Source organism: Schistocerca serialis, chromosome 9, assembly GCF_023864345.2.
Source record: "Schistocerca serialis cubense isolate TAMUIC-IGC-003099 chromosome 9, iqSchSeri2.2, whole genome shotgun sequence".
NCBI lineage: Eukaryota > Metazoa > Arthropoda > Insecta > Orthoptera > Acrididae > Schistocerca > Schistocerca serialis.
In genome coordinates, this window is record NC_064646.1 from 410,314,450 (window position 1) to 410,386,538 (window position 72,089).

The 72,089-nt window shown below is 43.1% G+C and overlaps 1 non-coding gene across 1 annotated transcript; it reads right to left on the reverse strand.

Moving 5' to 3' along the window:
* Positions 1 to 31,169: 31,169 nt before the first annotated feature.
* Positions 31,170 to 31,243, reverse strand: Trnak-uuu (transfer RNA lysine (anticodon UUU)). The gene has a single exon. It is a non-coding gene; the product is annotated as a tRNA-Lys (tRNA).
* Positions 31,244 to 72,089: the final 40,846 nt, after the last annotated feature.

Consider the following 72,089-nt stretch of genomic DNA (forward strand, 5'->3'; position numbering starts at 1 on the left):
AGTGTAAACGGCATTCCTGTCCAAGAGAAGTCTACTAGTATCCAACATAGGCCCTAATTTCATGAAGAAATTACTGAGAACATACGTTTGAAGCACATTATATATGGTATTGGAACGTGGACTGTGGGGAAAAGCTGGAACAGAAAGAAATCGCAACATTTAAGATGTGGTGCTACAGAATAATGTTGGAAACTATGTGGACTGGCACGTATGCAGTGAGGTGGTTCTGCCAAGAATCGTTGAGGAAAGAAATATATGAAAAACACTGGCGAGAAAAAGGGGCAGATTGATGTACGTTACATGTTAAGATATCACGGGTCACGGTACTAGAGGGAGCTGAGCTGTAGAGGATGAAAACTGTACAGGAAGACAGAGACTGCAATATACCCTGGAAACAATTGAGGACTCAGGCTGCAATTGGTACTCTGAGATAGAGAGTTTGCCGCAGGAGAGGAATTCATGGTGGGCCACTTCAAAGTAGTCAGAAGACTTATGAGTAAAAAAAAGTAATCTAGAGTAGAGGAGCTTGTGCTGCTGCTGAGTCACACTGAAAAACAATGCAACGACTGGAAATTTTCCTTGTGCTTAGGCTCACTAAGGGTGCTCCTCCCAATACTAAGGTTCTGGCTCTATACGTAGTAGAAGGATCACCAACAAGACATAAAGGTTCTCTTAAATATTATACTGAACAGGTACCTTGGCATCGATCATAATGTTTTAAATATGTATATATGCAGACTTCCCCCCCATGAACCATGGACCTTACCGTCGGTGGGGAGGCTTGCGTGCCTCAGCGATACAGATGGCCGTACCGTAGGTGCAACCACAACGGAGGGGTATCTGTTGAGAGGCCTGACAAACGTCTGGTTCCTGAAGAGGGACAGCAGCCTTTTCAGTAGTTGCAGGTGCAACAGTCTGGATGATTGACTGATCTGGCCCTGTAACAATAACCAAAAGGGCCTTGCTGTGCTGGTACTGCGAACGGCTGAAAGCAAGGGAAAACTACGGCCATAATTATTCCCGAGGGCATGCAGCTTTACTGTATGGTTAAATGATGATGGCGTCCTCTTGGGTAAAATATTCCGGAGGTAAAATAGTCCCCCATTCGGATATCCGGGCGGGGACTACTCAGGACGTCGTTATCAGGAGAAAGAAAACTGGCGTTCTACGGATCGGAGCGTGGAATGTCAGATCTCTTAATCGTGCGGGTAGGTTAGAAAATTTAAAAAGGGAAATGGGTAGGTTAAAGTTAGATATAGTGAGAATTAGTGAAGTTCGGTTGCAGGAGGAACAAGACTTTTGGTCAGGTGAATACAGGGTTATAAATACAAAATCAAATAGGAGTAATGCAGGAGTAGGTTTAATAATGAATAAAAAAGTAGGAGTGCGGGTAAGCTACTGCAAACAGCATAGTGAACGCATTATTGAGGCCAAGATAGACACAAAGCCCATGCCTACTGGAGTAGTACAAGTTTATATGCCAACTAGCTTTGCAGATGATGAAAAAATTGATGAAATGTATGATGAGATAAAATAAATTATTCAGGTAGTGTAGAGGGACGAAAATTTAATAGTCATGGGTGACTGGAATTCGAGAGTAGGAAAAGGGAGAGAAGGAAACATAGTAGGCGAATATGGATTGGGGGTAAGAAATGAAAGAGGAAGCCGTCTGGTAGAATTTTGCACAGAGCATAACTTAATCATAGCTAACACTTGGTTCAAGAATCATAAAAGAAGGTTGTATACATGGAAGAATCCCGGACATACTAAAAGGTATCAGATAGATTATATAATGGTAAGACAGAGATTTATGAACCAGGTTTTAAATTGTAAGACATTTCCAGGGGCAGATGTAGACTCTAACCACAATCTATTGGTTATGAACTGTAGATTAAAACTGAAGAAACTGCAAAAAGGTGGGAATTTAAGGAGATGGGACCTGGATAAACTGAAAGAACCAGAGGTTGTACAGAGTTTCAGGGAGAGCATAAGACAACAATTGACAGCAATGGGGGAAAGAAGTACAGTAGAAGAAGAATGGGTAGCTCCGAGGGATGAAGTAGTGAAGGCAGCAGAGGATCAAATAGGTAAAAAGACGAGGGCTACTAGAAATCCGTGGGTAACAGAAGAAATATTGAATTTAATTGATTAAAGGAGAAATTATAAAAATGCAGTAAATGAAGCAGGCAAAAAGGAATAAAAACGTCTCAAAAATGAGATCGACAGGAAGTGCAAAATGGCTGATCAGGGATGGCTAGAGGAAAAATTTACGGATGTAGAGGCTTATCTCACTAGGGGTAAGATAGATACTGCCTACAGGAAAACTGAAGAGACCTTTGGAGAAAAGAGAGCCACTTGTATGAATATCAAGAGCTCAGATGAAACCCAGTTCTAAGCAAAGAGGGGAAAGCAGAAAGGTGGAAGGAGTATATAGAGGGTCTAAACAAGGGCGATGTACTTGAGGACAATATTATGGAAATGGAAGAGGATGTAGATGAAGATGAAATGGGAGATACGATACTTCGTGAAGAGTTTGACAGAGCACTGAAAGACCTGAGTCGAAACAAGGCCCCGGGATTAGACAACACTCCATTAGAACTACTGACGGCCTTGGGAGAGCCAGTCCTGACAAAACTCTACCATCTGGTGAGCAAGATGTACGAGACAGGCGAAATACCCTCAGACGTCAAGAGGAATATAATAATTCCAATCCCAAAGAGCGCAGGTGTTGACAGATGTGAAAATTATCGAACTATCAGTTTAATAAGTCATAGCTGCAAAATACTAACACGAATTCTTTACAGACGAATGCAAGAACTGGTAGAACCCAACCTCGGGGAAGGTCAGTTTGGATTCCGTAGAAATGTTGGAACACGTGAGGCAATACTGACCCTACGACTTATCTTAGAAGAAAGATTAAGGAAGGGCAAACCTACGTTTCTAGCATTTGTAGACTTAGAGAAAGCTTTTGACAATGTTGACTGCAATACTCTCCTTCAAATTCTGAAGGTGGCGGGGTAAATACAGGGAGCGAAAGGCTATTTACAATTTTGTACAGAAGCCAGATGGCAGTTATAAGAGTCGAGGGTCATGAAAGGGAAGCAGTAGTTGGGAAAGGAGTGAGACAGGGTTTTAGCCTATCCCAGATGTTTTTGAATCTCTATATTGAGCGAGCAGTAAAGGAAACAAAAGAAAAATTCAGAGTATGAATTAAAATCCCTGGAGAAGAAATAAAAACTTTGAGGTTCGCCGATGACATTGTAATTCTGTCAGAGACAGCAAAGGACCTGGGAGAGCAGCTGAACGGATTGGATATTGTCTTGAAAGGAGGATACTAGATGAACATCAACAAAAGCAAAACGAAGATAATGGAATGTAGTCGAATTAAATCGGGTGATGCTGCGGGAATTAGAATAGGAAATGAGAGGCTTAAAGTAGTAAATGAGTTTTGCTATTTGGGGAAAAAAATAACTGATGATGTTCGAAGTAGAGAGGGTATGAAAAGTGGACTGGCAATTGCAATGAAAGCGTTTCTGAAGAAGAGAAATTTGTTATCTTCGAGTATAGTTTTAAGTGTCAGGAAGTCGTTTCTGAAAGTATTTGTATGGAGTGTGGCCGTGTATGAAAATGAAATATGGATGATAGCTTAGACAAGAAGAGAATAGAAGCTTTAGAAATGTAGCACTGCAGAAGAATGCTGAAGATTAGATGGTTAGATCACATAACTAATGAGGAGGTATTGAATAGAATTGGAGAGAAGAGGAATTTGTGGCACAAATTGACTTGAAGGAGGGATCGGTTGGTAGGGCATATTCTGAGGCATCAAGGGATCACCAATTTAGTGCTGGAGGGCAGCGTAGAGTGAGACCAAGAGATGAATACACAAACAGATTCAGAAGGATGTAGGTTGAAGTAGGTACTGGGACATGAAGAAGCTTGCACAGGATAGAGTAGCATGGAGAGCTGCATCAAACCAGTCTGTGGACTGAAGACCACAACATCAACATATACAGGCTAAAGCGAGAATTGAAAATTTGTGCTAAAGCCGCGATTCGAACGTGGGTCTCGTGCTCAGTACACACATGTGCTAACCACCATGCTACCTGTGGGGTCCTGCCCACTCGTCTCTTACAGGGTGCCTAAAATGGTCTGCTTTCTCGTATAGCAATACAACAATTCAAGCAAATCAGATTAACGGTTTCTATGACAATAAAGTAGATTGACAATACATAACTTTAGTTTACAAGAACGTGTCGCAAGAGATTGGCGACATGCCGATAACTAATGTCCTTCACTATATACAATCACCGAAGTTAAGCGCTGTCGGGCGTGGCCGCCACTTGAATGGGTGACCATCTGGGCCGCCATGCGCTGTTGCCATTTTTCGGGTTGCACTCAGCCTCTTGAAGCCAACTGAGGAGCTACTCGACATAAGAGCAGCGGCTCCGGTCAAAGAAAACCACCATAACGACCGGGAGTGTGGTGTGCTGACCACACCCCCCTCCTATCCGCATCCTCAGCCGAGGATGACACGGCGGTCGGATGGTCCCAATGGGTACCTGGTGGCTTAAAGACGGAGTGCTTCAGTATTTAAAATGTACACAAAAGCAGTTAATATAAGGCTCAGTTCTCAGTATAACAGGATGACGGCTCTTCTAGTGTGCATCCATTACTGTCTCGGTCTGCTAGTGCCGGGCTGCCACTGTTCGGGTCTTCTGGTCTATTACTTTCCGGCCGAGGCTGGCAGGAGCGGCGCTTATATTCTCTTCTTGTAGAGGCCGCTCCTGTCATGTTGACGTCTCACAGCCTTGTCTGGTCTTGCGTTCTTCATCTTCCAGCCAGCGCTTGTGGTTACGCCGGAACACTACCCTGGCATAGTTGGTTGGCACAACTGCACGGACTGCACTAACATTCCTCCTATTTTAATCCAAATTGGTATTCTCTCTAAACTCTACCAGTTTCGCAGATGTTCTCCAACTGTATCAGAACAGCAGTTGTGCAGTTGCGAAGAACTACTGTGCCACTTGGTGTAGTGGTTCACGCATCTGCCTGGTGAGCAGACCTTGGTTCGAATCCCGGCCTTGGTACAACTACAGTTTGGGTGTACACATCATAGTCTTTTGGGACTTAAATAGGTCTCTGGAGGCATACAGTTTTATTCCATTTGTCTAAATTACCTAATTCATTTCACAAAATTTCACAGTTACGTTTTAAGTCGCTTACTGTATCCTGATGCTCACCAAAATCCAAACAGATTCTTTTGCGATGTCCACCGTCACTCCTATCTGACATGAATCCACACCGCGCAGCACGATCACAAGCTAATCTAGGTGGTCTGCTTAGTAGACATGTTGCACTTTCTACGTATTCCGCCATTAAATCGCTTTCTCCACATTATTATCAATTTGCTCGTTCAAATGGAAGTTATTCGTAAGTGTGGTCCATAAGTATTTAGTGGAGCTTACAGTCCTTAATTTGCGTTATTTTTATTCTAACCAATACCAAGCAGGTTCCTTTTAATACTCAGTGGATGACTTCACACTTTACTCTTAACTGTCACTTTTCGCACCATACAGATATCTTGTCTAAATCATTTTGCAATTAGTTTTGTTCATCTGATGACTTTACAATACAGTAAATGACATATCCATCAGCAAACAATGTAAGATGGCTGCTAGATTGTCTCCTAAATCGTTTATATAAATCAGGAACAGCAGAGGGCCTATAACACTTCCTTTGGGAACGCCAGATGTTACTTCTGTTTTCCCCGATGACCTTTTTCAATTACAACGAACTGTAACCTTTCTGACAGGAAATCTCACATCCAGTCGCGTAACTGAGACGATAGTCTATAGGCACCAGTTTGAATAGAAGCCGCTTGTGATGTACGGTGTCAAAATCCTTCAGGAAATCTAAAAATACGAAATCATTTTGACAATCTCTGTCGATAGCATTTGTTATTTCATGAGAACCATATTTTCTGAACCCGTGTTGGATATGAGTAAAAAAATCGTTTTCTTCGCTGTAATTCATAACATTCAAATACAGGATATGTTCCAAAATCCTATAGCGGATCGACCTCAGCGATATGGTTCTGTAATTCAGCGGATTATTCCTATTTTGTTTCTTGGTTACTGGTGTGGCTTTTGCAACTTTACAGTATATAGGTACGGATCTTTCGATGACCGAGGGGTTGTATATGATTGCAACGTACAGTATGTAGCTACTATATCGGCATACCCTGAAAGGAGCCTGACTGATATACATTCTCGACCGGAGGCCTTGCGCTAATTACGTGACTTACGCCACTTCTCTGCAGCGAGGATATCTACTTCTAAGTTACTAATGTTGGCAGTTGTTTTCGAGCCGAATTCTGGAATCTTTACTTTGTCTTCTTCGGTGAAGAAATTCCGGAAAGCTGTGTTTGGTAGCTCGTTACATGGCTGGTGAAGTAATTTGCAAAACCGTGTTTAGTAACTCATTACGTGCCACGTGGAGAGCATATTTGGTCCAACACGGGAAGTCAAAGGCCAGAAAGGTAGCTTGGCGATTTCGCCCAAACATCTCTAACTTCTTTTTTCATAATGCGGGACCACAGTCATAATTATAACACTGTAAATAAACAACAGTCTAATAGTGGTACTGACTTTAAAGAAATAAAAATAAGTCTATTTGATTTTTCGAAAAATATTACTAGCGAGACTGAGGGTACCACCTCAGTAAAGCCTGTTATGAGAGAGTGCTTTATTTACTACTTCTAAACAGCCTAACTAACACCTTCATATCTGGTGACGGTGTTAACCTAGCTTTATATGCAGAGTGCCTTAAATAAAACTGGCTCGGAAAATACTCGTATTTCATGTACCTTAAGGCCCTCCCCCCCCCCCCCCCCCCCCCCACCAACGTACATCATCCTTCACCGGAGTAGAGGACGTCCGATGGATTGCCCGGGATGCAACAAAATGTGATCCCCTAAAGAAGTGGCATTTGTGCGGTTGTGCCCTGCGCTGAAAGAGTTCGACGTTGTGAAAAAGAAGAAGATATCATTTGGGCTGCTTACCAGGACGCATTATCTTGACAGGCTCCAGTGACGGTTTGCCCCTTACAAGCATAAAGAGCCAAATCTGTTAGTATCACACTATGGTTGTCTCAGAAACACTCATCATGACCTTATTGGACGTTGGCTGAGCCGTTGCCTTTTTAGACAGTGACGAATGCATATGTTCCCGCTGCTTCATTTCTTTTTCTTTGTCTCAAGATCATAATGACTAGCTGGCTAAAGAAAACGTCTGGACTGCTCCGTAGCATGTCCGCTGAGACCTCGTTCTGGCGGCTTTTGAATGGGTGTGAGCAGTCGAGGGATCCAGCGGGGGCAACGTTTGTCAGGCACAAAATGTCATTGGTGATGTTCATAAATGATACATGACAGATTTTCTCTTTTTTCTGTATAGACTGGACTCTTACACTATGGTCTTCGAAAACCGGGACCATCAGTTCTCATTTGGTCCCTGGTTCCGTACAGACAGGTGGTCGGCCACTTCCTTCTTCGTCATTCCCATTTGTTTGACAACAATGGAAGTGAGTGTAAAACTTAATCACTGTGTTATACAACGGGGCGTAGATGCCGTACACTGCCACCAACTTCACGAATTTTTTCGGCTGTAATCCCCTTTAAACGGAGTAAATGGATTACTGTGTGAATCTCAATCAGTACGCCGCGTCATTTTGTTTTGGATCCTCCTACAGAACACATCGACAAGCCTAGTTCTTTGGTGGAAAGCATTGTTTACTTTGAACGTTAATAAAATTTTACATAGTTAGAGAAACTTGTTTTGTTCAGTGATTACTCCAATTTACAATCATAACTAATAACACAAAAATCGCAATAAAATTTAATAAAACAGTATCGTCAAAGAGACGAAAAACTAAAATGCATTGTTAACAATAGTTTTTCACAGGGCATTTATTCTCACAGTCTGTGAAACCCATCTCTAGCGGGGAGATTTCAATGTGTAATAGGACTGCAGACACGCACCTGCCAGCAAACTAAAAATTATTTACGTAACTTTATTTTATTCGAAGTTATAACCAAAGTTTTATGACTACCCATTGTATCTGGGAAATGAACTCATTCACGACATACGTAACTGTTTTCAAAAAAAATTAATGTTTCACACTGGGTTGCGGAGAGTCTGTTGTCTACTGCAGTAATAATAATTCCCGGACGGATTATGGACTGCAAATGTTACGATTTACATATCGCACGTTCTTTCTCGTTCGCGTAGGAAGCAGGCAGAACAAAGAAACATACATTAAAACACTCAGAATGGAGAACTTGGCTCTGAATGTGCAAGGGAAAATATCGTGACCGAGTTCATTACCTCGTTATCTTAACACGAGGCCGCAGTTCGCTCCGAATAAATACGACAGTTTTTTTTTCTGTCCTTTATGCGGATCATAGCAGTAACGAAGCCCCAACAGCTAACACACTGGAGCGTAGGAGGCAGAGTTTCTGCAGGTCACTTCAAATAAAACGCACGAGGACGCAGGTCTGAGAACAGAAAGCGGCAAAGCGTTTCTTGTTGACCCTCCGGGAGCAGGCCGCACGCCCACGCAGCCAGCAGCTCGCACCGCGCCTCGCCACCGGCCGTTTGCGAAATGAGCCCGTACGTCGTACTTAGCGACGCCGCGCCCTCCATTGTGGGAACCACCCAGGCCGAGGACAATAGAAAATTTCTGGGTGGTCGCGGTAGTCAATTACTTATCCTGACACCTGCAACACTAACTCACTCCCCAGGCGACAGCCCGTTACTGCTGTTAGCGCGAAGATGTACTGCAGAAGGTGTCTGTCTTACACAAGATCTGCTTCCAAATAAAACTCAGCAGTACGATGTTGGAGGAAAATAGCAAGCCGCTTGATTTATTAACAAAAAATAAACAGTCCGCTGAACGCTGTGGTCGAGCGGTTCTAGGCGTTTCATCCCGGAACGGCGCTGCTGCTACGGTCGCAGGTTCGAATCCTGCCTCGGGCAAGGATGTGTGTGATGTCGTTAGGTGAGTTGGGTTTAAGTAGTTCCAAGTCTAGGGGACCGATGACGTCAGAGGTTAAGTCCGATAGTGCTTAGAGCCATTTTGATTAAACACACCAACATTCCAGAGATAATTATTGAACAATAAGGAAAAAAGGAAATAAATGAAGATGAGATATAAATAATACGAGATGAATTTGACACGGCTCTGAAAGACCTCAGTCGAAGCAAGTCCCTTGCAGTAAACGAGCTCACTCAGAACTATTGGGAACCTTGAAAGAACCAGCAGTGAGCTGTATCCTTGTATCCAACATATTCCAGAGAGGCGAAATACCCTCGGACTTCGGGAAGAATCTAATGATTCCTACTCCAAAGAAGGCAAGTGCTGAGAGTTATGGATGTCATCATACCATCTGTTTAATATCAGTGTCTGTTGATCCATTGTGGAAATGGGACGGGAGCCCATCAGATATTTACCAAACACTCGTATATTCACAGAATTTGTTATTTTACTTACAATACCAGTTTCGGCATCCCATTAATGCCATCTTCAGGCCGCTATGCATTCCATGTGTAGAGAATTAGATACACCGATGCCAGAAGTTATCCCCAAGTCTTATAAAGGCGGACTCCACAAAAAATCACGATATCCAGGTACTGAAGGGTCGGTTATGCATGCATCAATGTACTGATTCTATACAGATGAAGTTCATAGGGGCATTAATGAGATGCCGAAACTAGGGGTGTAAATAAAATAACAAGTTCCGAAAACGGGTGTTGTTGAGTTTTCTTTGGTAAATATGCTTAACAAGCTATGGCTGCAAAATACTGACACGAATTTTATTTATCGAACAATGGAAACACTGATAAAAGCCGAACTGGGGGGAAGATCATTTTGGGTTCAGAGGAAATGTAAGAACACAGTAGTCCATACTGGCCGTATGATATATCACGGGAGTTATACTGAAGAACGGCATACCTACGTTTATAGTTTTTGAAAATTCAGAGAAATTTTTGATAATATTATCTGGATAAACCCCGTTTAGAAATTTTGAGGCCGACTTGTAATTCCCTCAGAGACGGTAAACGACTTAAAACACACAACTGGCCATTAAAATTGCTAAACCACGAAGATGACGTGCTACAGACGCGAAATTTAACCGACAGGAAGAAGATGCTGTGATATGCAAATGATTAGCTTTTCAGAGCATTCACACAAGGTTTGCGCCGTTGGCGACACCTACAACGTGCTGACATGAGGAAAGATTCCAACCGATTTCTCATACACAAACAGCAGTTGACCGGCGTTTCCTGGTGAAACGTTATAGTGATGTCTCGTGTAAGGAGGAGAAATGTGTACCATCACGTTTCCGACATTGATAAAGGTCGGATTGTAGCCTATCGCGATTGCGGTTTATCGTATCGTGACATTTCTGCTCGCGTTGGTCGAGATCCAACGACTATTAGCAGAATATGGAATCGGTGGGTTCAGGAGGGTAACACGGAACGCCGTTCTGGATCCCAAAGGCCTCGTATCACTAGCAGTCGAGATGACAGGCATCTTATCCGCATGGCTGTAACGGATCGTGCAGCCACGTCTCGATCCCTGAGTCAACAGATGGGGACGTTTGCAAGACAACAACCATCTGCACGAACAGTTCGACGACGTCTGCAGCAGCATGGACTATCAGCTCGGAGATCGTGGCTGCGGTTACCCTTGATGTTGCATCACAGACAGGAGCGCCTGTGATGGTGTACTCATCGACGAACCTGGGTGCAGGAATGGCAAAAGTCATTTTTTTCGGATGAATTCAGGTTCAGCATCAAGATGGTCGCATCCGTGTTTGGCGGTATCGCGGTGAACGCTCAGTGGAAGCGTGTATTCGTCATCGCCATACTGGCGTATCACCCGGCGTGATGGTATGGAGTGCCATTGGTTACACGTCTCGGCGACCTCTTGTTCGCGTTGAAGGCACTTTCAACAGTGGTCCTTGCATTTCAGACGTGTTACGACCCGTGGCTCTACCCTTCATTCGATCGCTGCGAAACCCTACATTTCAGGAGGATAATGCACGACCGCATGTTGCAGGTCCTGTACTGGCCCTTCTGGATACAGAAAATGTTCGACTGCTGCCCTCGCCAGCGCATTCTCCAGATCTCTCACCAACTGGAAACGTCTGCTCAATGGTGGCCGAGCAACTGGATCGTCACAATACGCCAGTCGCTACTCTTGATGAGCTGTGGTATCGCGTTGAAGCTGCATGGGCAGCTGTACCTGTACACTCCATCCAAGCTCTGTTTGACTCAATGCCCAGGTGTATCAGGCCGTTATTACGGCCCGAGGTGGTTGTTCTGGGTACTGATTTCTCGGGATCTATGCATCTAAATTGCATGAAAATGTAATCACATGTCAGTTCTAGTATAATATATTTGTCCAACGAATACCCGTTTATCATCTGCATTTCTTCTTGGCGGAGCAATTGTAATGGCCAGTAGTGTATAAGTTCAACGAAATGGGCATTACCTTCAAAAGAGATTGTAAGATGAACGTCAACGAATCTAAAGCAGAGGCAATCAGGCTATGATTCGATTAGCAAATGTGACACTAAATAAAGTCGATGAGTTCTGAAAAATGTAGAATGGCGACAGCTATAAGGGCGTTAATGAAAAAGAGGAATTTGTTAATGTAGTATCATGACCTAGGGTGCCTAGGAAACTGCTTTCTCGGATAGCTAGAGAAGAATTCAAGCAAATCATATTAATGAAGTTTATTACAGTACGTTAAATTGACAATACTTAACTTCGCTTATTCACAAAGGTGTGACGCTATCAACTGGCGACAAGCAAATAATCAGTGTCCTTCTGTATACAGGGTGAGTCACCTAACATTACCGCTGGATATATTTCGTAAACCACATCAAATACTGACGAATCGATTCCACAGACCGAACGTGAGGAGAGTGGCTAGTGTAAATGGTTAATACAAACCATAAAAAAATGCACGGAAGTATATTTTTTAACACAAACCGACGTTTTTTTAAATGGAACGCCGTTAGTTTTGTTAGCACATCTGAACATATAAACAAATACGTAATCAGTGCCGTTTGTTGCATTGTAAAATTGATGGACCTTAGGTACAGAAGAGACTGGAACAGCACATTACGTCCACATGCTAACACCTTTTTATTTGTCTTTTTCACTGATGCACATGTACATTACCATGAGGGGTGAGGTACACGTACACACGTGGTCTCCGTTTTCAATTACAGAGTGGAATAGAGTGTGTCCCGACATGTCAGGCCAATAGATGTTCAATGTGGTGGCCATCATTTGCTGCACACAATTGCAATCTCTGACGTAATGAATGTCGTACACGCCGCAGTACATCTGGTGTAATGTCGCCGCAGGCTGCCACCATACGTTGTTTCATATCCTCTGGGGTTGTAGGCACATCACGGTACACATTCTCCTTTAACGTACCCCACAGAAAGAAGTCCAGAGGTGTAAGATCAGGAGAACGGGCTGGCCAATTTATGCGTCCTCCACGGCCTATGAAACGCCCGTCGAACATCCTGTCAAGGGTCAGCCTAGTGTTAATTGCGGAATGTGCAGGTGCACCATCATGCTGATACCACATACGTCGACGCGTTTCCAGTGGGACATTTTCGAGCAACGCTGGCAGCTCATTCTGTAGAAACACGATGTATGTTGCAACTGTTTGGACCCCTGCAATGAAGTGAGGACCAATGAGGTGGTCGCCAATGATTCCGCACCATACATTTACAGTCCACGGTCGCTGTCGCTCTACCTGTCTGAGCCAGCGAGGATTGTCCACGGACCAGTAATGCATGTTCCGTAGATTCACTGCCCCGTGGTTTATGAAACCCGCTTCATCGGTAAGCAGGTAGAACTGCAACGCATTCTCTGTTAAAGCCCATTGACGAAATTGCACTCGATGATTAAAGTCATCATCAAGTAATTGCTGATGTAGCGACACATGAAACGGGTGAAAGCGGTGACCTTTGGATCCCTACATAATTCGGTGCACTCCGATACACACGGTCGAACAGTGGAGGAGTGGTACTCAAGTGTCAACTTTAGGTTAAAATATCTCCGGATGTAATTAACATTTTACAATGCAACAAACGGCACTGATTACGTATTTGTTTATATGTTCAGATGTGCTAACAAAACTAACGTGGTTCCATTTAAAAAAACGTAGGTTTGTGTTAAAAAACATACTTCCGTGCATTTTTGTATGGTTTGTATTAAACACACTAGCCCCTCTCCTCATGTTCGGTCTGTGGAATCGGTTCGTCAGTATTTGATGTGGTTTACGAAATATATCCAGCGGTAACGTTAGGTGACTCACCCTGTATACAAGTTCAATGCAAGCGAAACAAAACAGTTCATTAGTCACTGCTGTAGCGTTTGTACGACGACGCGTCGTCTATTCCCTCCGCGGCTAGGCAGCGAGGCGCTGGTATTATCTCGATGTAGATACCGCTCCTGTCGTGGGGTCATCCTAGTCGGCGTAGTATTGGCTGACGTCTTCTCACAGCCGTCTCTGGTCTTCCGTTCTTCATCGTCGTGCCGGCGCTTGTCGTTACGTCGGAACACTTAACATAGGGAATAAATGTGTTAAGTGGTCTTTTCTTAAGGTATTTGCACAGGGTGAGTCAGGAGGAAAGGTGCATGCATTTAAGGGTGATACTATAGTATTAGTGATTCTGAGCAAACAACGTCATCTGAACATATGTCCTGTTCTTAACAGTTTCATAGGAAATTAATGAAAACGACCAGGAACAGAACAAATGCAGATTATAGTAAATAAAACATTCTGATCTAATGTTTTGTTTAATTATGAACATATCCTCACAAATGTTCATCATCTACTGCAATGCATTTAGCAGCTCTTGTAGAAATCTGCCGTGCTGCTAATGTGACCTGCTTCTCATCCATGTTTCACTTCCGTGCAAGGCTACGTACAGGATGAGTCAAGAGGAAAGGTACGTGCTTTGAGAACTGAAACATCCCTTATGTGACCACAAGCTTGCAGGCCTCGTCGCCCCCCCCCCCCCCCCCCATGAGCAAGTGAAGAGGGCTCTGAAATGGTCATTAAAGACAACACTGCGCAGCCTAATGTCACTTTGGATGTATTCGCATGTGAGTGCTAGTGAAGAACATGCGACTGAAGCCCGTGATTTTCAAAGAGGTGGGTGTCGGATACGGTTAAGAACAGGCAGATGTTTATTTGAAGCTTTTTTTTTGTTAAGAATCACCAATTCAAGCGTATGTCTTTCTCTTGACGCCTCGTGGAAGTGGCCTGCTACGGAAGTGAAACATGGTTGAGAAGCAGTCCAGGCAAGCAGAGACCAGAACCTTTAGAAATGTGGAGCAAAAGAAGAATACTGAATTTTAAATCGGAACGTAGAGTAACTGATGAAAAAGTACAAAAACGAGTAAAAATCAATTTAGGGGCACAATTTGACGAAAAGGAATTATAGGTTGATTGGACGTATCCTGAGGCATAACGGAAACATCAGTTCGAAAATGGAAGGAAGTGTGGCAGTTAAATATTGTAGACAAAGCTTATGGCTTGAAAGTATGTTCAGATAGATGTAGGTTGCTATGGTTATGCTGAGAAGGAGTTTGCACAACGCAGACCGGCGTGTAAAGCTGCATAAAAAGCTGTATTTCGGCTGAAGACCAAAAGAACAACATAAAAATGCGAACTTAAGAAAACTTGGAAAATGGCTTTCTTTGTTTGTTGGCCAGGAGCAGGAGATGTCAGTAAAGGCACTGGCGTTGGTCGTCTGCTGCCACACCCTGTTAACGTCAAATTTCGCCGCACTTTTGTAACGGATACTTTCCTCATTCGTCCCACATTGCTTTCTGCGGTTATTTCATGCAGTGTTGCTTGTCTGTTAGCATTAACAACTCTACACAAACGCTTCTGGTCTCAGTCCTGAAGTGAAGGCCCCCGGTGAATGCGTTGTCCATGGTGAGAGTTAATGTCTGAAATTTGGTGTTCTCCGCGCATTCTTGACACTGCGGAATATTGAATTCCCTAACGATTTGGAATATACCATTTGTCTACGTCCAACTAAGTCTGTTAATTCTCGTCGCGCGGCCATAGTAACGTCTGAATCTTTTCCACATGAATCGCCTGAGTGGAAATGACGGTTCTGTAAATGTCCTACACTTTTATAGCGTGTGAACGCGATAATACAGCCACCTGTATATGTGCATAGCGCTATCCCATGACTTCCGTTATCTTAGTGTGTAACATATCGCAGCTGAGTACTTTCATGACACCACCGTCAGAAGCTATACAGAGAATAAAATTAGTAAACTAAAACGTTGAATGTGATGAAATAGCTACAATATTAAAATACATGATGTGAACTTTCTATACATATTATAAAGTTCCGCGCCGCATTTCTCTGTGGTGAAGGCTAATCCTAGGAATTACTGTAGTGATTTTGAAACGGTTTTCAGCGCTAGACTGATTCACGGGGAAGATTTGTAAATATAACTTATCACTGCTGTGTCAGACAAGTCGACCGGCCGTGTGAAACAGGTTTTGTCGCTAGTGTATTATATTTCAAAATACGAGCTCGTATTAACGCGAAAAAACTCAGGAAGCCGATTACAAATAGAATGAGACTCGAGCGAGAATATAACTCTTTTAATTTGTTAAAGGATCCATACTTTCGCCGGGACTGTATACTAGCACGTCTCTGGTAACTGCCACATCGCCTCGAGTCGCTTCACTACATCATGCATTAGACTGTTTTAACAGGCAGTGGCATAGGCTGTGCGCACGTACCGACCACGTTTTACGGTATACGCACACAAACAGGTATTATTCGCATACACCAGGCTGTCATATCTTTAACTCTGATATTTTGTCATAATATTAAATGAAAAATGGCTCTCATTTCCGGCGAAGGTTCTCGGGAGGTTTCCTTTGGGTATGAGGCTAATGCTGAATCTGAAAATGTTCTCCCAAAACTTCTCAATTCGACTACCTAAGCTCCCTTAATACCTCACCTAATGTATGACTGAAGTTTCCGTAACTTCAGCTGGTCATTATTCGAACAGAGCACTCTACCTCGGAAATGAAAAGTAACTGAAAACGAAAAATAAGAGACTTTTATACACTGTTATGGATATTACAGCGTAGCTAATGTCAACAATGTAAACTGCTCTTTTACGTCTATAGCTACATAAAATGCAAACCGGTGCAATGTTCATGGCAGAGGCTATCTCAGAACTGTAACAAACACTAGAGTCTCTAGTTGTTGCCATCGCGCATGGAACACGGGAAGAAAAACGGTATAAATTCCAGGTTAAAATTAGTCTTTTATTTGCGGTCCGTAACGAAGCGACACTTACGTCTATCTTCAAGAGTCCACGCATTAGAATTTTCCAGCATTTCCGTGACTTTCTCCCGTGAGTCCAAGAAACCTGTGAGCATTCACGCTCACCTTCCCTGTAGACGCTGAAAATCCCCCCATTTTCCAGTCTGGTGTCCGGCATACACGCCTTAGAAATATTGTAGTATCTGTCATCTGTTTTACCTACAATTGCAATATGTCATCACTCACACTCCATTTCCTGACAGTTTGTATGAGATGACTGATTCCATTTGTGACTCATTGATGCTGCAGTCATAACATACAACTTTTCTGCCTTGCGTCGTGTGTACAACGTTACATTTCTGAACGTTTAAAGCAAGTTACAAATCCTTGCACCACTTTTACATTTTATCGAGCTCGGCCTGGATATTTGTGAAGCTGTTTCTAACGCAGTATTTATAAGAAACTGCATCAACAGGAAAAAGTCAAAAGATGCTCTTCGAAGTCATTAATATATGGCATGGAAAGCAAGGGCCTCAATATGCACTCAAAAAAAAGTTCACTCATTTAGACGTTTCCAGTTTACTGATTTATTGTCGTAACAATGCATATGGAGTTACTGAAATTATTACACTTACATATCAATAGCATTTCCAGGGGAGATGTGGACAGTGACCACAATCTATTGGTTATGAACTGTAGATTAAAACTGAAGAAACTGCAAACAGGTGGAAATTTGAGGAGATGGGACATGGATAAACTGAAAAAAATCAGAGGTTGTAGAGAGTTTCAGAGAGAGCATTAGGGAACGATTGACAAGAATGGGGAAACGTAATACAGTAGAAGAAGAATGGGTAGCTTTGAGAGATGAAATAGTGAAGGCAGCAGAGGATCAAGTAGGTAAAAAGGCGACGGCTAGTAGAAATCCTTGGGTAACGTAAGAGATATTGAATTTAATTGATGAAAGGAGAAAATACAAAAATGCAGTAAATGAAGCAGGCAAAAAGGAATACAAACGTCTCAAAAATGAGATCGACAGAAAGTGCAAAATGGCTAAGCAGGGATGGCTGGAGGACAAATGTAAGGATGTAGAGGTGCATATCACCTGCCTACAGGAAAATTAAAAAGACCTTTGGAGAAAAGAGAAGCACTTGCATGAATAACAAGACCTCAGATGGAGACACAGTTCTAAGCAAAGAAGGGAAAGCAGAAAGGTGGAAGGAGTATATAAAGGGTCTATACAAGGGCGATGTTCTTGAGGACAATACTATGGAAATGAAAGAGAATGTAGATGAAGATGAAATAGGAGATACGATACTGCATGAAGAGTTTGACGGAGCACTGAAAGACCTAAGGCGAAACAAGGCCCCGGAAGTAGACAACATTCCATTAGGACTACTGACAGCCTTGGGAGAGCCAGGCCGATCAAACCGCTACCAACTAGTGAGCAAGATGTATAAACAGGCGAAATACCCTTAGACTTCAAGAAGAATATAATAATTCCAATCCCAAAGAAAGAAAGTGTTGACAGATGTGAAAATTACCGAAGTATTAGTTTAATAAGCCACGGCTGCAAAATACAAACAAAAATTATTTACATACGAATGGAAAAACTGGTAGAAGCCGACCTCGGGGCAGATAAGTTTGGATTCCGTAGAAATGTTGGAACACGTGAGGCAATACTGACCCTACGACTCATCTTAGAAAATAGATTAAGGAAAGACAAACCTACGACAAACCTTCGTTTCTAGAATTTGTAGACTTAGAGAAAACTTTTGACAATGTTAACTGGAATACTCTCTTTCAAATTCTGAAGGTGGCAGGGGTAAAATACAGGAAGCGAAAGGGTATTTACAATTCGTACAGAAACCAGATGGCTGTTATAAGAGTCGAGGGGCATGAAAGGGAAGCAGTGGTTGTGAAGGGAGTGAGACAGGTTTGTAGCCCAACCCCGATGTTATTCAATCTGTATATTGAGCAAGCAGTAAAGGAAACAAAAGAGAAATTCGGAGTAGGAATTAAAATCCATGGAGAAGAAATGAACCCTTTGAGGTTCGCCGATGACATTGTAATTCTGTCAGAGACAGCAAAAGACCTGGAAGAGCAGCTGAACGGAATGGATAGTGTCTTGAAAGGAGGATATAAGATGTAAGTCAACAAAAGCAAGACAAGGATAATGGAATGTAGTGTAATTAAATCGGGTGATGCTGCGGGAATTAGGTTAGGAAATGAGACGCTTAAAGTAGTAAATGAGTTTTGCTATTTCGGGACCAAAATAACTGATGATGGTCGAAGTAGAGTAGGTAAAAAATGTAGACTGGCAATAGCAAGGAAAGCGTTTCTGAAGAAGAGAAATTGGTTAAAATCGAGTATAGATTTCAGTGTCAGCCGGCCGGTGTGGCCGTGCTGTTCTAGGCGCTTCAGTCTGGAACCGCGTGACCTCTACGGTCGCAGGTTCGAATCCTGCCTCGGGCATCGCTGTGTGTGATGTCCTTAGGTTAGTTAGGTTTAAGTAGTTCTACGTTCTAGGGACTGATGACCTCAGATGTTAAGTCCCATAGTGCTCAGAGCCATTTGAACCATTTGAACCAGTTTAGTATTGGGGGGCAGCGTGGAGGGTAAAAATCGTAGAGGGAGACCAAGAAATGAATACACTAAACAGATTCAGAAGGATGTAGGTTGCAGTAGGTGCTGCCGGCCGAAGTGGCCGTGCGGTTAAAGGCGCTGCAGTCTGGAACCGCAAGACCGCTACGGTCGCAGGTTCGAATCCTGCCTCGGGCATGGATGTTTGTGATGTCCTTAGGTTAGTTAGGTTTAACTAGTTCTAAGTTCTAGGGGACTAATGACCTCAGCAGTTAAGTCCCATAGTGCTCAGAGCCATTTGAACCATTTTTTGCAGTAGGTACTGGGAGATGAAAAACCTTGCACAGGTTAGAGTAGCATGGAGAGCTGCATGAAACCAGTCTTAGGACTGAAGACTACAACAACAACAACATCAATAGCACAGGCGTTTCTGAGGTACCAGATAAGGATTTGCGGTGAATCAGCAATATTAGTATGCTGTGTTGCCTCCATGGGCAGCAATACTGGGACTGACTCTGGAATCCAGTCGACCGCACAGATGGCGAATACTGTCCTGGGATATTTTATCCCACTCCTCCTTGACATGTTAACGTAATTCTGTAGGAACTGTTGGTTGACGAATGGCATGAGTCGTTTCTCCTCCCCTCTTATCCAACCCGTGTACAATTGAAGATAAATACGGAGACCATGCTGGCTCTTACGGAGCACCTTGATTTTCAAGGGTAGTAGGTGGGCGAGCATTGTCCTGTTGCAACAAGGTATCACCTTCCTGTTGCAAGAACGGCAAAAGAATAAATCTTACAACATTCTGCACTTACAGAGCTCTGCTTAGCATCCACTCCAGAAACACCAAACGTGAACTAGAGTTGTAACTTAATGTACCCCAGACCATAACGCCTAGGGTGGTACTAGTCTGTCTCGAACGCATGCACTCTGCGAGACACCGCTCACCAGGTCTATGTCACACACACAAACACGCATCACTTGAGTGCAGGCGGAGACTGCTTTCAATGCCGAAGACCATAGCGCCTCATTCCATCTTCCAACCGATCGTCTGGCTGCAGCTTTCGAGCCGAGCAAGTCTATGCTGTGACGTGGATAGAAGTCGTGCTAGAGGTGTGTGTGAATGTGATCCTACTGCTAATAACCGGTTCGCAAAAATTCGTGTAGACATGTCTGGGTTCACAAGCACTCTTATCTGTGCTGTGATAGCTGTACGATCTGGCAATGCTGCCCGTACAATACGACGATCGTGGCGCGCGTGAAGGCCCAGAAACCGTGTCTACAGGTGTGAGAATGTTCATGTGACCACTGACACCCTTGCACACACCGCACTGCACTGTAACAATTCCTTTAAAGTACCACCATGTAGTCGGAAGACCACAATTTGACCCCTTTTGTACTCGCCCATTTAGCTGTAGGAAGTATGGGTGCGTCTGCGTCGCGAGGATGCCTGCTTGTTTCACACGTTTGCCCCACTCTGAGCATTCTGGCTGTGAGCGTTTCCTATTAAGGGGTAGTGGCAGATGGCACTCTGGTAGCTATGCCACTGCCTTATCTGCTGGCGGACGACGTTGAAACCATAATCAGTACATCGACCACCACGTGGCATATGCCATTATCGGATCAAAATCCACGTCCTCTTTCCTGCCATATTACTTTTATCCCGGCAGTTTATTTCCTTTCTGCAAATTGCTGCTGATTTCAATTCTGGGCCTTCAAAAGTGTCAGCGTGTGAAACATTATAGATATGGGCTTTCGGAGCCGAAGGCCCATTCGTGTACCCTGGATGACGGCATGACCCAAAGCTTTACACCTTGCCTGGGCTCGACAACAACGATATTCGACTGTTGATGACTCGAAACATGTTGCCTGGTCGGACGAGTCTCGTTTCAAATTGTATCGAGCGGATGGACGTGTACGGGTGTGGAGACATCATGAATCCGTGGACCCTGCATGTGAGCGGGGGACTATTTAAGCTGGTGGAGCCTCTGAATGGTGTGGGGCGTGTGCAGTTGGAGCGATTATGGATCTCTGATACGTCTAGATACGACTCTGAAAGTGGCATGCATGCAAGCATCCTGGCTGATCACCTGCATCCATTCATGTCCATTGCGCACTCCGACGGACATGGGCAATTCCAGCACGACAGTGCGACACCCCACACGTCCAGTATTGTTACAGAGTGCCTTCACGAATACTCTCCTGAATTTAAACACTTCCGCTGGCCACCAATCTCCCCAGACATGAACATTATTGAGCATATCTTAAATGCCTTGCTACGTGTTGTTCAGAAGAGATCTACAACCGCTCGTATTCTTACGGATTTATAGACAGCCATGCACGATTCGTGGTGTCAGTTCCCTATAGCACTACTTCAGACATTAGCCGAGTATATGGCACGTCGTGTTGCTGCACGATTCCGTGCTCGGAACGGGGGGGGGGGGGGGGGGGCTACACGATATTAGACAGGTGTACCAGTTTCTTTGGCTCTTCAGTGTAGCTGGTCATTAGACTCAACATAATTGTAACAACAAATATTCCAATATAGCTTAGGAATGTCCAAGCATATTACTTCTTCTTTGGCTACGTCACCTGAGGCGGCAATAAATTGATTCGAGGCTGCCGGATGAGTTGTAAGCAGCCCTATCGCAAAAAAATCAACAGCCACCAAACTACTGCTGATACTCTGGATGCTCTGCGCACAGTACTGTTACGTTCTTTCGAGATGCCGTCACGTCGTGCGAAGCCTCACAGGTGTCTGCAGTAGGTATCCAGTAGGGTTCAGAAGTGTACTCAGCATTGGAGAAATTACGTGATGCATTACACAACCCATTAATTGAGGAAAGATATCGGTAGTTCCGAATCAATTCCCAGAACTTGCGAAACAGTCTTGATAAGTGTCATCATCTTCGCTTTCAGACGTGATACAAGATTAAAAGTCACCACTCTTTCATGAATGACGTAAGTCCAGTGGCGTTCATATTACACTCAGAAAGACCCGTGAAGTGGGGTGATAAACGTGCACCATTAACAGTCAACATACCTTAACAAACAGTTTCCGTGCAGCTTCAGCGAATAATCTCCACAAAAGGAAAACAAGAGAGTACTTAAAATCCCCGTAAGTCATGAGACACATATCATAAAAAACATTAAGTTTCCGGAATGAGATTTTCCCTCTGCAGCTCATTCTGGAAACATCCCCCAGGCTGTGGCTAAGCCATATCTCCGCAATATCCTTTCTTTCAGGAGTGCTAGTCCTGCAAAGTTCGCAGGAGAGCTTCTGTATACTTTCGAAGGTAGGAGACGAGATACTGGCAGAAGTAAAGCTATGAGGGCGGGGCGTGAGTCGTGCTTGAGTAGCTTAGATGGTTGAGCACTTGCCCACGAAAGGCAAAGGTATCGAGTTCGAGTCTCGGTCCGGCACACAATTTTAATCTGCCAGGAAGTTTCAACATTAAGTTCATTTGTACGGAAATACAGTTTCACTTAACTTCACCAAATCTGTGACTCAGTCAACATCTCGTATTTAGTCAGTTGCGTGTTCTGTAGATCATTTGGCCGATTTATTATCGAAGTGATGTGGAACGAGGCAGTTTAGAAGATAAGCATAAATGATTTCTTCTAACGCAATTGGCTTGAACAATAGTGAGCAAATTTTTCAGTCCTACTCATGCAACTACACGTAATCTAGTTTTTTTTTTAATTTACCTGTTCTTAGACAAACTGTAGTCTATGGAATAGAATGAGCCGTCAAGTAACAGGCATATAAGGTTAGATTAAATCTTGCTTTGCTAACTGTCAGACATTTTATGTTGTAAAGCAACTGATGAAAAATTTTTGTTAACGCATATTAAACTCCTTTTTGCGCCACTGACGGGTGAGTAAGATAGGTAATAGGTTATTTATTCGCGTAGTGCCGTAGGCAAGAACATTGCTGTTTTTTTCTGAAATTGCGATCGTTTATTTATAACGATTATCAATAGCGTATATATATATATATATATTCAGCACCTGTGATCTAGGGGGTATTCGCGCTTATATATATTTTCTGAAAGTCAAATTATGATTTACCCTGTAAAATTAATCCATAACACGTTATTGGGTGTAAATTGGCAATAGATGTAGTGGCTTGATTCGTTTCTTTACAAGACTACCATTTATACGAAGATTTTAAGTAGCTGAACTTAATTGACTGAGTAGTTCAGTAATATGTTCCCTTGTTGAGGACATGCCAGTTTCTTGAGGCGGTTGTTGTAGTCGGATAAAAAATGTTGTGTGAAGGACTCAGACGACCCAGAAAACTTTCTTGATACACATGTTGTGCAGCTCTGCCATTGCTTGTCCAAACATGATGTCTGAGATTTGAAAGTAAGTCGATCTTCAAACTTAATTTACGTCCAAACGGTACGTTTATAGACATGGATCCCATATCAAAACTTTATCTACTAAGTCTCTTCTACAACCTCTAGAATACTGTAATCGGAATTGTGAGACACACTGGAAAAGGAACAGGAGTGGGCTCAACAACTCTTCAACATCGCTGGAATCATTCATGCACAGATTCCTGCATTCTGTTCGTTAATATTATTTCAAATCAGTCTTGAAAAGATCACAAAACATACCCACCGAGCGAGGTGACGCAGTGGTTAGCACACGACTCGCATTCGGGAGGACGATGGCTGAAACCCGCGTCGGCCATCATGATCCCTAAATCACTTCAGGCAAATGCCGGGATGGTTCCTCTGGAAGGGCACGGCCGACTTCCTTCTCCTTCCTTCCCTAATCAGATGGGACTGATGACCTCGCTGTTTGGTCCACTCCCCCAAATCAACCAACCAACCAACAAAACATACCAACCGATGGTATTTTATTGTTTAAGGTTTTTCGTATTTGATGAGAGAGTATATAAACATTCTTAGTCCAGCAATCCTTCTGAAATCCAAAATGTGATGTGCTGCGTAAACTGTTTCTCCTTAAATGTGAATCTACTCTTATTGTACTTCCTGTTGGAAGTCCTGAAGGATGTTGCTGCTACTTGTAGTTACTGCAGCTTCCCAATGGTTCTAATATCTAATACAGTTCTGCCGCTGATCAATCACATAAACACGCACTTAGCTACAAAATCGTCCTACAAAACAGGATACACTTTAAAAGTTATCTAGGAACGAGGAAATACACTTCAGAATTATTTGAAGTTCTCTGTATTGTAAGAATAATTTTGTTGATCACTATCGCTCTCTAACCACCGACTGCAGACACACGTAACACATTCGAACATCACTTTCACTGCAGCACGCACTACAAATAATGGGACTATTCGCATGACTCCCAGATTTCGTGAGCCATAAGCAACCCTTGAGGGCTTTTTCAACCAACACCTATCAACGAATCGGCTCTGTGAAATTGGTTTCTTCTATGTTGGGAAACAGTTATATTGCTTTTAACGTTTCATTATGAAGTCCGTGTGGCTTGTCCTGTAGCTAGAGTTGTGGTGGATTATTTGGTAAGTTAAATAATATCGGTACTGCATTTTATACAAATTTACTTCTTTGTACATTCACTGATTTGATTGGAGGTGTATCGAAACAAAGTTCGCTTTGTTGGGTAGATATAAGACTCTGCAAAAGGACAGGTCCTCTGCTGTTTCCTACCTATTTTTGTTCTTAAAAGAAGACATTCTTCTGTAAATATCTGTATGTTACAAGAGAATTGTAAATAAACCGTCTTGTAATAAGGCATTTCGTACCTCCCAGGATCATTGGGAGACTAAAGGAAAACAACAATTACGTCGTTTTTAAGTTACTGTCGATTTTTATGGAACTACATACACTTCTTATTCTGAACTTATGTTACAAATCAGTATAAACCATATTTTACTTTTCACACTCATCTGATATCGTGTTCAGAAGTATAGCTTGCTGGCCGCTTGGCGTCGCTGCTATCGCAGCGGGTAAGAGAAACGAGACGAAGTGTCGCTGTTACGACAGTGTGTGATACTACTGTGTCGCAGAATGGCTTTCTTTAGCCATTTTAGTGTGATTTCTAAAGAGATTATGTTTTATTTGTAAATCGGAAACCTGAAGGCATCTTATAAAACAAAACATGCCTGCTTTCAAGGAAAGAGACATACTAGCCTAATTTACAGGGGAACGCTAGTAAGTGTAACCACACACCTGGTGCTACGAAGAAAAAATTGTAAATTATTACAGTCCTACATAATCTTCAGCAGTAGTGCAAATGTGATCTGTAACATGAATTTAATTTTTAAGGAAATTAAAAGATATGTGGCTAGATTCACTCAAAATACTAGACAGTCATTCCATTCCAAAATTTGTAAGGTATATCTAAAGACAGGTTTTTTTCGAAGAATTATAGTACAAGTAGGGACGTGTGATATTGTGGTTACTTTCCATGAATAAAAGTTTTTTAGAGACCTTAAATAACTATGAGGGAAGTAACGATGAACTCTTTGAAGAATGAAGACATCTGGAAATAAACTCTTCCAAAAAATAAGCAGAATTGTCCACCATGAAAGCAAGGAAAGAGGCTGAAACTACAAAATAAAGCAAGGAAGAAGCTGTTTCAACTCACTGAAGCCGTACTAATGTATAGAAAAGCATTATTCATTTTTCGAAGCTGATTCTCTCAATTCGCTTATTTACAAAATGGTTTCACTGGCTACTGTTTCTTTGTCAATTAAACTGAGCGCAACATTCATGTTTTAATTAACTGTAAACTGTTAGACGCTAGACATTGTGTATGGTTTGGAGGGGACCGGAAGAGAAAGACGCCTCTTTGAACATATACATTGTTTTGCGGAACTATGTAGATTTTAAATGGTGGTTCACTTTATATATTTTGTGCCCGTAGTAAGATATGACGGACTAACCACAGGCTCATACGGATGTACCAACGGTCGCTCCTGGTCTTTCTCTACCGGATGGTCATTGAGGTAAAATGTATGTTGAAGAGGCGTTAACATGATTTACTGCTTGTATAGCGATAGATTTTAGGGACAAGTGGCCGCCCCTATACTTTAAAAGAGTTTCAGGCTGAATGGGACGCAAAATCTGTGAGCCACTTGGAACTAACTTTTCGGGAGTGTTAGGCGATGGGCAGGTTTGAAGTCTTACTTTGGCTGCATTTTGGACTACTACTCGTAAGCCTGTTGGAGTCTACCCGTTATTACACGATTTTTGATATGGTCAGCCCTTCTAGAACTTTATTTGCTTCTGAGCCTGCGATTATTTTATGAATAGTTTAACGGTTTGGGACTCTGTTTCTCTCAAACGAATGATGTTTAATTAGTATTTTGAGAATCTGATGCGTGTTATATACGCCAATACGCAACCTATACTGCAGCTGATTGTTACTGCTATTCTGTATACGTAAACGCAGATTTGTTCGACCACCATTTTCCGCATTTATGTCTTTTATTGTAATGAATAAATGATCTATCGGTTCGTTCAACCTAAATCCTTTGGTGTAGCTTACAACCAATTATTCGACGCATTACAGCCCTTTTCATCATTTTTATTCATCTTTGATTCCAACTAGCAATTTATTTGAATTCGCGTAGCTTGCTGACGCTTAGTTATTGCAGACTGAAGGAGCACGACTTAAATCAGTTTTGCTGCTAGTTCAGCTACTGGGCCTGAAAGCAAACGGCACACAACACGACCCTACGACCACATCGAACTAATATTTCTAATAGAGGCGTACATTCACCCAAACCGTGTGTGTATGGAGAGGGGGGAAGGGTGAAATACATCATCACACTTGTATGTCGCAATTGCTTTCCTCAGTACAATAATTTTTCGTGATGCAAGCAATAATGCAGAACAATAATGTCGCAATCTGATACAAAACCAAATTGCTTGATGAATTAATTTCAGATGTTCCGAGTGTTTTTAGATTCACAGTCGTTATAGCTCCCACAGATATCATTCAATGATAACTTAAAGAGCGGTCTGGTATCATTCCAAACACATTGTGTGCTGAAATGTTGTTTCACCGAATTTTTATGTGAAAACTATTAAATCATTTAAAACAAGACAAACGCTATTAACAGTCTATAGCTTTTTTCTTCGTGTCTTCATACTTGCAGCCCTCTACCGTTAGACAGCTCCAAAATGTATCGTGTAACGTGGTGGTGTAATGTAACTGAGCTTATGCGCCGAGAGTGGAAGGTGGTGGGAGATTCGGTGATGATTCTGGCAGCCACATCGCGGTATCCTATGGACCCTCCAAGATTAATCCAAAAAGGTCGCATTACTGCGATAGATTATGTGACCGTATTGTCTGATTAGGTTCATCCCGTGATATGACGTTAGTTCCCTAGCAGTGATGCAGTGTTCCAAGTCGTCATAGTCCTTATTCACACAACTTTCACTGTCCAGGACTAGCTTTGTGAGCACGCAGATGAATTGTCGCGTTTCCTGTAGCCACCAGTCACGAGACCTCAGTAATATTGAGCCTTTGTACTCAACACTGGAGAGAAGTGTGTGTGATAGCTGTTCACCCCCATCATCGTTACCTGAATTTTCCACTCTTTTTGCGGGAAGAATAGTATACGAAAACGGGAAACTGCCAATATTTGCAAAGTGCTCTGGTAACATCAAAGGCTGACGCACTAGAGATAACACTGTACCATTACGTTAAAAGTGAAGTGTCTCTATTAATGCAAGTTCACACCAGATTAGTACACTACTGGCCATTAAAATTGCTACACCAAAAAGAAATGCAGATGATAAACGCGTATTCATTGGACAAATATATTATACTAGAACTGATATGTGATTACATTTTCACGCAATTTGGGTGCATAGATCCTGAGATATCAGAACCCAGAACAACCACCTCTGGCCGTAATAACGACCTTGATACGCCGGGGCATTGAGTCAGAGCTTGGATGGCGTGTACAGGTACAGCTGCCCATGCAGCTTCAACACGATACCACAGTTCATCAAGAGTAGTGACATGCGTATTGTGACGAGCCAGTTGCTCGGCCACCACTGACCATACGTTTTCAATTGGTGAGAGGTCTGGAGAATGTGCTGGCCAGAGCAGCAGCAGAACATTTTCTGTATCCAGAAAGGCCCGTACAGGACCTGCAACATGCGGTCGTGCATTATCCTGCTGAAATGTAGGATTTCGCAGGGATCGAATGAAGGGTAGAGCCACGGGTCATAACACATCTGAAATGTAACGTCCACTGTTCAAAGTGCCGTCAGTGCGAACAAGAGGTGGCCGAGACGTGTAACCAATGGTACCCCATACCATCATGCTGGGTGATACGCCAATATGGCGTTGACGAATACACGCTTCCAATGTGCGTTCACAGCGATGTCGCCAAATACAGATGCGACCATCATGATGCTGTAAACAAAACCTGGATTCATCCGAAAAAATTACGTTTTGCCATTCGTGCACCCAGGTTCGTCGTTGAGTACATCATCGCAGGCGCTCCTGTCTGTTGTGCAGCGTCAAGGGTAACCGAAGCCACGCTCTCTGACCTGATAGTTCAAGCTGCTGCAAACGTCGTCGAACTGTTCGTGTAGATGGTTGTTGTCTTGCAAACGTCCCCATCTGTTGACTCAGTGATCGAGACGTGGCTGCACGATCCGTTACAGCCATGCGGATAATATGCCTGTCATCTCGAGTGCAAGTGATACGAGACCGTTGGGTTCCAGCACGGCGTTCCGTATTACCTTCCTGAACACACCGATTCCATATTTTGCTGACAGTCATTGGATCTCGACCAACGCGAGCAGCAATGTCGGGATATGATAAACCGCAATCAGGCTACAATCCGACCTTTATCAAAGTCGGAAACGTAATAGTACGCATTTCTCCTCCTTACACGAGGCTTCACAACAACGTTTCACCAGGCAACGCCAGTCAACTGCTGTTTGTGTATGATAAATCGGTTGGAAACTTTCCTCATGTCAACACGTTGCAGGTGTCGCCACCGGCGGCAACCTTGGGCTGGGTTGTTTGGGGAAGGAAAGCAGACACCGGGGTCATCGGTCTCATCGGATTAGGGAAGGGTCGGGAAGGAAGTCGGCCGTGCCCTTTCAAAGGAACCATCCCAGCATTTGCCGGGAGCGATTTAGGGAAATCACGGCAAACCTAAATCAGGATGGCCGGATGCGGGATTATTGAACCGTCGTCCTCCCGAATGCGAGTCCAGTGTCTAGCCACTGCGCCACCTCGCTCAGTGGCGGCAACCTTATGTGAATGCTCTGAAAAACTAATCATTCGCGTATCACAGTATCTTCTTCCTGTCGCTTAAATTTCGCGTATGTAGCACATCAACTTCGTGGTGTAGCAATTTTGATGGCCAGTAGTGTATGTTTAGGGGAATTTCTGGGTGATTGCTCATCCCGTCCAAAAAAGATAGTACTAAAGCTCAAAAACAAGTACCATACTCTGAAATGAAAAGGGCTGATTCATTAGAAGGTGTAATTGATTGAAAGCCTTGGAGTTAAGAAATCCTGAAAAGTTTGTGTATTGTTTATGTTTTCATTCTTTGGCATCTTGTGCAACAATAGGTGCAGTACGAATGATATCAGTGCTTAGTCATTTTATATAGTCCTTCTTGAACTGTTAGGTTTCAAATTACATGTGTCAACCGATTTGACATGTTGTAATTAGGAATCTGGAAAGATTCCAAAACTACAATGCTAGATGAAAAAATGCGTTTTTCAATCTTCATTGAAATTTGTTCAAGCTCGAAATGGAATGAATTATATTGCGTCGGAAGTATTCAGTGATATACTCACTTACACAAAGTGGCTGACTAACACTAAATTCAGTTCGGAAGTTAATTAAAGCTATTTTGTCTAGTCAACAGATAAAGATGTATAAAAACTCTCTACGTATTGTAATATTATAACACATATAAGGCTCTTATCAGATGTATTATGTTAAATTTGCTGTGAAATGGGTTACACCACGTCGTAGTACGTCGTGTTAATGAACGAAACATATAAATAAATAACTATGCTATAATATTTGTAAAAGCAACACTCACCCAATAAGGAAATCATGGTCAAGGTGAACTATGCAGGAAATGTATCCTGTGGGGTGATTAGCACGGTACGGCTATGAACAGACTGATGAGCTTGTCTCGGAAGACGAATAGTGAAATACGACTAGATATTCTGTTTGAGCAAGATACAACCCATTTTTGCTCCAGCTGTAACCTGATGGCCTGACAAGTTGGCTAAACTACGTGGAAACAAGTCCCAAAGACGCAAAGACGGCCGTATTTCAAGTGCAGAACACTTTCTCCCAGCTGCCTTGCTATTTGTCAATGCGAAGGAGTTTTCCACGCCATTTCCGCCAACGTCCCACCCCAGTGGTCCCGGAAATGGAAGCTCTGGAAGAGATCCGTGTGCGGAGATTTGTTTCCTCGCGTAGGAAAACACTCTGTCACTCGACCGAATCTGAACACGTGACGTCTTCAGCTCGACGTTACCTGTCTCTGTTGTTCAAGCAATATTCACATTTTAATATAGCATACACGTCCATCGTAAAACGAATATTTATCGTTTACTACTGACAAAATGAGTACAACACATAAAATGTTCACGAGTGCCTATCAGTTACATTTCCGCTAACATTATTACTAATCCGTATCTGTAACATATACACTATCTCATCAAAAGAATCCTGACATACCTATGTGATGTAGAACTTGGTCACTGGATTTCAAGAAAGGCTGACCCACCAGTGTAAAAGCAGGCGCTTGGAAAACTCGAAGGTCGGTGAAACGATGCACACAGTAATACGCGAAATGGCACCTTCCAGATGACAGTCTGCGACTACATTCACTACACAACACCGAACATACCAGTCTGAACCAAAGACTTCCATCTTACAATAATGTAAAGGCTTTGTTTTCTGATATATCTTTAACTGACACTTAAATATTACAAATAGATCAAAAAACTTTACATTTTTTATACATTCTGAAACTGACAGTAATTTGAACCGGCATACCTACTTAGCACGTCAGTTGTAATACGAAACGCTTTTATATATGAAGATCGTATCTGTTCTTTCCGAGAGAACAGATACCATCGGTGACCGTGCAGCTCGTTAGAATGAACTTACATTAAATCAATACAATGAAATGAATACCCTTAGCTGCATACAGGTTTTGATATACGTTAACGGGAATATGTGCCCCGACCGGGACTCGAACCCGGGATCTCCTGCTTAAATGGCAAACGCTCTATCCAGCTGAGCCACCGAGGACACAGAGGATACAAAGGATAGTGCGACTGCAGGGACTTATCTCTACAACGCCTTCCGCGAGACCCACATTCCCAGCTTATTGTCCCGCACTATATTCGTAGTGTCTCCTCTATTTATCTAAATTTTATCAACATGTTTAATCTGTAAGTTTCTGACAAGATGTCATTTTTAATAATTTTTTGAATTTACTTAATATTTTATGATAGTGCTGTCGGGTCTTTACTTGGTTTGGCTATTTTGTCGTTTTCCCTTTCTCGTTTTGAAATAATCTGATACCTATAGTGATTTCTTTAAAGAATTAGTAGTATATTTTTAATTGCTTTCAGAAATGATTATCAAGTTATTAAGAAATATTGTGAATTTAAAGTTGTCATTAATCTGGCAATAAACTTAGCCCCCGGTCAACATTTTTTATGGTTTGCATAGAATTTTTCATTGTTTCATCACGAACGACAATAATTAAGTATTTTGGGACTGTACCTGCAGCTAGATAATGTAACGTAGGTAACTGCGTTAGGATCTGATAGTATACTTACCACAGAATGATTATCTGTATGATTTTGTTTGTTGTGTGAATACTCTGTCCTTCAGCATACATCATCTCTAGCTGCCTGAGTAAGGAATATTCCAACTATGATGGAATTTCAATTGACTGATGTCAAAACTAAGGCGCTTTACGTCTCAGATTCCTTATAAAACTTACATTAAAATCGATATAAACTAGTAATCTCTCCCTTCTCTCTATCGGGAAACATTATAAGACTGCAACATTTCTCTGGAAGGTTCCTCAATTACCTGTTGTAGAACTGTTAGCTGCAAAATAAAGTGTAATGAATTGTCCAGTATGAACTCACATATGTATGCTCCTACTTTATATCGTGATACATATATATAATTTACTGATTTTTATTTATTTTTAATTTACATTCATTTTGTACTCACGTGAAAATCCTCCTTTTTCAGTACTGAATATGTAGCTAATTTTTAACTTAAGTTATTCTGTCTTGTCGTTGTGAGGTTGTGTGGTTGTCTCAGACAGATCTCAGACAGACAACTGACTTCAGTTTCTTTACAACTGCAAAGAGTTTCCAAAGAAACTAACAATTCCCCCTACTCATAGAAAGTGAACATTGGAGATTGTCAGTTTGATTCCTTTAATATGCATGTCTCGTTTCACCCTAGTATCCTCAGGAGTTTGCTTTTGTGTTCTTGTGGTCCCCTTATTTTTTCTGCTAAACGATGCTCACTTGTCTTGGTATGAGAAGCAGGTCTATTCACCATGACCCAACAGCATTTACAGCTATCCCAAAGAACTCGCCAAGCTACTAATTTGTTCGCTTTAGAGTGAACTTAACCAAGGACTGGTCAAATCACCAAAGAATCTTCACGAAACCTATACATACGTTATTAGCAGCTGCTACTGACGCGTGTCAGTTCTCGATTTTAGCGGGTCTGTTATTTGCTGTTTCAATAATCCATGATTGACCTTGAAAAATCTTTACAGATTTGTCTTTAGTTCTCTATTTCCTGGATATCTGAGTTCGCAAGAATTATGATCTGCTTCCATGAAGGTATTTTTTCCTTAGCGTTGCGCCTTCACCCTTCTCATATTTGCAACATTCAGCACAGCGCTTTTCTTGATCTTTCTTGTGACTCACTGCGAAGTTCCTAGTAAATCTCTTGACCTATATTCCTCTAGGAGGGTTTCCCTTGTCTAGCTTTAATAGAGAACGAAAGCTATTCGTCAAATGATTTTCAAACTTGATAACAAATCGCACTTCGCTCACCACACTTTCAAGCATTCCCTAAACGTCTCCCACTGCAACAATTATCCTTTAACTGTAGTTATTCCAGTTTCGCTTTTTTTTTTACTCAGCCTGATGAGGAAGGAGAAGTCGTTCTGGTGCGCGACTTTCTCTTATAATCTACAGTTCCATGGAACAGCGTTATTGTGGATACCCTTACCTTCAGCACTTTAATCCCCCCTTTTCCCGCTGCCCATCCTGTGAAACCACAATCTACAGTTTATGCAAAACACATCCAACTTAACTCACCTTGACAAAAGTCTGCACCTGTCCCACATGGCTCAGCGGTTTTATAAAACGTCGCAATAGACTGAATATAATAGACACAACTGAAGTAATGGAAAACAAAAATTTTGCAAACTCCTCGAACTTAAAATTAAACGGAAATGTCTACTACCAGATGAAGAAAGAACCATTTTTCACGCTTTTATGCCTGATTTAACTAACAGGGCCATTAACTGTAGCTAAATTATATTTGCAAATGGAAGAGAAAAATTTAAAAGTGTAGTGGCAACTTCTGCAACCGAATGTATCAGGATGACCAAATGTAGCCGGAGGAGGCAGAAGGCACCATATTAAGACTCGTCTGAGCTTTCCAAGTGATATGTTGTTTCCAACTACAGTGCCGTGTTCCCCTCAGTCTGCGACACCGGGTCCAGCAATGCTGAGGACACCACTTCACTGTCTGTGAGACTGCTTGGCGTGGAATGGCTGCCTCAGCGATCCACGCTTGCACTGTGTGTCGGCCTTGTATGCCAGCAGAGTTGCAGCATCGTCAGGATGCTGGCAGCTGGGTTAGCGGACTGCATCCCTGCCGACTTAGCGCTGATCGGTGCGAACCGCAGGGTGCCAGCTGTGTGCTTCTCGCCAGAGTGGCTGAGATTGTGGCAACAACAAGAGCCCGTGATCTGGCATCCGAATCTGTGGCGCTCGCCTTGGGATGCCTCCGGTGTGTGTTGGAAGCCAGGACGACTGCCTGCGGTAGTGAGCCGTGGAGTGTCCCGCCAATGGCTGGCTACGGACCTCACGCCGGCATCAGAGGGTCGAACCAGCGACCCACTGTGGACTGGAATGCTGGCGCCCTATCTCCTGCTGCGTGTAGCTGGTGGTGTGACACGCCCCGCCATCCAGATGAACTGTCACACTTGAATCAATCTTGTTAGAAACCCGCACCTATTTATACGTGGCTTTGTTGCCTCTGTTTTGCCATGCATGCCACTTCACGTCACATACTCATAACATGTTAGGTTGGCCAGTGGGCCCCTTCTGCCTGTGATTTGTGACATGCAAAACTGCTATGTCCACTCTTTCAGCAATTTGACGGCCCTGTGGCCTCTGTTCTACTTCGTAACTGTTGGTATGCGTAACTTACTGCAATCCGGCCCACACCTAGCTGTAACTTGTGCTCAAACTAACTTGCCCTATCCTAAATGGAGGTCCCACTACAAAAGTAACTTGTGACAACGAAACTGATAAAGAACACGAGTGATGCGACTGTTAACTCACTCTTACAGATACATGGAAAACTTGCTTTAGAACAAGTATTCTCTTCACAAAATCAAGCTTGTTTTTATCCTCTGTCAATTAATTTATTGGCCATCCAGTTATTCTTAATAGACTTCAACACATAAGAACCATTAACTGGCGTAACGACTTCATTGTTAATTTGGATTATTTTTTCAGTGGGATAATCGTACGTTATTTTAGTGATAAACCTCTTCCACTAAGTATTGTACCTGTGTTACAAGAACCAAAATATTGTGTACCATCAGCAAAACTAAGGCGTTTCAGCTTATTACTCCTATCAGATTATACACATTCCCGTCACATCAGTGCGACCACCTGTCAAAAGCCAGAATAACCATATTTTACAGCACAAGACGTGCGGAAAGAGAGTGAATGAAGATGTAGTAGGCACCAACAGGGATGTGGAGCTATGCCGACTCCAGCGCTGTGGACAGGTGCACTTCTCGGCTGATGACGCATGTCACGAACAGCCTGATCCAGGTGGCCCCACAGATCCTCGATTGGGCTTCAAACTGGTGAGTATCGTGGCCAGGGGAGTATTGTAAATTTATTCTGCTCTTCGCATTGTAACGTAGCAAAATTATTAAGAGTTTCCATTGAAAACGTAGCTTGCCGTAGAGCTGGGAGGAGAGGAGAGGTTAGTTCTCAAGCTCCCACAGCTGACGCTGGCTACTGGGCTGGCGAGCGGTTTACTTGACTAATGCTGCATGCAAAACGTTACACATACTCTCTATGAATCTGAAGAAGTATTATTAAATATTAATCGATCTTTTTCGTTCTTTGTGTACTAAATTCAGATTCATACAGCTAAAATTGCGAATCAGTAACGTCAATATTTTCGGAGCTATAAATTTTACCTAAAACTCATAATAACTGTGCAGGCACTGTGGAACCGAGTTAGGGGCTGTAATGTATTCGTGTATAGCCAAGAAGCTAGGTTCATATAATTCTTTAGTTTCATTGCCACAGTTTTTTGACATAATTAATAGTACATTGGAAAATTATTATTTCATTATATTTTCGTTGTGAGAATGAATGGAGGACATATGTAAAGTGAGAATGTGATATTTTTGTGAAAACTATGTAAAAGCAAGAGTGAGAAAGTTGTTGTGAGGCAAGGGAATTTGCGATGTATGTCCGAGTGAGCTTGATTTTGTATAAGGGAGCCAGAAGCGGCGTTAATTATTAAGTTTACCTAATTTATTTTGTGAAAAGTAATCGCATTTTGTTTTAATTACATTTTATCTACTTTCTGAACTACGAAATTTCTAGTCTAAATTACTTGTGGTAATCTGATTGGCTGACGTTAGAAATACCGTGAATATGGAAGTGCTCGACATGATCTGATTGGCTGCTGAACAGTACTAGCCAATAGGAATTTAACATTTCCCGCGCGTTTGAGTAGGGCTTTGTGCATCAGATCTACGAGTCGTGAGAGTGGCTTGGTAGCCATCTTCTGGTAAACACTCATGCTGATAAAATTGTTACCAAAATGCATAAATTCGATCTTTTGATCTGTTCTCGTGTCGTTGAAGAAGATCGACAACATTACTGAGTATTTTGCGAAAGTTACAGCGCTGTGAGTGGTTTATTTAATGAGATATTCGCGTGTGAGCTTCTCGTGTCATATATAAACTCCGCGTGGCGTGTTTAGAGCAGATTTCTAGACATTATGGCGACCACTTCTGCACAAGAACCCTACTGACCCACTGAATGTGTTAATTTGCATGTAGTCAAAGGTCAGTGACTGTTCAGGACGTTTAAAATGTTGGGTTAGACTATGTAATTTCTATATGAAGATGGTATCTGTTCTTTCTATCCGAAAGAACAGATACCATCTTCATATAGAGAAGGCTTACTGGCCAATGATCTTCATCAGTGTGGATGCACTCACATTGCTCAAACTCTTACTAGAATCGGCAGATTGCCTGCCGCGAGTAATGAGTATAGTGGGCAGGGGCACTACAAATGTAGTGTGTGGACAGTAAGATGGAAATGTGGGTCTCATGGGGAGCGTGCCAGAGATGTTCCTGCAGTCACATTATCGTCTGTGTCCTCAATGGCTCAGTCGGATACAGCCGGCACGATAGCTCAGCGTGTTCGGTCAGAGGGCTGCTCGCCGTCTGTAATAAAAAAACTGAGTAAAGGAATCAGCGATCAACTTGAACGTATGTCTTGTGACGTCCGCCCAGACCAAACCCAACGAACAATACCGAACAAAATGGAAAAAAAAAGATAGAGCGTCTGCTTTGTAAGCAGGATATCACGGGTTCGAGTTCCGGTCATGGCACACGTTTTCAACTGTCCACGTTGATATTTATCAACGCCTGTAAGCAGCTAATGGTCTGGATTTCATTGTAATTTTATATAAATTTTGGCTGCTTTCAGGTATGAACTTGGAAGAGAGACAATCAACAACATTTTGTAATTGATGTCGGACTTGACAGCTGTTTTTCTAGTTTTAAAGTCAATAAGCCAACTAAAAGGAAATTTTTGGAGGCTATTTCAAACGACTCATTCACGGATCCCAAGCACTTGATAGTTAAAGTAACTTTGAGATGCTGCCCATGGGATGGAGCTACATTGCCTTTGCGTGGTAGGTATTTAGCTGACTTCTCGTCAACTCTGCTTTTATCGGCTAAACCAGTATCTAGCATGACAGAGTGAAGGGTCTGACAACTTGAAGCCTGCCCAGGTAGGTGGACAGATGGTTTAATGAGCGAGTGAACCGCCCCACCGCAGCACGTATACTGTGTGACATGTTGCATTTTCCTGTTGGTATGAGGGTAAGTCAATTACTATCCGTAGCTATAAAATTTTGTTGTAATGAAATAGGAAACTTACAAGAGCATTATTTTTCAACATAGTCTCCTTGCGTTTCAACGCATTTAGTCCAACGTTGTACAAGCTTCCTGATGCCCTCATAAAAAAAAAAAATGCTCTCGGTTAAGCTGAGAGCCAGGAATGCACCGCTTCTTTCACTGCTTCGTCCGAGGCAAATCGACGGCCCCGTAATGCCTGTTTGAGTAGACCAAACCAGTGATAGTCAGAAGGGGCAAGATCGGGACTATATGGAGGATGATCCAGTACTTCAAATTTGAGTTTCTGGAGCGTTTGAGCGATGTGGACAGGAATTGTCGTGCAACAACACAACACCTTTCGACAGCAATCCTCGGTGTTTGCTTCGAATTGCAGGCTTTACCCTGGCAGTATACATCTCACTATTGGTTGGTTGGTTGGTTGGTTGGTTGTTTGGGGAAGGGGACCAGACAGCGTGGTCATCGGTCTCATCGCATTAGGGAAGGATGGGGAAGGAAGTCGGCCGTGCCCTTTCAGAGGAACCATCCCGGCATTTGCCTGGAGTGATTTAGGAAAATCACGGAAAACCTAAATCAGGATGGCCGGACGCGGGATTGAACCGTCGTCCTCCCGAATGCGAGTCCAGTGTCTAACCACTGCGCCACCTCGCTCGGTCCCATCTCACTGTAATGTACACTGTTTATTATTTTGCCCCTTTCCCCATTAGGTTCCAGTACTGGACCTTGTGCGTCCCAGTTTTCCTGTGGACGGTTGGGTCTTGAACGTTTCCTTGCACGCCGAATTTGGATGTTTCCATTCCATACTCTGCCGTTTATTCTCCGGCTCGTAATGATGGATCCATGTTTCGTGACCAGTAATGATCCTGTCTAAGAAGTTGTACCCTTCGTTACCATAGCGAGCCAAATGTTTTTTGCAGATGTCCAACCGCGCTTGTTTACGCAACTGTGTGGATTGTTTTGGGACACATCTTGCCACTTTGTCAAAGTTAATCGTCTGTCTAAGAGAATCATTTCACGTGGACGCTCAGTGGTTTCTTCATTTGTGGTGGTAAACGGTCGTCCGGCTCCTTCATCGTGCGTAACACTTGTGCGACCATTTCGGAATTTTTCAATCCATTCGTAGACACTCCCTTGTGGTAAATCACTGTTCTCGTACTCTACCGAAAGTCTTCGATGAATTTCTGCCCCCGATACGCCTTCGGACCACAAAAAACAGATCACTGAACGTTGCCCTTCTTTGGTGCAAATAGACAGCGGAACAGCTATGATTAACAGCACGGCAGCGATAACGAAACTAACCTAGCAGCTTGAAAATTGCAAAGCTTGCGTCATCAACGTAAAACGACAATACTACCAATATAAACAAAAATATAACTAAATTACCAATAATAATTCACTTACCCTTGTAGAGGCAATCGCGCCGAGGATTGAAAACTGCATGCAGGGGTGGACATGGCTTCCGAGGATATATACGCGCTTGTGTTGATCTATTGTGCATTCCGAACTGACGAGATTTCCCAGGGGAATGCCACGAACACATTTCCCAGACCACAATGTTCACGCCTCGTTGCAGGATGTCTGCTTTCAGAATTTTCACGCTGAACACGCCAACGGCTATCTGTCCGATGGAACTTAGAACGTGGTCCATCTGAAAGAACAGCCTGTCACCACTCATTAGACCTCTAGTTACGGTACTGGCGTGCAAATTTCTCCGCCACCGATGAACAGCAGTTAGCAAGGCTGCATGAACCAAGCGCCTGCTTTGGAGGCTGAACGGTTCGCTGAACGGTTGTTGAGAAGACGCTGTTGGTAGCCCGTTGGTTAATTTGGGCGGTCAGTTGTTCAGCAGTGGCACTTCCATTCCCCTGTACACATCTCCGCAGTTGCCGATCATCCCCGTGTTCTATTGACCGTTCTGCACTGCTACCGCCTCGGTGCTGCCTTTGGATAGGGCCGTTTTGCCATGCACGGTACGCTTCAAGCAGCGGCACGAACACAGTTTACAGACATAGGTGTTCTGAAAATGCTTCCATTATAGGCCTAAAAACCAAAGAGTATGCCCTTTTGGACGTCAGGTACATTTCTACGTTTCCGCATTGCAACAACTACACTTTTTTCCGCATCCCCGTCACGATTTATATACCCTCTACTACCAGTGCTGCCACATATCGTCTGTGAGTGGTTTTTGCACGTTGATGTGGAGTATAGGCGGTGGTCACGTTACTGTGACTGGACCGTTCAGCTGTACCCTCATATCGTGTGTGGAAGATATTTCCGAAGTTTTCGTTAATACAGTATACTGTGCCGTAGTGAAAAGTTCTCGGGTTTCTAGCAGGGTGGCAGTGTTGATACATCTGACATTTCGAATAGTATCACACTATTCACATTCAAACAAAGTGTGAAGATATTGCAGCTGTCGCTTTATTTATGATGGCTATGTCTTGTGCGATCTGTGAGTGGGGATGGAAGAGGCTAATGCAGTCGTGCGCTCAAATGTATTTAGCTTCGGTTGGGCGCCATCTCAGCGTATGGCTGCTGACGCACGATTTCATGCCGAACGTAGCAGATCGACCTTACTGATGTAATTCTCTTGTATCCTTATGATACGGGTTTCTTTACACTACTTTCCAAATAACTACTTGCTCGGCACACCAACTTTTTGCTCAGTTAGGCTTTGCTCTGCCAGTGCTGATTTCTCCAAAGTTGTGGCCCCTTAGATACTGCTAGGCACTCACTGCTTATCACTTCGAACTGCCAACAGTAAAACTCACTGAACACTCACTCACTACAGTCTTCTTCAAGTGCCGCGGGGAGTCCTATGAGCACATGGGTTAGCCATGTGATCCAAACTGGCCCATGGGATCGTAAATCTCTACATTGTGCAAGTGGTACTTCAAATGCTCGTGAAAAATGTAAACACTTCTTCCACTATGCCTAAGATACATTTGCACGTTGGAAAATGAGAGACAGACGCTGTATGAGTTTTTCTAAATCACCTTAACATTACCGTCATCTTTCTTTCCTGGATTATGTAATAAGGAAGAAGGCTGATGATAGTCTAAGCTAGGCAGTTTAAAGGAGAAAGACTGATTAAGACCTTTACCAGCATGTAATAAGCTGCGATCGTCCAGCGCTAAGAATCACAGTCCCAATTATACTGATACATTCGGCGCGCATCGCCTATGACAAAGGGCCTGTCAGTCGGGCTAAAACATCTGAAGTATTCCTTAAAGATGAGTACAGTGAAGCGTAGAACAGAAAGCCTTTAACGAAAAACCAGAAGCAGTGAAGCAGAGTCTCGCCTTTATTCCTAGACTGGGACCTTACGAAAGGAATGTTCCTCTGACGAAAGGCACACTGTACACAGTCGCAAAGTCACATACTCATCGGTGAGATGCGAAACGATTTGCAGAGAGCCAAATATCGAGCCATCTGCTGTGCCGTTAAAAGAGTTGTTTTGTGTAAGTAAATCAGAGCTACATCTGTCTCTGTAGCAAGTTCCTCAGTAAAAATTTAACTTTTTGCATAACAAAATTAAAAACCACCATTTTTGGATTCGTGTGCGTTTTCTGCTACGAAAACTTTCTCTACCATTTTGAGGAATCTGTCAGGTAAAAAAACTGATTCTTATTAATTCTTATAGTCTCAGATGGTAGATTCATAATGAACGTGAAGATTTCGGAAGATGATTTCATCCCCATTGTCCAAAGTGAGCCTGATTTCGACAAAATGTGGTACATGCAAGACAGAGTTTGACACTATCGAAGCAGGGCCGCAGGACCGCACTCTGGCTCTGTGGTACCCAGAGGCCGCTGGCCTGGGCCCCAATTGGCTGCCATATTCTCCAGATCTGAACACATGCGACTTCTTTTTGTGGGGCTATATTAAAAAAACGGTGCACAGCAATAATCCCATAACCCTTGGTGAGCTGGGAATAGCCATTCAGTAGGCATCGATGTTCCGACACATCAGCGGGTCATCGGCAATGGTGGCAGGCATATCGAACACGCCATAACCTAAATCCGAATGTCTGTAGTGACGTTTACATGTTGAATAAAGTATGTGCATGCCGTAGTTTGTAACAAATTTACGTTTTTTTTCATATAGTTCAATAAATGAAACCCTGTATTTTGAAATTCCTCACAGGAAGACAGGAAACGGTCTCAGCATACTGCGTATTTTAACTGAACTGCGAGGAAATACCTACTGACTTGATAGAAGGAAATTCGCAGTAATATATATGATGGAAAAAATGAAAATAATGTGGAGGACTACATGGCGAGTGACACGTTGCAAGAGGCTGTGAAAATGCAGTTTGAAAGCTCTTCATCTGATTGCAGTAACTGACTGGGGCTACAATTGTTAAAGCAGGTGGAATTGAACGATTTGGACTGCTTCAAGGAAGTTATTAGCCTGAAGGGTGTAATCAAAATAATTATTTTACATCTCTGCTATAGTTTAATATTTTCAGCAGTGGGAATAGTTATTTTTAGAACTTTCTTCAAAGAAAAGCACTTTCGCTATTACTGAGACAGTATTTTCATTAAACTAGGGGCAGACTCTTCCAAATGGTGACTATTTCCTGATAGTTCAGAGAAGTGTGTCAAACACATTCTCTTGCACAATAGGAAATTTTATGGATCGCCTACGGTTGGTCAGTTGGTGCATTTAATGGAAGAATATAATTTTTGGGTAACCTAGGTGATGAAAATGTAAATTCGAAAAAGCAAATTTTGGAATTCCTGGAATAGCTTAGTTTGGAGACATGGGATCTGTCTCAGAGCTGTCCTTGATACAACAGATATGTAAAAGTTCGTTGTGTCACTGTGGTGCCAGTTTCTACTCAAATTGTTCCTGCGGATGCAGTACGATGCACCAGAACTCTACGCCGAACGCGGTAGTCTTTCCTCTCGGTAGTGCCACGTGGCCGTCCGTAGCCCGGTGTTCTTGCGACCATACATTCCCCTGACCACAGCTGCCAGAAATCGTGTACGGCCGCTACATTCCTGCCGTGTCCTCTGGCGTATCGCGTAGGGAATATCCAGGTTCTTGTAGCCCTATTACGCGACCTCGTTACAATTTAGTGAGTTTTCTATAACAGCATCTTTGTCGCCTTAAAGGTATCCTTGACTAACATCAACTCATCACTTCCAATCTTAAATGTAACTAAATCTCACGACCGTTACAGTGTGTTTTCAAAGCAAACTTCTTTTTACGCGACTGGAGTGAAATTTGAGTAGACATCATCTTCCAGATGTGGGGACACGCCTACCAACGTTCGTTAATTTCGCACAATTCCTTCTCGGTGTTGCGAATTTGTTCTGTCAGTGTATGTAGCGGGACCATAAAATATTTTATTACACTCCTGGAAATGGAAAAAAGAACACATTGACACCGGTGTGTCAGACCCACCATACTTGCTCCGGACACTGCGAGAGGGCTGTACAAGCAATGATCACACGCACGGCACAGCGGGCACACCAGGAACCGCGGTGTTGGCCGTCGAATGGCGCTAGCTGCGCAGTATTTGTGCACCGCCGCCGTCAGTGTCAGCCAGTTTGCCGTGGCATACGGAGCTCCATCGCAGTCTTTAACACTGGTAGCATGCCGCGACAGCGTGGACGTGAACCGTATGTGCAGTTGACGGACTTTGAGCGAGGGCGTATAGTGGGCATGCGGGAGGCCGGGTGGACGTACCGCCGAATTGCTCAACACGTGGCGCGTGAGGTCTCCACAGTACATCGATGTTGTCGCCAGTGGTCGGCGGAAGGTGCACGTGCCCGTCGACCTGGGACCGGACCGCAGCGACGCACGGATGCACGTCAAGACCGTATGATCCTACGCAGTGCCGTAGGGGACCGCACCGCCACTTCCCAGCAAATTAGGGACACTGTTGCTCCTGGGGTATCGGCGAGGATCATTCGCAACCGTCTCCATGAATCTGGGCTACGGTCCCGCACACCGTTAGGCCGTCTTCCGGTCACGCCCCAACATCGTGCAGCCCGCCTCCAGTGGTGTCGCGACAGGCGTGAATGGAGGGACGAATGGAGACGTGTCGTCTTCAGCGATGAGAGTCGCCTCTGCCTTGGTGCCAATGATGGTCGTATGCGTGTTTGGCGCCGTGCAGGTGAGCGCCACAATCAGGACTGCATACGACCGAGGCACACAGGGCCAACACCCGGCATCATGGTGTGGGGAGCGATCTCCTACACTGGCCGTACACCACTGGTAATCGTCGAGGGGACACTGAATAGTGCACGGTACATCCAAACCGTCATCGAACCCATCGTTCTACCATTCCTAGACCGGCAAGGGAACTTGCTGTTCCAACAGGACAATGCACGTCCGCATGTATCCCGTGCCACCCAACGTGCTCTAGAAGGTGTAAGTCAACTACCCTGGCCAGCAAGATCTCCGGATCTGTCCCCCATTGAGCATGTTTGGGACTGGATGAAGCGTCGTCTCACGCGGTCTGCACGTCCAGCACGAACGCTGGTCTAACTGAGGCGCCAGGTGGAAATAGCATGGCAAGCCGTTCCACAGGACTACATCCAGCATCTCTACGATCGTCTCCATGGGAGAATAGCAGCCTGCATTGCTGCGAAAGGTGGATATACACTGTACTAGTGCCGACATTGTGCATGCTCTGTTGCCTGTATCTATGTGCCTGTGGTTCTGTCAGTGTGATCATGTGATGTATCTGACCCCAGGAATGTGTCAATAAAGTTTCCCCTTCCTGGGACAATGAATTCACGGTGTTCTTATTTCAATTTCCAGGAGTGTATTATGTAAAATGTTATGAAGTTTGGTCTCAGGTGATTTTAAAGGACCTATTCAATAGTAGTAGGTTGCAAATTATGAACTCCTTCTGGCGAAATTCACGGTCGCCTATTCAGTGCAATCGCCCTTAGTTACGTAATCGAAAATATTCTCGAAGTTAATGCTGCAGCTCCATTACTTTCGCTAACAACACAACGCCGTATGTTAACGGGCAGAAAAGACATGGACGTTAATTTGCAATATTAATGGATTAAGAAATCAGATCTGTCTAGTCCATGAAAAAGAACAATTCCCTTTCTTGTGTGAAAAAGTATTACGTTTTCCAGTGAAAAAAAATAACAAGATCCGTCTTCACAACAGTTACAATGCAATAACTTCCTAAAACACTCACACCATCGCAGCTGGCAGTTCTCAGCGCACGCATTATCCGGTCGCACGTGCACGGTTCCCACCACCGCTGGACGAATACAATCGTACGCAGCGCCACAGGGTCTGAAAACTCGTTCTGGCCGTTTTATCAAATATAAATAATACCTGGATGCAAACGCCGCCGACATAATAGACTTGATTGCCAGTTGACGGGGATGTATTTGTTCTGCGTTATCTCGCTTGCAGATTGAGTTTTGTATGGAATATTCACAACGCTTGGGGGAAAGCATTACGCAGAGCGCCGTATGAAATAATGTACGTGCCTTTAGGAGTGTAAATGATGTTTAAAGCTGATAAGACCACAGAACTGCCGATAGTATTAGCATTCATGAGCTGACGAATGTATTACTGATAATCAGGATTAAACAGCGAAGATGTATACGTTTTTCGTCACGATTATGTTAACGCAGGCCTATGTTGGCAATGTGCATTCAAGCATTATAAGGAACATCTCATTTCAGTACAGCTTGTTGTCTGCAAATATTTTCTGTAATCTAAAAGTCCGCAGCTCGTGGTGGTGAGGTAGCGTTCTGGCTCCCCACGCCCGGGTTCCCAGGTTCGATTCCCGGCGGGGTCAGGAATTTTCTCTGCCTCGTGATGACTGGGTGTTGTGTGCTGTCCTTAGGTTAGTTAGGTATACGTAGTTCTAAGTTCTAGGGGACTGATGACCATAGATGTTAAGTCCCATAGTGCTCAGAGCCATTTGTAATCTAAACAAGTGCAATGTGAAGGAACTTTACATTTTCTAAAATTCGTTTAAAAGAAACAGTATAACTTATTCGCTTCAAACCCTACACAGTTAATAGCCGCCTCTCGAAGTTTCTTTACAGGGTATACAAACTTGATTGGCTCTTCACGCCACACAGTCAACGTCGAGACGATCTCCACGTTATTCTCAAACATTATACAACATGTGGATGGTGATAAATTCCACCACAGCTGCGATACGCTTCTGCAGCTGTGGGAAGGTTAGTGGGAATATTGAACAAATAATTTGTCTTTCACAAACTTCATTAAAACTCATAAGAGAGTATGGCTACTGTTCGTGATAATTGTATGCGCCCCACGTCATCAGCAATCGCACAGCAGAGCCATCGAAAAAGGTGTTCCCGCACCGCCATCTGGAAGTTAAGAGGTTCTCTATCTTTTCCAGTATGAAGTTCTTCTCCTTTTACTTGATGTAGAAGCTACAAAAAAATGCACATCGAGGTAACAAATGGTTGTGATTGTTTTCCCTATTAAAAATAAGGGGTCGTGATACTTATAAGTAGACACTGCACGTAACATATAGCCTTTGGCGAATCTCACTAATGTTCGATGCAGAACAATGTGCCGATTGACTTTACCCACGGTAGAAAACGTAGCTTCACCACTAAAGATTAACATCATAGTCCATCCTTGCCAATATCTTGGTACAAAAGATAGATCATGCAGCATAGTCTCGTGGATTCGGTTCCTGGCAAACTGCAACTTCTATAGTTTCATGAGCAAGTGCTTACGTAAGATTTTGGGGATGGTTGTTTATGGAATCTGAAACTTACGACATGCTCGCCGTGTTGATTTCTGTGAGCTTCGCAGGAATACTGCTCGGAGGTGATCAACAGTTTGTTCTGACGCATAAGCCCAACCAGGACTTTTGTCTCTGCAAATGAAGCCCCTCTGCAAATGAAACCCTTCTCTTCAGATTGTTTATACCAGGCATAAATACTCTGCTTGGTAGCTTCTGCTGAAAGTGAGTGAGAATTGCCAGTTGAACAGCAGTTACCAACTCTCACTTTGCTAACAGAAGGATATACCAGCTTTTCTGTTGAGAGGAATTGTGATTTTCCACACTAAAACTTTTGGTTGCGGAACCTGAATCACAAAAATTGATCCCATACGTAAAAAAATTTACAAAGATAGTCTATTAACAGGATAAGGTTGGAAGCGAATAGGTTGTACCGTATCGCTGGTATGAGTTTTCGAAACTATTAAGTTCTCTTATGTTCACCCTATATCTACATACGCGACATGTGTACGCAAACGGCTATCGAAACAATGCCATGAGATCATAGCATAACATAAACCAATCTTTCTGGTCCCCCCCCCCTCTCTCTCTATCTCTCTCTCTCTCTCTCTCTCTCACACACACACACAGACACACACACACACACTTATAAGTCACCAAATTATTCAAATATTTAGATACACTAAAAATCCTAAACATCATGACCAATGCCCAACGCAAGATTTGATGCCACCTGGTGGCTTTGCGAACAATTTAAGTGAAAGGAAAGTATATAAGCCAAGCAAAAAGGAGTGGGCCGGCCGGGGTGGCCGAGCGGTTCTAGGCGCTTCAGTCTGGAACCGCGTGACCGCTACGGTTGGAGTTTCTAATCCTGCCTCGGGCATGGATGTGTGTGATGTCCTTAGGTTAGTTAGGATTAAGTAGTTCTAAGTTCTAGGGGACTGATGACCACAGCTGTTAAGTCCCATAGTGCTCAGAGCCATTTGAACCAAAAAGGAGTGGGAAATCGTTCCAGCGACGATACGGGCCTATAATGGTAGAATCTACTGACTTTAGCAACTTTAACAAAGGGCAGGTTGTTTATGGCTTGGAGACTGGGAGAGATCATCTCAGAAACACGAAACTTGCCAGTTGTTCGATAGCTACTGTAGTGTGCATCTGTGGAAACACGAGTAGGTGTCCTTTGTGACGCTGAACAGAACCTGACGACGAGTTCACGAAACATTTCCAGTGCTCTGGGTTTCTGTAGATCACACATGATCTATGTGCCGTGTGCGTACCGTGAAGAAGAAGATTTGAAATTGATCAGAACTACAAACTTATTGTACATCCAAATGATACATTTCGGATAAGTTTCTACGCAGAACATTATCTTAAGAACGTCAAGATGCTCCACCAACAGTGCTGTTAAAATTTCTGTATAGAACAACATGTTTCGGTACACAGACCATCATCAAGTCATACGTCATCATACAGCATCATACTAGGCGATAAAAAGTCGATAGTGTCAGACAATAAAATCAATCAATTGTTCACTGTTGTCACATAGTAATTTTAATTACATCACCAATCATAAAACGTGCTAGACAGTCCACTCATTCATGCTATAACAACATTCAGCAGCTCTTGATGGTAAATCATGACATTTGTCAAATATTTATGAGTTTTGGGGCACCACATTGAATCACCAGATTCTAAAAGAACCTTAGTCATTCGTATCTAGTTTCGAGAAAACTAATAAAAACGTAATTACACCTAAAACACTTTCTTTAGTCCTGAAAAAAAGTGATATATAATACCATGGTTAGTTTCACGCCCCGGAAAAATAAAAATTATCCACAAAAAAGTGTAAATTTCGATGACTGAGGTCCTTTCAGCATCTTTCTGGATTTCTGATTGTAGATACTGTTCCTTTCTCTTAATAAATGTGTTCAAATGTGGCTTTAATAGTAACCAGTAATTACAAATTTCAATCACAAAAAGTTTTTGACTTTGGTAGGATTTTTTTATGAACCTCGTTAATTCATTTACCGTATAGTACATGTCATGCTTTGTAAGTTCTCTTTTGATTGTGCTAAAATCTCTTGTGAGAACAAGGGAGAAAGAAATATTCCCTGACAGGGTAATAATAATTAGTTTCGTGAAACCGTTTGCAGTCAGTCAGTGCCAATAACATTCTCAATACAACATGATTTTTGTTCTGTCCTCCCACACTTATAAGCGTAAGTCAGCGACTGATTAAGGAATGGTCAGCAGAAACTTATCGAGGAAATTGCACGCTTCTTTGGGCCATTGTTTTCAATTTCCTTCATGAGGTAGGTACATAATGGAATTAGATTTTTAACATCATGGATAGAAAATATATGAGCTCTCAACTGTCTTAGATAAAACGTATCCTGGAGAGGATTCTGTGGAATTTGGACTTTCTGCATGCAGTCACAACTAAAAGCAAGTAGATGGGGATAGTACGTCCTTCTAGCTTCATCTGAAAGCTCGGATCCTTCTGATCCTTCAGCTGTCCAGTGGCACATCGCCTTGCAACATCATTAAAGGAAGAGCTTCTCATTTTCACCGTCAGCTCTGCAATTGCGAATCAGCAGTCTATATGAAGGCGTCCGAAATGCAAATTGGGATTTTCCTTTAAATATGTTGCGTAGGCCGAGCTTATCTGGGGATATTTCTGCTTGAACGTCTTACATATAACAAGAATTTTACGTCTGGCTTCAAAACACTTTATGTGGTTGCCAACATACATAAAAGAACTACCAGATAAGAAAGCGGCAGGTGTTGATGATATACCTTCTGAACTAATTAAGAAATCAGGAGACAAAATGAAAGCTACATTACTGCAACTCATACAGAAAATATACAAAACAGGTGAAGTTCCTGAAGACTATCAGAAATGCATCATATTCCCCATACCTAAGAAAGCATCTACTATGGACTGTGAAAACCATCGAACACTCAGTCTTCTTTCACACGCATCAAAAATTCTAATAAGAATAATTTTGAAAAGAGTTGAAAACCAATTGAATAGCACTCTAAGTGAAGACCAATTCGGTTTTAGAAGCGGTGTAGGGACGAGGGAAGCAATCTTATCTTTAAGACTAATAATTGAGAAACAAATTTCCAAAAACAAACAAGTATTTATAGCCTTCGTAGACCTCGAAAAGGCATTTGACAATGTTGTATGGCCAGAAATGTTTAGAATTCTGAAGAAGGCTGGTCTGAAATATAATGATAGAAGGATAATCTTTAAAATATACCAAAATGAAACAGCCTTAGTTAAGAAGGAAAACAAAGAAGAAACAGCAAGAATAAGGAAAGGAGTGAGACAGGGATGCCCACTATCTCCAGTAATTTTCAACGCATATATCCAAGAAGCAATAGACAAAATAAGAGAGAATATTGAAGTAGGAATAAAACTTAACGGAATGAAAATAGATATGTTGCGATATGCAGATGATATCGCCATAATTACAGAAAGGAAAGAAGATTTAGAAGCCGCACTCAATGAAATGGAAAACACCTTAAAAGAACAGTATGGAATGAAAATAAATAAGAAAAAGACTAAAGTGATGGTGAGTGGCGCCCTGAACTACAATGAACCCATACGAATAACAATAAAGGGAGAGAAACTAGGGCAGGTTACAGAATTTAACTACTTAGGTAGCAAAATAACAGCAGATGGAAGGAGCAAAAGTGACATTAAAAACAGAATACAACTTGCCAAAATAGCATTCAATGGAAAAAGAAACTTACTGACGAGTAGAAATGTTAGTTTAGACGTAAGAAAGAGAGTCATGAAAACCTATGTGTGGAGTACAGCCCTTTACGGATGTGAAACTTGGACTAGTGGAAAAGAAGAAAAGAGAAGATTAGAGGCATTCGAAATGTGGTGCTACCGGAGAATGGAAAAAATCAGCTGGCGAGACAAGGCTACAAACGAAGATGTCCTCAGAAGAGTGAAAGAAAACAGATCTCTTTGGCGAAATATACAGAAAAGAAGAATAACCTTCATAGGTCACATTTTACGGCATAACAATTTCATTAAGAGAATATTAGAAGGAATCATTGAAGGAAGAACTCGCCGAGGACGACCTAGATTAAGCTACATTCAACAAGTAATAAATGACATCGGGTGCCAGACCTATGCAGATATGAAGAAGAAAGTTGACAAAAGAACGGAATGGCGTGCTGCTGCCAACCAACCTGTGGGTTGATAACCGAAGAGAGAGAGAGAGAGAACATACTGATTTTGTTTTCGTGGAAAACTTTCAGTGCGTTGGCAGATAGCTTTCTTTATTTCGGCTGGAAGGGCTCCCTCGACATTTTAAAAGAGCACTAGTCGCTGACTGAAGTCGTTATAGCACATAACAAGAACTCTGTAGCATCTTTCCTATCATAACCATGCATCTGACAGCGTCTTATAACAATGAAAGATTCGGCTATCCTTCAACAACACGTCAATGTGCCAAACTTCATTTTGGATACTTACTGCTGGGACTCTTTTAGCATGTGGCGTTTCATTAGAAATTTACCTACTAAGTTCACTCTACAACATAGGAGTTTTGGAATACCCTGTAAGAGAAGCAAGGTTAGAAGAAAATAACATTGGCGACGTTACCTCAAGTGCAAATCTACCAAATGTAAACAGCACAAAGACGTTGTCCACTATCTTGTTAGCGAAATCCCCACAGACGACGAGAGTTGTCAGTGTGATTAGAGAAGCAATGCTGGCGCGCCTTGTCTGCTCGCTTATCGCGCGGTTTAATGTCTTAATCGGCGCGTGAGTGATTCACGGGGCGCCTGCCGCCAAGGTCCTCCTCCCACTTAATTACGGTGAACACCGCAGCCGGTAATTGATGGGCTGCCCGCGGCCGACATCTGCGGCGGCCTCTCAGAGCGGCCACTCTCCCCTCTGATACGGAGCCACTTCCATTATCTCGCACGCAACACCTACAAGGCACTGAAACGGCATGGTCTTCCAATGTTATCATCTAGGGGACCCGACCTAGCTGCCGACGTCCCAATCATTTACCTTCTGCGCGTCACGTACGAGTGCATACCCCGCAAGCCAGCGTACAGAACGTGGCGAGTAGGAACATCGCTTCGTCGCACACTGTTCACAAATCACTAGGGAGGAAATAAACTTTGAAAAGGTCCAGAGACACGTGAAGATACCGGCTGGGTTACATTTTGGTCAAAGAGATTCAGACATCAGATATTGGATTGGTAGTCATATCTGGGAGCAGATATAGACTCGGATCAAAATTTACTAATATTGAAGAACAGAACTGACGCTCGAGAGAATCGTGAGGAGGAATAATTGTGAAGAAAGTGGAATGCTAAAATACCGACGAATGATGAAATGTGTTTGAAGCTCTCTAAGGTTGCAGATACTGCGGTTGTGACCACCATAGTAGGCCGATCAGTTGAAGACACCAATCACAGAAATTGGCGTAACATACGTAGGTACAAGGATTTAAGCTGCGAAGAAACCTTGTTGACACAAGAAATATTTCAACTGAGCCACGAATGAAGCAAGTACAAAAGATCGGTGGAAGACACCATTAAAGAATGAAATAGCCAAGAAGCGCAGAGAAGCGCAGAGAAGCGCAGAGAAGCCAAGGTGAAATTTTTGCATGAAAACTGTACAGAAACTGAAACAGAACTGGTCCTCACAGAATGGAGAAAAGATTGCATTGAACACCTCTACAAGGTCATGGTTAGCACACTGGACTCGCATTCAGGAGGACATTCAGGAGGACGGTTCGATCCCGCGTCCGGCCATCCTGATTTAGGTTTTCAGTGATTTTCCTAAATCGCTCCAGGCAAATGCCGGGATGGTTCCCTTGAAAGGACACGGCCGACTTCATCCGCTAATCCGATGAGACCGATGGCCTCGCAGTTTGGTCTCTTCCCCCAAACAACCCAACCCCTCTACAAGGTCAAGAACTTATCTGGTGTCTTGATAGAAGAGGAAATAAAAGTCGATACGAATTACATAGAGGATAGAGCACTGGAATCAGAATCTAAAAGAGATTTAGAAGACTAAAGCAAAGGTCCCGAGTTCGAGTCTCGGTCCGGCACACATTTTAATCTGCCAGGACGTTTCATATTAGCGCACACTCCGCAGAGTGAAAATCCCATTCTGGAAATATCCCCCAGGCTGTGGCTAAGCCATGTCTCCTCAATATCCTTTCTTTGACGAGCGCTAGTTCTGCAAGGTTCGCAGGAGAGCTTCTGTAAAGTTTGGAAGGTAGGAGACGAGGTACTGGCAGAACTGAAGCTGTGAGGATGGGGCGTGAATCGTGCTTCGATAGTTCAGTTGGTAGAGAACTTGCCCGCGAAAGGCAAAGGTCCCGAGTTCGAGTCTCGGTCCGGTACACAGTTTCATATCAGCGCACACTCTGCTGCAGAGTGAAAATCACATTCTGGAAAGGTATCGGAGTCTGACGGCCACCAGCCACAAGGGGGGAGCTACGTTGCTCTACGAATCCAGGAGTGCATGAGTCCACAAGCCTACGAGTCCGTATGGCGCAACTACTCACTCTCTCCAGACTCTCCCAATAGTAGCTGCAGCTCTGCTGATGGTCAGTTGGGCAGGGGGTTCTTCAGCTGTTGTCTCGCTCCTCGCTCTTGTCTAGGACATTTCACTCACTCATCCACCATCACTTGGGCAGGCAAAAATCCCAGCTACTTGGCTCTGCTTCTGCTTGTGCAAAGTCCGAGACCGTGGACTTCTACCCTATCCAGCTGGCCATTTGGGTGGGGGGAGTGCCTTCTTCAGCTGCATCCTGGATTTTGTTCAGGGCAGTGTAGCCACTAATCCATCGTCACTTGGGCAAGCAAAATGCTAACTACCTGCCCCTGCTCGTGTGGGCAATCATTACTATGGTGAGTTGCCTCTTCTGCTCAGGATCCATGCTTGGTCTCACGCACTACCATACACCTTATCTGGGGTTACTTGGTCGTCTCTAGGCTGTACATTTGCTGAAATGGGATTTCTACTAGCTGATATCAGTGGCCTTGCTTTGCCATTGTTGTCAGCACTTCCTCACTTCTACAGCACTGTCGAGTCACTGCTGACCTCAGTGCCTCCCCATTGATTGTGTATGGCTTATGACCCGCAGGCAGCGGCCTTTATAGGAAACGCCACGTATATTGTAGTAGTAATAAATGTACTATTCATCAATCCAGTTTGACAAACGGCTAATCAGACATCTACCAGCCATCCATTCACAGTCTCTCTGTTACACTGACTGCATGATGGACAATTGGCATACTCACTTCCACCTACCAGCTACCCTGTCACACCACCACTACAGTAGCTGACCAGCCTGCTCACTAAAGTGTATTACATTCACATGTTAAAACTTCTGTTGAGTGTGTTCCTACACTGAAGCATCACGCAGTCTCTACTGCGCAATAGCATAATCAGCATTGCCAAACGCTGTGTCCTGCAAGGCAAAATTTTTATCCTAGGATGAAAAAGTACTGTAACGTTTGACTTACTTTGGAAAATAGTTGAAAGTGTGTAGAACAAGGCATAGCAACCATACAAAATCGTGGAGTCATTAGAAATTTAGCATGATTTGGACGGTACTGAAAGAGGGTAGTTGAAACCGTTGTAATCCTCATTGAGCACTTATATGTTAAAACTTCTGTCTGGCTTGATATTACATAAAAATGCCTTGTGGTTTCTGCTGTGTGGCTGCAAAAGTCAGTCCTCGTCAGGAGTACCTACAGAGTCTTTTTTCTGTTTTGGTAACTAACACTTAGGGGGAACTATTCTCAAGAACAAGTGCACTTTAACGTGTAAGCTAGATAGGCAATGACAATATCTTTGTATATTTTGATAATTAACAAAGAAAAGTTTGGTTTAATCAACGAGAAGCACAATGATCGAATTTTTCTCGACACCATGTGCAGTTTGATCTGTAAATAACGCTAATATCTGAGCCACATGTATTTTTATATCTGAACCATGTGGACAGAACAATTAAGTCAAAATAGTACTGCCATATCTGTTTTATACTGCTGTAGACGTTATCTTAAATGTATTTTGATACACAATACATGCATTTTTAATTCATGATCAGTGTGGAACCTTTGTCACGACGTCTTTGAAATAAATAAACAGAGCAACTGACGTCTTTATCCAAGTGTTAGTGAAACTAGCATTTGCACTCCATGCTTTTCCACGTTGTAGTTGCATAATACAGTTTAAGCGATACATGGCGTTATAGATCTCATGAAAACACATAATTTTTTCGATTTTTGTCATAAAAAGTTACAAAATGCGACCCCAGTGGATAAATATTCACCTTGTTACTGATTGTGGAGACATAGTATGTAGACCTTTCTGAAGAGCCTTGGCACAATAGTTCTGATCCATAAACGTCGCAACCTTCCTCAGAAGTTCGTTTTCGTATATCGTTGCAGCATAATCACAGTTAAATCCAAGATGAAAATCGATAATAAAAATTATATTAGCCAGTCAGAAACGTAAATTATATTGTTCTAGTGCAGAACATGATGCATTATTGTCTTCCCCTCTAAAATGGTGCTTGGCCAGGAGTTAAAAGTTTTGGACAACCAGTAAAACAGCGTGATTAAGGCGTAAGAGGAATTAAACTGTTAATGTCTAGCTAATTATTTTAGCTAGTAAGTGTTTTGTATGGTTATAGAACAGTAATACTGACAATTTAGATGCTGATATACTGTGTTAATTATTATTACCAATATCTTTAGTTGGTTAATTTCAAGTTCTATGGATCACTTCCACTACAAATTGTAATGATGTGTTATAAGTAATTTTAGATCACATTGCAAAATAATTCACAAATATAGGTTCAAGCTGAAAATATGTAAGCATTAATTTTTATTTTGTAAAATATACAGTTGTGTATTAGAAATACCTAGCCACGACTTTTTACACGTTACAATAATCAAAAATTCTTGTATGGAATAAAAGGAGTTTTCAAGTAGGAACTTTTTCAGTTTACTTTCATATTTTACTTGTCTGTCTGTTAGACATCTTATATCACTGGGTAAGTGATCAAAAATTTTAGTTGCATCATTGTTCACACCTCCTTGCACTGAAAAAAACCTCAAAGTGGGCGAATGAATGTCATTTTTCCTTCTCGTATTGTAATTATGTACATCATTTTACCTTCTGAACAGCAATGGATTATTTACTATAAACTTGATTAGGGAATAAAGATACCATGAAGCTGTAGTCAGAATGCCCAACTCCTTAAACTGGTGTCCACAAGATGGTCGTGGGTGAGTACCACATATTATCCTGTCCCCGAGATTGGCAATGATTGTATGTGCAAATGTGAAGGAACTACATTGTTGTAGGAGATCTAAAATATACATCTTCCAGTTTAAGTTCTCATCAATATGAAAACCTAAAATCTTTGATGTTTCCACCCTGTTTATTGTTTCCTCACCATGTGCTACACTTATCATTGGTATATTACCTTTAGATTCATAGAAATGAATCTAGTGTCATTTAAAATTAAGAGTGAGACCAACCACACTTTTAAGAACATTGTTTACTACACCTTCTGTTTACGTCTGTATAATTTGGAGGATTACAGTATTAGTGTTATCCACAAGAAGAACTAATTGTGCTGGTTTTAAGTTAGATAGAAGTTCATTTGCCTAAATGGGAAGGAAAAACGTGCCGAAGATTGAGCGTTGGGGAACTCCACATTTGATTTCTCCCCAGTTGGAGGAACCTCCCCTGATTACACTGATTTAATTACTAAGCACAACTTTCTGCAATATTTCGGTAAGAGACATGACATTATTCATTGTTTGGCTATACCATTAGTCCCACAAAACTTCAGTTTATCTACGACTATATTGTGTATTTTAGTTCATGTAGCCAGTTGCCTTAGATAGATCACAAAAGTACCAACCGGTGCTATTTTGTTATTTAAGCAAGTAAAATTTGATAGTTGAACGTGTTAATGGCATTCCCACTACAACAACTCTTCTGAAATCCAAACCTTAATTTACTGAGACTATTGTTGTTGCTCATGCGAGATACTGTTCCATAATACATCATCTTCTGAAAATTTTTGTGTATATTTCATCCTGAGTATATACATAAATTTGCGTGTGCGTGCGTGTGTGTGTGTATGTGTGTGTGTGTGTGCGTGTGTGTGTGTGTGTGTGTGTGAGTGTGTGTATGTGTGTGTGAGAGAGAGAGAGAGAGAGAGAGAGAGAGAGACATACTGACGAGGCAGACTTTTAGCTGAGGAAGTTGTGTCAGGATGCTGCTGACAAAGAATCTCCTGGCAGGCATGTGGACAACTAGTGCCTGAGATGTCATGGGTAAGGTTCTAAGAGCAGGTCGGTACTTGTATACTTACGGAATGTGTTCCATGATCCCTGTAGCTATACTAATGACTTTTTCTCGTAAGGCTGAGGTAAGTTTTGAATACCCTGAACTAAAGTGGTTCATTTTGCTATATAGATATTTAAAGCCAGTTTTCTCAAATTCCCTCCATACATGCCTACTTTTCCTACTATTTGATCTTGGCTACATATAAGAATTTTAATATTTTGTTATTTTTTTCATACGCGGTGAGCTCGAAATCCAACGACATAATTTCAGAGTTTGTCCAAGGTCAAATGCGGGTCTTTTATTATAACGGACCCGTGATCTATGGTGCTCGTTACAGAGTACCTGCATTACGTTTAACTTCTACCTCCCATTGCATCTGTATTGCACTGGAAACACCTTCCCAATAGTGCAAATATTCACAGCGTGCACTCATGATCACATTGTTTTACTCACTCAGTGTACTTGCTGTTGAGAGCGCATGGAATTCAGTACGGCTCAGTTCCATCCCAAGTTTGTTTTTCCGGTGGCGTTAGTCGTGCGTTGACAGTGATACACAGCACTGTGTACGGGTTTACAGATGAAGCACTGATTAATAAGCAACTCGTGTACGGTTTCACTGAATACGTTGGAAGAGAGGTGCAACAGCGGTGTGCTGCTCTTTTCCCGCAGCGACGTAAACAAATAATAGTTGCATCATTACACAGTCTCCGGCGAGAATCCAGATAGTTACATGTTAGGAATGGAAGATACTGGCCGTGATATGTATGCCAGAACACTTAATCCGAAACCGAATGTGTTACATGTGATTTCAAACAATTGTTCCAGCAGCAGTCGGTGCGTTCCACGAGCTCTGAATGCAATCAAAACAAAACAAAATTATTAAGAAGGTAACAAGAAAACCTCTAGCATCCGTGCCTCCCAAAGAAGACGCAGTCACTGCTGCCGGCTGGCATTTCCTAACAAACAGAGTTTGCGTATTGATACCTATAGCAATGGGCAGAGAATCATTCTTTCTAGTTTATTTCTGTTTATGCCAATGGCCTGATCGCTGAAGTGCTGTCAGGCTTGGCTAGGACTTGGATGGGTTACTGTCTGGGTCTGCCAGGTGCTGTTGGCAAGTGGTGTGCACCCTGCCCTTATCAGGTCAATTGAGGAGCTAATTGACTAAGAAACAGCGACAGTGATGACGAAAACTGACAATGGCCGCGAACGCGGTGTGCTGACCACATGTTCCTACGTATCCGCATCTGGTAACGCCTGAGGATGATACGGCAGCTGGTCGATACCGATCAAGGTCTGCTCGGATAGTGTTTTATTCTTTCTTGCTATTTACAAACACCATTGTTTATAAGGGAGGACATGCTCAGCACTATATAGCACTATATAGCAATATATGGAATGATAAGAAGCCACGAGCACAGCTGTGTAGGTTTTACCAAGTTGGTTGTGAATGTATGTGGCGGGACTGTCATGCCTATATGATTATACCTTACGTATTTACGAGATTTTAGCATCATGGCATATTTTTCACTTCATGTTTTTTTTCTTGTTTAAGTCATCAGTCTTCTGACTGGTTTGATGCAAATTCCTCTCCTGTGTCAACCTCTTCATCTCAGAGTAGCACTTGCAACCTACGTCCTTAATTACTTGCTGGATGTATTCGAGCTTCTACAGCTTTTACCATCTACAGCTCCCTCTAGTACCATGGAAGTCATTCTTTGATGTCTCAACAGATGTTCCACTAACCTGTCCCTTTTCTTGTCAGTGTTTTCCATGTATTCCTTTCCTCGAGGATTCTGTGGAGAACCTCCTCATTCCCTACTTATCTGTTCACCTAATTTTCGCAATCCTTCTATAGCAGCACATCTCATATACGTCGAGTCTCTTCTGTTCGAGTTTTCCTGCAGTCCATGATTCGCTAGCATACAATGTTGTCTCCACACGTACATTCTCTGATATTTCTTCCTCAAATTAAGGGCTGCGTTTGGTTCTAAAAGACTTCTCTTTACCAGCAATGCTTGTTTTCCCAGTGCCTGCTTTTGATGTCGTCCTTGCTGCGCCTGTCTTGGAGTATTTTGGTGCCTAGTTAGCAGAATCCCTTCACTTTATCTACTTCGTGATCACTCATCCTGATTCTAAGTTTCTCTCTGTTTTCGATTTACTCTCAATCCTCTCAAGCCTGTTCATTCCATTCAGCAGATCCTGTAATTCTTGTTGACTTTCACTGTTGATATCAATGTCATCACCGAATCTTATCACTGATATGCTTTCACTTTGATTTTTTATTTAGTCTTGAACTTTTATTTTATTTTTGTCATTGATTTTTCAATGTATAGATTGAATGGTAGTGTACACTCTTAGTAGTCTTACACTCCTTTTAATTCGAGCACTTCGTTCTTGGTCTCCATTCTTATTATTCAATCTAAACACTTGTACGTATTATATACTACTCTTCTTTCCTCATAAACTACTCTCTGTCCTAATAGGCCTTGAAGGCCCAACGGTAGCGACCGATCGCCGTGTGTCCTCGAACCATAGGTGTCACTGGATGCGGATATGGAGGGGCATGTGGTCACACACCGCTCTCCCAGCCGTTGTCAGCTTCCGTGACCGGAGCCGCTACTTCCCTGTCAAGTAACTCCTAAGTTGGCCTCACAAGAGGTGAGTGCACCCCACTAGCCAACACCTCATAGCAGACCGGACCATAACCCATCCAAGTGCTTGGGAAGACAGACAGCGCTTAACTTCAGTGATATGACGGGAGCCGTTGGTACCACTACGGCAAGAGCACCCTATAGCTTACGCCTATTTTTGTCAGAGTTTCGAAAATCTTGCCCCATTTCACAATGTCAAACTCTTTTTCCAGGTCGACAAATCCTGTGAACATGTCTTGATAATTCTTCCATCTTCCTTCCACTATCAACCGCAACTTCAGATCCGACCCATAGTGCCTCTACTTTCCCTAAAGCTGAAATGATGCTCAAGTTTTTTTGATTCTTCTATATATTATTCTTGTCAGAAACGTATGTGCATGAACTATTAAGCAGATTGTACGAAAGTTCTCGCACTTGTCTGCTCTTGCAATCTTCAGAAATGTGTGGGTGATGGTTTTCCGAAAATCAAATGGTATATCGCCCGACATACATTCCACACACAAACCGGAATAGGTGTTTTGTCTCCACTTTCCCCAATGATTTAAGAAATTCTGATAGAGTACTATCAAGCCCCTCAGGCTTATTTGATTTTCACTCATTGAGAGCTCTTTATATTCTTATTCCAGTACTCGATCCACTATCTCATCTAGATCGACTCCTGTTTCTTCTTCTGACATGTCATGAGACAAGTGCTCCCCTTCAAAGAGGCCTTACATGTACTCTTCCTACCCATCTGTACTCTCCTCGGCATTTAACAGTGGAATTTCCACTGCACTCTTGATGTTACCACCCTTGCTCTTAGTTCTATCGTGGGTTGTTTTGATTTCCCTATATGCTGAGTCACTTCTTTTGACAATCATTTCGTTTCCCATTTCTTCACATCTGTCATATAGCTATTTCGCCTTAGGTTCCTGCACTTCTTATTTACTGCATTCCTCAGTGACCTGTATTTCTGTACTCCTGAATCTGCTGGAAAATTTTTGCACTTCCTTGTTTTGTTGAACAATCGAAGTATTTCTTCTGCTAACCAACAAAATTTTAATCTGGGGATACGTGAAGAACTCCCCTCTCTAGTCTCTATCGGCCCCTGTTGACTTCCAAAGTGAAGGCCGATGCTGTGGCGGTAGCAATCAGTCTGTTGCGCAAATTGGTCCCGGCTTGGTAGTTGAGTGATTCGTGCCCAGTCGGCTGTGCAGAACAGGGTGTCTGCGTTTCGATGCGGCAGAGTACCTGAATATTTGCTTCTTGGTTGAAGCCACATTAGCCATTTGTCGCTTCCCAATTCCTGACGTCGACATATTAGGTCCACTAGGGTTTCTGGCTCGTTGAGTCGTGTGGGGCAGTGGTGCCCACATAAAGCATAAGCCAGACCACGCCCACATACAAGAGTAGACCAGTACGTTGTGAGGAAGGTTGTGAGGGTTCCCATATCGCCTGTTGTCATCGTTATTGTTCTTCCGTAACCACAAGCGCCCGAACGAAGACGAAGGACGCAAGACCAGAGAAGGCTGTGAAACGACGTCGGCCAATGGTGCGCGGAATAGGACCCTTACCACGACAGGAGCACCCTCAAGCCGAAGTGAATATAAACGGCGCTCCTGCCACCCTCGGACGCTCAGATCGTCTCAGTATATGGTTATTAGTGGACAGCATGTCCGCCCCAGTAGCTGAGTGGTCAGCGTGACGGATTGCCGTCCTCTGGGCCCGGGTTCGATTCCCGGCTGGGTCGGAGATTTTCTCCGCTCAGGGACTGGGTGTTGTGTTGTGTTCATCATCATTTCATCCCCATCCGGCGTGCAGGTCGCCCAATGTGGCGCCGAATGTAATAAGACCTGCGATATGGCGGCCGGACCTGCCCCGCGAGGGGCCTCCCGGCCAATGACGCCAAACGCTCATTTCCATAGTGGACAGCATTAGCACAGCCTAGCAGAGAGTGCTACGATATCAGCTTGTGGGTATCCATATTCATTGCTTAATTGAACGTTGTGTAAAGCAAGAACTCGGATTTTGGGTTCGTGTCACCCATCGCTGGCGACACCTTTGTACATTAAAGTTAGGTATTGTCAATCTGGTTTATAGAAATAAAGCTGCTAATGATATTTCCTTGAATTGTTGTATAGCATTCCGAGAACGCAGCATCCCTTAGGCACCGTATGAGAGGCGAGTGGGCAAGACCCAACAATTACCTTGCTCACTTACATTTTGAAAACCTTAACCATCTGATCGGCATCTCTGTTTTACGCCCAATGTAATGTTTATTTAAAAATAACTTGAAATATACACTAATGGTAAAGAAACTGCAACTACAAAAAATATTTAATGTAGGATAATGAAATTTCGGAATACACTCATCTAAGTAACACATTTAAGCGATTAACATTTCAAGGTCCCAGTTTAAGGTCTCGGTAAGTAAGTCAGTGCAAATGTGAAATGCTGGTACATTTACAACCGGTGTAACCCCCAGAATCTTGAATGCAAGCATGTAAACGTGCAAGTATTGTGTCGTACAGGTGGCAGATGTTAGTTTGTGGGATTGATTTCCATGCTATTGCACTTGGATGCTGAGTACAAGGGCGGTCATTGGTACTTATGGATGAGCCTGGAGTTGTCTTCCGATGACGTCCCATATGTGCTCGATTGGAGACAGAGGCTGTGATCGAGCAGGCCTATGAAAAATGTCGACGTTCTGCAGAGCATGTTGGGTATTCATGGCTGCACCACATATCGAATAACAAGAGTGTTCCTACTTTCATACGAAAAACCACAAACCCAGGACTAGGTTATCCTGTTGGAAACACCACATGGAATGTTGTTCATGAATGTCTGCACAACATATCGACTAACCAGACGTACATCTTTGCGAAAAGAGAGTGTTCCTGCTTTCATACGAAAAACCTCTAACACAGAAGTAGGTCAGGCGTGCCTAGGAGGCAGAAAGATGTGTTACAGATCCTCAATTGGCCTCCTTGTAACAAACAAGTGACCTTCACTGGCACCGACACAAAACGAGATTCCATCAGAAAACATAACAGACCTCCACCCTGTCCTCCAGCGAGCTCTCGCGTAGCAAACGGCAGTGGTATGGGGTCAGTGGAACGCCAGCTACAGGGCGTCGGGCTCGAAGCTGTCCCTGAAGTAACTGATTTGTAACAAATTGTTGCGTCATTTTTGTGCCAACTACTGCTCAAATTATCGCCGCAGTTGCAGAGTCATACGCCCAACACGATGGTCTTTCGTCGCGGTAGTACCACCTGGAAGTCCGGAGCCCGGTCTTCTTGAGACCGTACATTATCGTTACCACCACTGATAGCAGTTATGTACTGCAGCTACATTCGTGGCAAGTCTTTCTGCAGTATCGCAGGACGAACATCCAGCTTCTCGTAGCCTTATTACATGACCTCGTTCAAACTCATTGAGGAGCTGATAACGACGTTTCGCGTTAGAGGCATTCCTGCCTAACATCAACTCATCACGCCCTATCTCAAAGGTAACTAACGCTTACGACCATTAGAGCATCTATTTAATGGATACCAGACTTGCATGTCGATAGCGGAGTTACTAACGCCACTCTCAGGCGACTGGCGTGAAATTGGATAAACATCAACTTTCAGATACTGCTTCTTGGTGTTGCGATTTTTTTCCGCCAGTGTAGGTGACTTCAATTGAGGGCAACCAGTGAGGAATGCACCTTCTCTGCTGTAAAATTTGTGGAGAGGGCACAGATGGTAGCTGAAGTGGTAGTGACAGTCACCAATACCACGTACGAAAAGTTATAGAGGACGTCGATAAATTGGTCTAGATCATCGTTCACCTACCTCCACTACCTTTCTTTCAGTTCAGTAGTTTCATTCTTATTAGATGTTTTTACGGCTTCAGCTGTGACAATTCTAGAGTCATTCGAAGAAAGTCTACCGTCAGTAGCACGTAAATACCAGCTCATGACATACCAGATGGAGGTGTCATTAACCTAACGACTAGAAACTGGGATGCATAATTACGGATTCATTGCGGGAGATATGGACAGTTTAAATTTTCTATTATTAAGAATGCTGACGGATTTGTGCATGGATAAATGCTAGGCAAGGCCAACTTATTAAAATAATTCAGTAATTTCGTAAATAAATAATGGTTGTAAATACATTACTGTTGTTAGGCGTGCTTGACAGCAGCTTGCTGTGTAAGGTCATCTCTCATTCTTTTACTCGATGTGGATATCTCTCCAAATTAAAACTTTTATTGGACTTCGAAAACATTTACTCACTGAAGAAATAGTTCGTACTGGACTATTGACGTCCATTTAACAAACACGGAACCTTTCGCCATCTCAAGAATGCTGAGAATGACTTTTAACATAAAATGAAAAAAATTAAGTAAAATCAATATATTCCATTATCACACATAAACAGTAAATTTACAATGAATCTTACATTAAGCAAAACATAAATGATAATGGCGGTGTCGTTAAATCTGCCTTAATCACAGACGAACGTCAGTCTCGACTCGCTTCTAAAACAAAAGGTGCCGTCCCCTTCACAAAAATATATGAGGGACGTAATTCTAAATTTATTTTTTCTCTTGTATCCCTCAGGCGATACAACCGTTCGCAGTAATTAATTTTTAATTAACGCTTTATTTATTTATTACATTTCAAATAATTCGTATATAAATTCCGCTTTTCCTGTATATGTGCCTTCAAAACAGATTCTTCTCCGTAGCCAGCAAGGTGACGCAGTGGTTAGCACACTGAACTCGAATTCGGGGGGGCGACGGTTCAAATCCGCGTCCGGTCATCCAGATTTAGGTTTTCCGTGATTTCTCTAAATCGCTCAATGTAAAAGTCGTGATGGTTTCTTTCAAATTGCACGGCCGATTTCCTTCCCCATCCTTGACAACATCTGAGCTTGTGCTCCGTCTTTTATGATCTCGATGTCGACGGCACGTTAAACCCCACCTTTCTCCCTGTTTTTAGTCTTGCATATTACTTTGAAACGTGTTTTCTGAAAACTGTCTTGAGTACACAGTTCGGGAGCCCAGACGGTATGGAAATAGACCTTTTAGCTGGGAACAGGCCGGACCTCATCTACAGCGTCAGTATTGAGGCGAGGGTTAGTGATCTTGATGTCGATATAGCAGCTATGTTTACGAAAAATAAGAAGAAGGCTAGCAGGAGGGTTTCTGCTAGAAAGAGCAAATAAGCAATTGTTAGCATCTCAGAGAGACAGCGAATTGAGATCACTAAGTTCCAATAATGCGCTCCTGATTAATATCCATTTGCCACTGTTGCGCCATGACCTATTATGGACCACTGCACTGCCTGACGCGAATGCATAAAAACTACGTCGTAGGGAGTGTGGTGTCCTCTTTATGAGGACCACGCACTGTGAAGCAAGAACACATACGCCGAGTGCAAAAAAGATCGTTGAAATGGCTCTGAGCACTATGGGAGTTAACATCTGAAGTCATCAGTCCCCTAGAACTCAGAACTACTTAAACCTAACTAACCTAAGGACATCACACACATCCATGCCCTAAGCAGGATTTTAACCTGCGACCGTAGCGGTCGCGCGGTTCCAGACTGTAGAGCCTAGAACCGCTCTTTGGCCACTCCAGCCGGCACGCCGAGTGCAAGACTACTTATTCAGAACACCCTACCTTCTCGTATCTTGTCTTCGTGGTCTTCCGCGAAATGTTTGTTGATGGCAGTTAAATCGTTCTGCATTCAGCTTCAAATGCCGGTTTTCTAAATTTTCTCAGTAGTATTCCTCGACAAGAACGTCCCCTCCTCTCCAGGAATATTTTTGAGAAAATCCTTAAATGAAATTCGACATCTTAATAAGCTTCCTAAAATATTTATGAAATCTAATTTTAAAATAATGAACTAAAACGTAATCTTAAAGATAGTTGGTTTAAAGCTTAGTATTTCATTTTAAAATGAAGGTTAATAACCTTAAAACTCATTTCTTCGGAAATCCCAAAACATCTCTGCAATGCTTGCGTGATGATCGTATCAACCGGTAACAAATCCAGTAGCCCCCCTCTGAACTGTTTCGATGCTTCCTTTAATCCAAAAACTTACGGATCGCAAACACTCGAGCGGTATCCCTACTAGCATCCTAAATGCGGTCTCCTTTACAGCTGAACCACACATCCTTAAAATTCTCCTAACGAGACCAAGTCAACCATTTCCCTTCTCCACCTCAATCCTCACATGCTCGTTTCAATTTGCAACATTATGTGCGGATATTTGAACGATGTGGCTGTGTCGAGGAAGGACGCTGCTAATTCTGTATCCGAACGTTATAGGTTTGTGTTCCGTACTCATCCACCATAGCTTACATTTTTCTTCATTTACTGCTAGCTGCTATTGACTACACCAAATAGGAATTTTGTCTAAGTCATCTTGTATTCTCCTACAGTCATTCAACATCGGCATCTTACCGAACACTGCAGTATTATCAGCAAACAACCACAGATTCCTGCGCACCCCGTGCGCAAGATCATTTATGTACATAGAAAATAACAGCGGCCCAATCACACTTCTCGGAGCACTCCGAACGATACACTTGTCTCTTTTGAACATTCGACGTGGAGGACAGCGTCCAAGAAGTTTTGGAGACACTCACATACCTGAGAACCTATTCCATATACTCGTACATTCGTAAACATTCTATAATGGAGCACCATGACAAATGCTTTCCGGAAATCTAGATATGTGGTACCTATTACCGTAGTTCGCGGTAGAAGTGAGAAAATGCAAGCTCAGTTTCGCACAAGTGATGCTGTCTAAAATCGTGCTCATTCGAGACATAAGCCTCTCGCTTTAAAGAAAATTTATTATATCCGAATTCAGAGTACATTCAAGGATTCTGCAGCAAACCGATGTAATTTTAGAGGCCTTTTCCTCATCCTTCTTATCTACACAAGTCACAAGCGCTTTTCCAGTCGCTTAGGACTTTACACTGTACGAGAGTTTTGCGATAAATCCCGGCTATATAAGGTGCCGAAGGTGTACTCATTCTAAAACCGCATTGGGATTCTATCCGGACCTTACGACTTATTTGTTTTTAAGTCTTTCAGCTGTTTCTCTATGCAAGAGATGGTTGTTACCAAGTCGTCGATATGGAAGTCTACTCGACGTTCAAACGACGGCCATGCCTGTCGCCATTTGCGCGTTCTCGGTTGAACCAAGAGTGCAACAGTATTTGCTTCCTCAACGTTTTCCAAATTTCGTTGTTCGTTGTTCACGGTGGGCACTCCCCGACGTTAATCCACTTATTAAGCACACAGTTCTCCAGACCACGGTTTACAATATATTTAAACTTTACCCGTAATTCCTCTACGTAAGTGATGACGCTGTCGATAAGATCCTGTCTGTCTGCATCTATAGGGTCTAGTATATTACCATTACAGCTTTCAGAAAACTTGTTCAAAAATAATTCGAAAGACTATCGGTGTGTACCTCTCGCAAAGAATCCGGAAGCATCCCAGTCTATAATCGGCAGGTTAAGCTGTTGTCTTAACGAAAAACGTGCGGCATACTGGGTCTGCGCCGTCAGGCAGATGTGGTCAGTCACTTAGCTAACTCGAAATTGTGGAGGCGCCAAGTAGCCAGTCTTTCAGCTGTTTCTCTATGCCACAGATGCTTGTTACCAAGTCGTCGATATGGGAGTCTACTCGACGTTCAAACGACGGTACGCTCTTCTGCTCTCGTGGTTGCCTGTAGCTTTTCGAGCCTATGTCCGTTTATACTAAACGGGATGTGTTGCAACAGAAACAAGCTCCTGGACTCCCAATAGAGGTTCCATGTGGTGACCTTAACCACTCTAGTCCCTCGGGGGGGCATTTCCATTTACCCTGTGGTGTTCAATCGCGATGCAATTTCTGTGTTGCATCGTCAATGCGAGTGCGCGAGAGTTACACTAATTGAGTTGTGATGCATCAGAAAAAAAGCTACTGGAGTCCGAGAAGAGTTTCATTAAGGTGACTATGGCCACGGTAATCTGTCAGTGGAAATTTCTATGGAGACTGTGGTTTTGAATGCTGACGCAATTACTGTGTCGCATCGTCGACGTGATTGTGCGAGGTTTACACTCAACCGGTTGTGATGCATCGCAAACGATCTGATGGACTCCCTGGAGACGTTCCGTGCGGTGATCGCAACTATGCGAGGCTGTTGGAGAGAAATTTGCATGGAGACTTTAGTGATCAGTCGCCATGCAATTTCAGTGTCGCATCATCAATGTGAGTGGTCGAGGGTTACACTAAACGGGTTGCGATGCATTTGAAACGAGCTGCTGGAATCCCAGAATATGTTTCATGTGGTGACCGTATGACCGCTAGTCTGTGAGAGAGAAATTTGCATGGAGCCCGCAGTGTTCATTTGTGACGCAATTTATGCATCGCATCGTCAAAGAGAGTGTCCGAGGTTGACAGTAAATGAGTTCTCATGCATCGGAGACGAGCTACAAGACTCCCAGGAGAGGTTCCATGCGATGACCATAGTAACACCAATCTGTCGGATAGATTTGCATGAAGTCGGTTGTGTTCAATTGCGACGAATTTTCTGTGTCACATTGTCAATGTGACTGTGCGAGGGTTACACTAAACGGATTGTGGTGCATAAGCTACTGGACGCCCAGGAGAGGTTCTATAATGTGACCGATGCGATGCTCCTCTGTCGGACAGAAATTTTCATGGAGCCTGTTATGTTCAATCGTGACGCAAATTAAGAGTTGCATCATAAGTGTGAGTATGCAAAGGTTACAGCAAACGGGTTTTGATGCATTGGAAACAAGCTACTGAACTCCCAGAAGGGGTTGCATGCGGTTACCCTAGACACGCTAATCTTTAGGAGAAAATTTTGCAGGGAGCCTGTAGTTTTCAACTGTGACGAACTTTCCTTGTCGCATTTTAAATGCATTTGTTTGAGGATTAAGCTAAATGTTTTGTGAAGAATCTGAAACCATCTACTGGATTCCCAGGGGAGGTTCCATGCCGTGACCGTGGCCGCACTAGTGTGTCTCAGAGAAATTTGTTTATAGCCTGTAGTGATCAATGTCGACGCAATTACTGTCACAATGTCAATCTTAGTGTGCAATACTTACACTAGAAGCGTTGTCATTCATCGGAAACCTACTACTGCACTCCCAGGACACGTTCCATGCAGTGACCGTAGTCACGCTAGTCTGTCATAGTGAAATTTGCAGCCTGTAGTGTTCAATCGTGACGCACCGTCAATGTGAGTGTACAAGGGTTACACTAAACGGTTTGTGATGCATCAGAAACAAGCTACTGGTCTCCCACGTTAGGTTCCATGTGGTGCTCGTAGCCACACTGGTCTCTCGGTGAGATACTTGCATGGAGAATCTAGTGTTCAATCACTAGGCAATTCCTGTGTACACTATCAATATGAGTGAGGAGGAATACACTAAACAGATTGTGATGCATCCGAAACAAGCTACTGGACTCCCGGAAAAGGTTTCGTCTGTAGCCCCTGCGAGGGAGAAATTTGCATAGAGTGTGTAGTGTTCAATTGCGACGTAATTTCTCTATCACATCGTCAATGTGAGTGTGCAAGCGTTGCACTAAATGGGTTGTAGTTCATCGGAAACCAACTATTGCACTCCCAGGAGATGTTCCATATGGTGGCCATAGTCACGCTACTCTGTCGGAGTGAAATTTGCATGGTGCTTTCAAAGCAATTTCTGTGTCGCATTGTCAAAGTCAGTTGGCGAGGTTTACACTAAACAAATTGTAATAAATCGGAAAAATCTACTGGGCTCCCGTTAGAGTTTCCACGCGCTGACCATAGCCACGCTAGTCTGTCAGAGATAATTTTGTATGTAGCTTGTAGTAATCAATTGAGATGCAATTTCTGTGTTGCATCTTCAGTGTAGGTGTACAAGGGTTACAGTAAACAGGTTGTGATCCATCGTAAAAGTGCTACTGGACTCCCAGAATGATTCCAGGTGGTGATCATAGCTGCGCTAGTCTGCCGGAGAGAAATTTTCATCGAGCCTCAACTATTCAAGAGCGACGTAATTTCTGTGTCACATCGTCAATGTGAGGGAGTGAGGGTTACATTAAATGAGTTGTGACGCATCGGAAACAATCTACTGGACTCATAGGAGAGGTTCCATGCGTTGACCGTAGCCTCGCTTGTCTGTCAAAGAGAAATTGGCATGGAGCCTCTAGTGTTCGATCGGGACGCAAATTCGGTGTCGCATCGTCAAGGTGAATGTGTGGGGGCTACACTAAACGGGTGGTTGTGCATCAGAAGCGAGTTGCTGGACTCCCTGGAGAGTTTCGATTAAGTGACCATAGCCAAGCTAGTCTATCGGAGAGAAATTTGCATGGAAGCGGTAGTGAATTGTCGCGATGCCATTTCTTTGTCGCATTGTCAATGCGAGTGTGCCATGGATACAGTAAACGGGTTTTGATGCATCGGAAATATGCTATTGGACTCCCAGGAGAGGTTCCATGTGATAGCTGTAACCACGATTGTCTGTCATAGAAAACGTTTCATGTAGCATGTAGTGTTCAATGTCGACACAATTTCTGTTTCCTATCGACAGTGGGAGTGTGCGAGGGTTACACTAAACGGGTTGCGATGCATCAAAATCAAGCTACTGGCCCCCAGGAGAGGTTGCATGCAGTGACCATAGCCACGCTCATCAGTCGGACAGAAGTTTCCATGCAGCCTGTAGTGTTCAATCGTGATGCAATATCTGTGTCACATCGTCAATGTGAGTGTACGAGGGTTACACTAAGTGGGTTGTGAAGTATCAGAAAGAAGCTACTGCACTCCCTGGAGAGGTGCATGTGGTGTCTGTAGCCATGCTAGTCTCTCGGAGTGAAATTGCCATGAAGCCTGTACAGTTCAATTGCCACACAATTTCGGTGTCCCATCGTCAAGTTGAGTGTGGGAGGGTTTCACTAAATGGGATGAATCCATTGGATAAAGCTACTTGACTCCCTGGAGATTCTCCAGGTGGTGACCGTAGCCACGCTAGTGTGTCAGTGTAAAATCTGCATGGAGCCTGCGGTGATACATCGTCACGCAATTTCTGTGTCGCATCATCAGTGTGGGTGTCCGAGGTTCACACTAAACTGGTTGTAATGCATCGGAAACAGGCTACTGGGTTCCCAGGAGGGTTTCCATATGGTGACCGTAACAACCATAGTCTGTCGGCGAGAAATTTGAATGGAGCCTCTAGTAATCAATTGGGAAGCCATTTCTGTGTTTCATTGTCAATGCGAGTCTGCGAGATTTACACTACACGGTTTGGGCTGCTTCAGAAACAATCTAATGGACTCCCAGGAGAGTTTCCATTTGTTGACCATAGCCACACTAGGCGGTTGGAGAGAAATTTGCATGGTGCCTGTAGTGATCAGTCGACACGCAACTGCTGTGTCGCATCATCAATATGAATATGTTGTGATGCATTTGAAACAAGTTGCTGGAATCCCAGAATGGGTTCCATGTAGTGACCGTATGACCGCTAGTCTGTGAGAGAGAAATTTGCATGGAGTCCGCAGTGTTCATTTGCGCCGAAATTTTTGCATCGCAACGTCAACAAGAGTGTCCGAGGATGACCAGTAAATGAGTTGTGATACATTGGAAACGAGCTACTGGAGTCCACGTGGTGACCGTAGATACATGAGTCTGTCGCATAGAAATTTGCCTAGAGACTGAAGTGTTCAATTGCGACGTAATTACTGTGTCGCATTGTCAATGTGAGTATGCGAGGGTTACATTAAACAGGTTGTGATGCATCGGAAACAAGGTACTGGACTCCCAGGGATGGCTCCATGCAGTGACCGTAGCCACACTAGCCTGTCGGAGTCATTTGCATAGGGCCTGTAGTGTACACTCGTGGCGCAATTTCTGTGTCGCATCGTCAATGTGAGTGAGCGAGGGTTACACTAGATCGGTTTGGTGCATCAGAACTTTGCTGCTGGACTCCCAGGAGAAGTTCCATGCTGGGCCAGTACCTCCGCTAGTCTGTCAGAGAGAAATTTCCATGTAGCGTGTAGTGTTCAATATCGAGGCAATTTCTATGTCACTTCGTCAATATGATAGTGCGAGGGTTACGTTAAACAGATTGTGATGCATCGGAAAAAAGCTACAGGACCCCAGGATAGGTTCCATGCAGCGACCATAAACACACTTTTGGAGAGATTTTCTTCGCGCCTGTTGATTTCAATCGCGATGCAGCATCTGTGTCGCATCAACAATGCGAATGTGCAAGGGTTACATTAAATGAGTATTGATACATCGGAAACAAGCTAGTGGAATCCTAGGACAGGTTCCATGAAGTGATCGTAGCCGCACTTGTCTGTCATTGAGAAATTTTCATGGAGCCTGTAGTGTTCAGTGGCGAAGCAATTTCTGTGTCGCATCATCAGTGTGAGTGTGCGAGGATTACAGTAAACGGGTTTTGTTGCATGAGAATCTAGGGACTGGACTCTTAGTAGAAGTTCCATGTGGTGACAGTTCCCATACTAGTCTGTTAGAAATTTGTATGTAGCGTGTAGTGTTCAAAATCGAGGCAATTTCTGTGTCGCATAGTCATTGTGCTAGATTTACATTAAACTTGTTGTGATGCATCGTAAACAACCTGCAGGACTCCCAGGAGAGGTTCCATGTGGTGACCATAGCAACACAAGTCAGATTGAGAGATTTGCATGGAGTCGGTTGTGTTCAATTGCGACGCATTTCCTGAGTCACATTGTCTATGTGAGTGTGGGAGGGTTACACTAAACGGATTAAGGTGCACCGGAAACCATCTACTGGAGTCACAGAAGAGGTTCCACGATGTGACCGATCCGATGCTCCCCTGTCGGACAGAAATTTTCATGGAGCCTGTTGTGTTCCATCGTGACGCAATTTCTGTGTTGCATCATAAATGTATGTGAAGGTTATAGCAAACGGGTTGTGATGCATTGGAAACAATCTA